The sequence below is a fragment of the Dipodomys spectabilis genome, unplaced genomic scaffold (assembly GCF_019054845.1).
Source record: "Dipodomys spectabilis isolate Male_0828 unplaced genomic scaffold, ASM1905484v1 ptg000236l, whole genome shotgun sequence".
In the NCBI taxonomy this organism is placed as follows: Eukaryota; Metazoa; Chordata; class Mammalia; order Rodentia; family Heteromyidae; genus Dipodomys; species Dipodomys spectabilis.
In genome coordinates this window covers 141,276-213,364 of record NW_024870913.1, presented here as the reverse complement: position 1 = coordinate 213,364, position 72,089 = coordinate 141,276, and the positions used below count along the sequence as shown (strand labels likewise).

Here is a 72,089-nt window from a genome sequence, read left to right as displayed (position 1 = left end):
TAAAGATATTTCACCCTTAAAATTTATACCTGGTTGGGTGCCAGGAACTTACTCCTATAATACTAGGTATTTATCAGCTGAGATAAGAATATCATGTTTACAAAACAGTGCTAACAGGAAGAGCTGTTAGACTCATCTCCAATTAACCATCAATAAAGCTGGAAGTGGTGTTGTGGATTAGGCATTAACATGTTAGCAGTAAGCAACAAAGCTCAGATACACAACCCAGACTCTCATTTCAAGATTTAGTTAGGGCACACACACACACACACACACACACACACACACACACACACACACACAATTGTATACCCAAAGTGCTTACTAACAACCAAATAGTGTACATTTAAAATATTTCCCACTTAAAGAGTTGGATTGAGGGCTGGGAAGGTGGCTCAGTAGTAGAGTTCTTGACTTGAATGCATGAGGCTCTGTGTTTGATTTCTCAGCACCACATAAACAGAAAAAGCTGGAAGCGACACTATGGCTCAAGTGGTAAAGTGCAGCCTTGAGCTGAAGAGATGAGGGACAGTACATAGCCCAGAGTTCAGGCCTCATGCCTGGCTCTCTCTCTCTCTCTCTCTTTATATACATATATGTAATATATATGTAATATATATGTTTATAGTATTGACTGACTGTTGGATATGAAAGGAACAGAATATATTACCAAGACTTGGGTGAGGCTGCTCTTCCTTCTAATCATATCTAACCAGGTGGATGACAGATTATAGGTTTGCTTAATGTGCAACTGGGTAGAATATTCTCTAAAACTCTTATCTCAATTAACATTAAATCTTAAGTGGAGATTTGGCTCAAGTGATAAAATACTCAAGGTCAGTCCCCAGACTATGGGTGTAAGTCCCAGCATCACCTCCAAAAACAGTTAACAGAGTGTTTCTAAAATCTTATTGGGAATGTTATTATAAAATTTAAATTGCAGTTTTAAGCAGGTTTCTAACTGTGACAAAGTATCATAGCAATCAAAGTATATGTTTTAACTGTTTATTTTGCTCCCACTGATGAAAGGTCCATTGAATGATTATTTGCCTACTGTTTAGGCATTTTTTGATGAGACAAATCACTGAAGGAGCCTGAGCAAAAACAAGATTCTCAACCATGGCCACTGTATAAATAAGAAGAAGATACGATGAACATGTTTAAATAACCCTAAAAAAGCGAGACCTGTGTATTATCCTACAGCATACTTTTAAAGCTTCAAAGAAGATTGTTTCTCCTTACTCATCAGTCACAAATAATGACATGAATTCAAGAAAACTGTATAGGGCTGGCCATTAGACCTTACTTTCTCACCATAAATCGTCAACTTTTAAAGGTCTCATCTTTCACAAGAGTTCAATAGGATAGATAGAGATCAAGGTGATAGAACATAACCTGTTTGTTGTATGATGTGGAATCGATACCAACATTGAATTAACTGACCAGATTTATGTACACAAAATATTTTACTTAATAATCCTATTCATTAAAATAATGGATTTTTTGGAGTGTCAGATAAATGTCTGAACAGCCACTGATGCAGTTCTGATTTCCTTCAGCCTCCTCACTATGACTTCATTGAAAGTTGTGTTCTAGGATTCAGGAAATCCCCTCAGGAGGAAAAGGCTGCCTGTTGCTATAACAGTATCCCTTGCACAGAGAATGAGATAGCTAATAGGACAGGTAAGCTCATGACTTAGGGAGAAATTCATATTCTTTATTAGTATCCCCAAATTCATGCAATGCAAAGTTGGGTATTAGGATTGCAGCATCAAAGTCTTCCTTCTTTCACTTAGTAATTTAATTGTGACCATAGAGGATATTGCTTCTTGAAAAAATATCACAGGCTGTGATTACATATAGAATTATGTTTTACACTCTTTTATGCATGTTTATTCAAGTAATCACTAGTGTAAGTTTAACGTCCATCATATTTACTACAAAGTCTTTTAAAGATTATGTCTATGTTTTCTTCAAAATTTAACTTCAGAATATAAAGAAAATTAATATCTTGCACATTTTTTATTTCCTATTGCCTAGGAATATTCTTGATACACAGAAAGTGATGTGGCTAAGTTTTGTATACACAGAGGCATGAGGGTTGTGCACAGCATGACTTTAGAGCTTCAAAGAGTGATTTGATTTTATCTTTCCTCATGCATTACAGGCAAGTGGGACATACAAATGTCACAACTGCATGGAATGGATACAGGGATCCTGTTTATATTGTTCAGAGACATACAGGGAAGTGCAAGCCCTATAATTCACACTTTTGGATGAAGGATTTGAGTAGGGCATACAAGGTTAGGAACAGCTATGGCAACATGAATAGGTATGGAAAAATTTTGGAATATTAGAAATGGTAAGACATAATATGTGTGATTCATACTATGGGTATATAAAAAGAGAAAGTTGATGTGAATGTAGATTGGGGTAGAGTGATTGTCTAGCATGCATGATGTCCCGGTTCAATTCCTCAGTACCACCTAAACAGAAAAAGCCATAAGTGGAGCTTTGGCTCAAGTGATAGAGTGCTAGCCTTGAGTGAAGGAAGCTCAGTGACACTGCCCAGGCCCTCAAAGCAAGCCCCAGGATTGGAAAAAAAGAAGAGACTGTGGGGATGTATGTGGGAATATGATGAAGACATAAAATAATACTGAACGTATCTGGTAATACTTGCTCTTATGCTAATAAGTATTGACATGTTAGTATTTTCTTTATGTAAGGATTTTCTAACTTGCTCTTAACTACTGACTTCCTCATCAGGTATGGATTAGTGTGTAAAGTGCCCAGATCATCAGAATACCAACACAGAGAGAAACCAGTGCCTTCAAAGAGCGGCAAGTTTCCTGGCTTATGGAGAGCCCTAGGGGATGACTTTAGCCTACCTGACTCTATGGTCATGTATACTCACAGTAGTTGTTCTTGGTGTCTTGGTGAAACATCAGACCACCCCCATTGTCAAAGCCCTCAGCTACATGATGCTCATTTCCCTCATCTTCTGTTTTCATTGTTCCTTGCCAAAACACAATCACTGTATTGTATTCTACAGCAAACCACATTTGGAGTTTTATTTGCAGTAACTATTTCTATCTTGGCCCAAACTGCAACTGTGGTTCTGGCTTCAAGGTCATTTTTCCAGGGACTAGGATGAGGTGGCTGCTGCTTTAAGGGACTCCTAACTTCATTATTTCCATCTGTACTCTGATCCAGGTGACTCTTTGTGGACTGTTATTGCAACTTCTCCTCCATTTATTGAAACAGATGTACACTCTCCATGTGGCCACATGATCATCCTGTGTAACAAGGGCTCCTTCACTGCTTTCTACTGTGTCTTAGGTTACCTGATTTTACTGGCCCTGGCCAGCTTCACTGTGGCTTTCCTGGCCAGGAACTTACTGACTCTTTCAATAAAGTCCAGTTCCTGACATTCAGCATGCTGCAGTGTCTAGTTCACTTTCCTACCTATCTACTACAGTGCCAAGAGGAAAGCCATGGTGGCTATCCTTCCAGTGAAGGGCTGCATCTTTGTCCACAAGTGCTACATCATCTTGTTAAAGCCAGGTAGAAATTTTCTGCATGGCTACATACAGGGGGAAATAAGCCCTCAAGATGAAACTTACGTGTATGATCAAATATATAGGTCAAAAGTAAATTCTACAATTCTTTTTCCATCAGGTATTAGTTTATATTGTTGGAATCATTTCAATGAATAAGTGACTTTTACTCATTTCTCCTGTAATAGTAGTCACAATTTTAACCAGTACCATTTGAATTTTATTCTCTGTATATTTGGTTCTTCATATTCACTCTGCACTTATCCAATCGTCTCCACAAGTTTATTTTCACTGTTACTATTCTAATTGTGCTTTCTTAATCATTCACTTAAAATTTCTTTTCCATTGCCAGTTGTATGTCTTTTTTTGGGGGGGGGATCCGGTCCTGGGCGCTGTCCCTCAGCTCTTCAGCTCAAGCCTAGCGCTCTACCACTTGAGCCACAGTGCCACTTCTGGCTTTTTTCTTTTTGCTTATGTGGTGTTGAGGAATCAAACTCAGGGCCTCAAGCATATAAGGCAAGTGCTCTACCCGTTGTATGTCTTGATCTTTAATCCTGGTTACTGTTGCAGAATTTATTTATTTGCTTAAGGCTAGTACTTTACACTTGAGCCGCATCTCCACATTTGATCAGCAGATATTAGCATCCTGTGTAGTTTATGTATATTTTTGATATATTGAGTTTATGGATATTTTTCTAATTTTAAAGTACATTATCTTCCTACCTATACATCACTATTCTTCTTAATCACAACTCATTAATATTTTCCTATTCCAAAAATTCCATGTTTTTACCCTTTTTTTTTTAATCAGTCATGGGAGTTGAACTCAAGGTCTGGGCTCTTCAGTTCAAGGTGAGTGTTCTATTACTTGAACCACAGTACCACTTTGGGTTTTCTGGTGGTTTGTTGGAGATAAGAGTCTCACGGATTTGTCCAGGCTGGCTTTGAACTGTGATCCTCAGATCTCAGCCTCCTGAGTAGCTAAGATTACAGTCATGACCCACCACAGCCCAGCAAGTTCCATGTTTTTATATACTCAGTAGTATTTGTTTTGCTTCATAGTTGTGTATTTTCATTCACACATTTGCCTTTTCCATATCCTTAATTGGTTTTGATGGGTCAATCTCTCTCATCCTCTCTGATTTCATTCCTCATTCTTCCTTTTCCTACTCCTCCTCCCTCTCTGCTTTCTCAATATTGTTTTAGAATTTCAAAAATTGGTTTTATAAACTACAAAAATACAACCCAATTGTAGGTCATAATTTTTGTCTTTATGAAGTAATAGCTGAGGAATGTAGAGATTCATAATAGGTGTCTTACTCATGGCTGGATGTATTTTTCAAGTTATTTTTTATTTAATCACTTTACTATTGTGGAGGATGTCGGGGTTGGCTAAGTCTTGAACATAAATGACATTGTGGAAAACAGAAGCTGTTGAGAACTCTGGAAAACAGAAGCTGCTGAGAACTCTGGACCAGAGAATTCTAAATTCCAAGTTTGATTTTATTTAGGACAATGAAATATTTTGATGGACAAACTGTTACTTAACAGGGAAGCAATAAATGGGGACCAATAACAGAGATACATAGAGTGAGTGTAAAACACCCGTTTCTCACCTATGTCAGTGTCAAATCTTTGATTCCTAGTCAATCTTAAATAGTTCTTAAATTACTGAATTTATGTGTTTCAGTTTGTACTTATGAGAAAGTGTAAGGGCAAAAAATGCAGCAGACATTCATGAAATTGATCTTGGGAACTATATTGGAGAGAATGAGGGAAGAGTTGACTCTAAGTGAGAGGAATTGTACTTATTTCCAGATGTATGTAAAGGTAACCCCACCTCTTCAGTAACAATACCGTAAATTGGGTGGGGGAGAATAAAAGTGAATAGCAATTCAAAGCCTAAAAATTTTCATACCATGAATACACCTGTACCAAGTAGGATATCACACAAAAACCTTATCTCTGAACTTTTTCTAGAGTAAGAAACCTTACAGACCTGATTTTCTGGGTTTTCTTTCCTTTATTTTTATTGTAATTTTATGGTTTGGGTTTGATTTCTTTGGGGAGAATGGGTTAGAGAAAGGGTCACAATGTAGAACATGCTCATCTCCAGCGTTAGAAATGGCAGGATTAGATGAATTTGTCCACATCCAGCTTGCATATGTTAAAATTTATAAATATTGCCTTTCAAAGACATTGCCTCTAAAAGCTACTTATTCTAGTGATGACACCTATGTTCATAAACAATTTTGGAAGTGCTTTAAAATCAAACAAATGAACAACTGAGAAAAACATTTTTTGGATTCCCTTTACTCATTTTTAGCTATCTAGTTAGTTAATTTGATCACATTTTTATTCACCATTATTCATCGTTAATAGCAATTTCATTTGTTAAAATCCATATTTAACTCAATGTTTAGTATCATGAGAACAGTTCCAGAGAATATGTCATTAATATTAAAGGCAATTAGAAGAATTTGGTGAATAGCACTGAGGAAATGCAGTATAAAATAACTAGTTAAATGTAATATTGCTGGCAAATTTCGTGGTATAAATTACACAAAAGGTTTTTGTACATGCTTATATTACAGCTGCAAAGCTTTTTTGCTTGACTAGCCATCAAAATCCACAATAATAAATTGGAATAAGGAAATCTGTGCAAATGAAATTAAAAAAACCAGTAATAGCCAGAACACATCATATCAAATAGAATTTAATGGAAGAATTAAAAAATTATAAGCTTTAATGCCATGATAAAGGGATCAAATGAACAAGATGAAATAGTAATCCTAATTTTTTTCACACTACACCAGCACTGAACAATATTAGCAGCTTTTGAGATAGTCATCAATACAATAATAGTTGAAGAATTCATAGAACTATCTTCCAGAGAAAACCAACAGGCAAGAATCAGAATTAAATTCCATCTTGATGAGGTAAGCCCTACATACACCGAGAGTATTTCAACCAAATTCATTTCAATAAAACATAGATTACCAACATTCTCCAGGATAGATGATTGGCTAGGAAGAAATAACAGCCAGTTTTTAAAATTTTTGAAAGTATATTCAGCATACATAGAGGTCACACTCTTGTAATGTCAGAAATTAAGAAGGAATCTGTATTTAACATGAAAATCAAATCAATTATTTTCTAATTATTAAGTATTTAAATAATTAAATTCTTAGTAATCAATTTAATTAAATACAATGAAGTGAATTATCTTTCAACTTAAATTACAGGAAGTAAACTGATTCTGGAATAAATAAAAATAACAAGGGAATATGACAACCTATCAACACGGAAAACATAGGAATGAAAGGAACCTAAAATACTTTCTTAAATCATGAGGCCTCATACTGAAATAGGAGAATATACTGAATCTCATGTAACTAGAAATACAGCCCCAAAATTAATAGAAGGAATAAAATCAAACAGATAAAAACAAAAATAATTAAAACATAGCAGTAATAAGCAAAGAATCAAAAGGAGTTTACACAAAAGTGTGATAAGAATGAAGTAAAAATCATGACCAATCAAAACAAATAACAGAATTACACATATCAAAGCATAGCTCCCATGAATCTGGATGAGCTGAATCAGTTTGATAAAAATAGCCATATTGGTTTAAACCTTTTATGAGTTCAGTACAGCCTCCTACCACTTTCTTCACAGAAATAGAACTGGCAGGGAAAATATATTTTATCAAAAAGAAACTATCTAGAGATATCTTGAGAAACAAGAAAAAAAACACTGAAGTATCTACTATACCTGCCTTTCTCTTATGCTTTGGATCCAAGTAGTAGAAAATAAAAAGTACTGTAATAAAACAGGCACATAGATCAATGAGACAAAGAAATAATTTTAAACAACTACAGAATCTAATTATTAGAGAAGTTGACAAAAACTGCATGGCCTAAACATGGAACCCTAAATCATGACACTGTGAATTTGGTTATTAATGTGTGTAACCCAGAATTAGACCCCGTCCTTCTGTATTTTTTAACTCAAAGTTAATCAGTTCTTAATAAGAGACTGAAACTTTGTAAGTGGAAAGGAAAATGAAGAGAAATTTACATGCCCCTGAAAATTTAATAGAAATCAAACCAGTTATAAAATATTAACAAGAATTAGCTGTGAATTTTTCTCACTAAAATTCCCGAAAATTCCACCCAAGACTGAAAATGTAAAGTAGCTATGGTTACATCAAGTTGAAAAGTTGTAGCACAATGAATGAAACAGTGGGACAGACAAATGCATAGTTGCAATTCTTGCTCGCTATTCTAATCAGAGTGGATTAATAGGAAAGTGTAAAACAACTCTAACTTTCAAATACTGTAGGAAAAAATCAATTAAGGAACAGACACATGAGCATATATTTTAAAAAGTATATATTAGTAATGGAAAAACAATGCAGCAAAAAGTTTCAACCATTGAGCAATCAGGACCATACAAATCAAAGCTACAATTAGTGGCCAATCAACCTAGGTGAAAGTTGCAGACAAATGGGTATGGACAATGAGTGAACGGAAAATAACAAGCTGAAATTTAAAGGAGAGGGTTGTTTAAGTTGAATTTGAAGGTGGCAAAGTAATATATATTTTAAAATGATGACATAACCATATAAAAATTCAGATGAGGTCTGAGCTGGAGATGCATGTTAGAAACATTGTATCTAACAGTTGTTCCCCTGTGGTAGAAGTTAAGAAGTAGCTACCTTATATTAATCTGTTCCTTAGTGAAATATCTTCAAGATACAATTAAAATAGCCTACAGATTAATACCTTAAAGAGGCCTATTTAGATAGAATGAGTTTACATTTTTATTGCTTATTTCTGTCTTGGTAAAGTTCTTGTCAATTATTGCCCGGGGAGCTGGAGGCTTCTAATTTCAACGATGACATTTTAAATACATACAAAGGTGGATAAACTGATACGCTTATTTTGCACATTGGTACCTGGATCTATGTATAAAACAAACACGCTACTTCTTCATGCAGATGATCTGGACCACAGAGGTTGCTTCAGAAAATCATTGCTGAGTTTCTTCAGTAGAAAAACAAACAGTACATTTCTTATCAAGCATAGTTGCCACTTCCTTTTGTTTTCCCTTCCCATCTCTTCCTATCTGTACCTCCACCCATCTCCCCTCTTCTCCTCCCCCTCCCCGTCCCCTTTTCACCCCCCCTCGCCAAAGTTGTAAAGTTTGTTTTTCGACCTAACGTCTTGTACATCTCATTGTTGCAATGGGTCCACCTGTATTCCTATTTAAAATTTGTTTTTCCCTTCCCCTCCACAAATTATACCAACATCAAATACAGTGAAAACAGGGGTTATACTGGGACATACAAAGCAACAAAGAAAGCATCTTATAAATATGTTAGAAACAATCACAAGAAAGAAAAAAAAGTTGAGTCCTAATCTTGGGGTTCATTTCGCCTAATAACTTATCTGACCGTTTCTGCTTGTCGCAGACATATACTAATAATTGCAAATAAGGGAAACCATGAGACCTATGTTTCTCTGGTCCTGGCTTACTTCACTTAATATAGTATTTTCCAAGTCTTTCCATTTCCTACCAAATGGGGCAATGTCATTGTTTCTGATGGAGGCATAGAATTCCAAAAGAGGATATGAGTTCACAGAAGGAGCTTGAAGTCCCAAAGTCCATGAATTTTGAAAAATGTAATGAGATCATAATAGGTTTGTGAAAACACAATGGAACAGTGATATCTCAATGTCCTAATGAGCTGATGGTGTCATAATGACAATGTGATACGACCTTGGTGATGATGTCAGAAAGGGTTTGTGATATTACAATGGCATGTCTGATCTCAACTGTCATTAGTTCACAATGAGGTTATGGGTACACAAAGGACCTGTGATCTCACAAAGGCCATGTGTTTTTTTCAATCATTGTAAGAGGTCATAATACATTTGGGATATAACAATGGCAATATGATGTCACAATGCATGTTTGATATAACATTGGTGATGATGTCATGATGAGCTGGTGTTGTCACAATGAGTTGTAATGTTATAATGCCATATACGATTTCAATTGCTACTTGTTCCCAATGAGGAAACTGTAGTAACCAGCGGGGCCCCAATAATCTGTCTGGGTTGGGGGAGAGGCAGGTGAGGCAGCCAAAGAAGGCTGGGCATGCTTCTGGAGGGTTGAACTGTCAAGCACCACATGGAGAGCTGTAAAGAATGGATTGAGCATTGTGCAGTTTGAGAAATGATGGCTGAAAATTGTTAGGCAAGAAACCTGTGGGAGTACTGGAAGGGTAAAGCAATTATGTAGTCTAGGTGTTCATGGCACTGGAAGGGGAAAGACCTGAAAGGAAGAAAGTGGTGAGACAGCAGGAGGGGAAAGACCTGGGAGGAGAAGAAGTTGAGGGAGAGGAGGAGGGAAATGAAAGCAACTGGCTAAGGGGGCAGAGCAGAACAATCCTGTGCAGAGTGGAGAGGCCTGAAGAGATAAAGGAAGTAGTGGAAAGGAAAAAGGGAAAGACTTTGAGGAAAGAAAAGGTCTATAGAGAAAGAGGTAGGAAATTTAAGTTTGGAGTTTGGAGCTATGGAAATCATAATTTTGGGTTTGATGGTAGGCAATCCAATTAACAAAAGGCAGGGCTGCCAATTGGAAGTCTGAGTTTTAGTGGCTTAGCCACAGGCCCCTTAGTAGTGTAAATAAATTTATTATCTTAATAATTCCTCAGTGGATTGTCTCATGCTTTACAGAATATAATTTCTGGAGGCAACAGAGAGGTAATCCATCTGGATGGCATTGGGCTTTGGATCATGGCAAAACCCCCTCATAGGTGAGTTCTCATTCATTAGGGGTGAGAGCCTCCCTCGCATTTTTGTTTCCTGAGGACCAACATGGATATGAGCCATTTTGGAACCTAATAGGGGTGAGTCTGGACAAGCTTGCCAGCCTGCTATTGGGATCTCCTCTGGAGGTCATCTATGGCCTCCTTAGAGGCCATTTGGACCTCTTCTGAAGGTTACCTTGGGTAATCTTGAGAGGCCATCTGGTGCATCCTTGAGAAACCTTCTGGGACCTCCTCTAGAGGTCATCTGGACTTCTTTTAGGGGCCATCTGGGACCTTCTCCAGAGGTTGTGTGAGGCCTCCTGGAGAGACCATCTCAGACCTCTTCTAAATGTCATCTGGATCCTCTTTGAGAGGCCATCTCAAAATTCCTTTGGAGGTTATTTGGGCTTCCTCAAGAGGCCATCTGGACCACCTCCTTAGGGCATCTGGGGCCTCCTTGAGAGGACATTTGGGAACTCATCCTGAGGTCACCTGTGGCCTTCTCCTGAGGTCATCTGTGACTTCCTCAAGAAGGCATCTGAGATCTCCTCTGGATGTCATATGACGCTTCCTCAAGAGGTCAACTGGGACCTCCTTGAGAGATCATCTGGGAACACCTCTAGAGGCCATCTGAGGCCTCTTCAAGAGGCCATCTGAGGCCTTCTGGAGAGGTCATCTGGGGCTTCCTTTAGAGGACAAGTGGGACTGACTCTGGTGGCCATCTGGGACTTCCTCAAGAGGCTATCTGGGTCCTTTTCTACCAACCTGGGAATTCCCTCAGAGGTCCTTTGGGGTTCCAAAACAGGTCATCTAGGACCACCTCCAGGGCTCATGTGAAGCCTCCTTGACAGTCTATCTCAGACCTCCTTGATAGGTCATCTGGGACCTCTTTGAAAGGCCATCTGGGTATTCATCCAGAGGTCATCTCTGACCTCTTGGTTATCTTTGAGACATATGGGGCATGTTGGCTAAGTGTCTGTGCCTATTAGTGTGTGTGTAGTTGCTGATAGTTCTGTGTCCTGTATACATCTGTTTATTCTTTTCTTCCAGGATGGGACAACAATGTCCTAAAGTTCTTGTAAGAGAAAAATCTTCCCTCAGGTGTTACAGGATTCCCCAGAGGAAGACCCATTGGTGTACTCTCCCTCCTATTCTGTGCCATCAACACCTCCAATGTTAAGTCCCGCCATACTAGAAGTAGTTTCTTGTGCCAGCCTGAGGTGGTACAAGGTGATACAGTCCCCTTATTACCTTTAAGACAGGCACATTGGGGAGATGGTGGGCAAGCCCATTTCTGTTCCTTTTACAACTAATGACCTATATAAATGTAAACAGAAAACTCCATCCTTTTCTGAACAACCCCGAGGGCTCATCTGCTTATTAGAGATATTTTTCACACACCAGCCCATCTGGGATCATTGTCAGCACCTTTGACAGGTGCTTTCGACTGGGATGAAAGGGAGAGAAACTGGAAAGGGCCTTGAAGGTAGTTCTTGGACTATATGGTTCCCCCAGTGATGATTTAGTCCATTTGGAGTGAGTCTTTCACTCCCCTCACCCAAGCTGTGACTACAACAGCAATCTAGGTATAGAGGCACTTTATAATTATTGTCAGACTCTGTTAGCAGAGATACAGGAAGTGGCTAGGAAGCAAACTCATTGAACTAAGGAGAGGAAGTCTGTACAGCTACTCAGTGAGACCCCTAATGCTTTTCTGAAATAACTCCTAGAGTCATATAGGACCTATACACCTATAGATTCTGAGGCCCTGGTGAATCAAAGGGCCCTAAATATGACCGTTACCAAGTTGACTCCAGACATTAGAAGACAGTTTCAAAAGTTAGGTGTTGAATGAAAGCTGTTATCTAAGTTGGTAGTGGTTGCCAACTTGATGTTTGATAACAGAGATACCCTGGAAGGAGAACAGACTATGAAGTGGGTTCAAATTTTGGTAGCAACAACACGACAGGAATCAAGAAACTCTTGGGGAAGATAGTATAATTCATTTGCAAATGGCAATAGGCAACCTCGATAACTAGTTCAATGTGCTTATTGCAGGTAATATAGATATTTGAAAAAGGAATATCCAAGATGGGGAAATATAGAAAATGACAGGCTAAGTAAGCATGTTATTCAGCAGGAAACTGTGCTCATATCTTCTGAGAAAAATGCAAATGAGCATGGGGCTTTGAAATCCAACTGTGGTCAACTTAAAAATCAGCCCTTTGAACTTAACAAGAAATGTGGTGAAGAAAGAATTCACAAACCTCTGTTTGGAAACAAGGCTTAAAAAGATTCTAAATTTCCAATACTTGCCAGCTAAAACCCATGAAGAGGCTAAAAGTGGAGAAAAGTAAGAAAGAATTATAGAATGTGAAGAAAAGATTTGAAGATATGAATCAAGAACTTGCGAGAGTAAATAATGAGTATAAGGCAAAACTGGGGACCAAAGGTCAGAGGCTGAATAGGGCACAGGACACCAATACTGCCATCCTTGCTGACTACAACTGAAGCCAGGAGGAGATCCTGATGCTGCATGTGCAAATCAAGGCCCAAAAAGAAGGGCTGAACATGATACAAGAAAGTATTGGGCTTAAGTACATGCCAATTATAAGCTTTGAAGGATGTGAGTGGAAATGCAAAGCAACAGAGAAACAATGGAATGAGCAGTTAGTGGACCAAACACGGAAGTGTCATGTCATAGAAGAGGAGGCCAACAAAATTGAACAGGAAAATATCAGGATCAAGAAAGACTTTGTTATTCTTCAGAAAGAGTTAAGGCTCCACATGCTCTGATGAGGAATGCACAAAAAGGGAAAGAACATTAGGTAGAAAATCAGAAGAGCTAACCAGTTGAAAGACAGTCACAAAAATGCACTAAAATGAAAAGAAAGAGATGCTACTAAAGTAAAAGGCCAATGAGACTGCCTAGATCCTCACCATAAATATAATGCAGAAGCAGCATGTCTCAATGGAACAGGTGGAGGTATGAAATATCATCACAATAGCAACATTGAGAACTTCAAGGAGGAGCTGAAGAGGAAACAAAGGCGCTTTGAGAAGGAGCAGAAGCTGCACAGTCAAAGGCTGCTGCTGGCAGAACACTTGCAGGTTAAGGAGGACTTTCAGAAGGAAATTGATATCATGAAAGTGAGCTTCCATGAGAGAATAGGAGAAGGATAAAATGGAAGAAGTATCCAAGCTCCAGACTGAGGTTCAGAGGACCAAACAGAAGATAAACTAGAGGCTTCTGAGGTTCAGGGAAACAACTGAGATGATGAGGTATCTTGAGAGACACTCTAAAACCAGTGGGATTTCTAGAGCTACTAGTTGTTAAGATTAAAGGAAGAAGCATATGTGGAGACTGAACTTATGAAATATGGATACAAGCTTAAGTCTTCTCTCTGTTTATACCTGGTTATCTGGCACCTTGGTAAACTGCCCTGGGCCACTGCTAAAAGTGCCTTAAAATCCAGTGGGGGGTCAGCTTCACAAACCTATGTAATGTATGTTGAAAGTTGCCAACAGGTAAAGAAGCAAAGCCTGGAAATTATATGTTAACAGTATCAGTTAGTTCTTTGTCAGCCCGGGCTGAAGCATTCCCATCAAGAACCAAAACCACTCAGGTAATAGCTATAAAATTACTCCATGAAATAATTCCTGAATTTGGCTTATTCTAAGCAGTGGAGTCCAATACTGGCCTGGCATTCATGGCCCAAGTTACTCAATTAGCCAAGGCCCTAGCAATAAATGGGAAGTTACATTGCATTTATAGACCTCAGAGTTCAGAGCAGATAGAAAGAATGAATAGGACTTGAAAAGTAAGTTAAACCACATTAATTACAGAGCCTGTGCATGACTGGGTAAGCCTCCTCCCCTTTGCTCTCCTGTTACAGGCCAGCTGCAGCTTGAACAGGGGCTTTCAAGGGGCCAGGGAACTGATGAAGGAGATGGAGTGAAAACTGAAGGCACAACTCTGTTTATTTCACCAAAATCCTCAGCTATATACACTTTCTATATTTGTCAAATACTTGCATCACATTGTTTCAGGACCAACTGAGCCAACAAGTGTAGATATGTATCCTTCATCATTTTATTTCGAACAATATTTGTATACCCTACTCCCCCAAATAAGCCAGGGCCAAAGCCAAGAAATCCACTTCCTCAAATAAAGGGCAGGTACTTGTAGCTCAGAGGGTTGGAGTCAATGGCCAGGAGCCTTGCTCACACCTTGCTAGTTCCTGACACTTCAGTGTCTACAACATCTCTCCCTTTTTATTTTTTAAATTTAGCAAGTATATATCAGCCTGGACCTGGGCAAAGTATCACATCATACATCTCAGCAAGAATGGTAGCAGAAGGACAATAAAAAGAACAAGCAGCAAATTTCCCAAGAAATACCAAAAGTAGGGCTGTAACACATTTCCTGGGTTGAATCCATGTAGGGAATGAAGAACTGATGTAGCCACGTCTTCAGGGTCTGTTACCTGTAGGGTGGAGTGGCCAATGTCAAATACCTACCTCTGAAGCTGTATAATATCAAAATTCAAATTATCATGGGACCAAATGCCTTGAATATGTCATTGGATATTGGCCCAATTCACATTTCCATCATATTTAAGGGGGTTTACAAAAATGTACGGATAAATAGCATGATATATCATTTTTAACAGAGTCCTCAGCAGTTTTACTTGGTTATTAACATACATCATGGCTTTCCCAAAGTGTTTAGATGTTCCATAATCTTTTTTTCCACTCGCAGTAAAGATATTTTGAGGCAAAGTATTAACATGATATGCTGTATGCATGGTTTGCGTAAGGGCCTTCGCAGAAGCAGTAGCACTAGCAATAAGAGATATGGTAGCAATAATGCTGGCAACCAATATTCTCAAAAATCTGTGGGAGCAGATAAGAGCTTTTTGAACCTTAATAGCAAACGGAAGCCCCAAATCATTATACCATGATTCCATCAACTAAGCAGGCAACATAAGATAAGGAGGTTTCATTGTAACAAACACTGTACATGTCCAAAATGTCTAGGATTACTTATGTAGTTAGTGAGAACACAATTATTTCTTCAAGAGGCATGAAATTCTTCCCCATCCTCAACAACCACACTTTGCCCAACCAGCATGTATGGATCATACATACTTGCACAGTAAATGATACAAATCCATGAAGCAGGATAGGTCTCTGAAACAGCCTTATAGGAAGGTGAAAGGAATTATTCCAAGAGGGCCTTAAGGCAGCAGCCAATGTCCAGATGTCAGGATGAGTTTATCCATTTGGGCTGACCAAGATGGTAGCTGGCAAGACACCATTGATCAAGTCACTCCTCTGAGACCAGTCCTTCAATGCATACTGGGGAACTGCCACCAGTGGAACAGTACACAAGATGTTGAATCCATAGGCTCTTGATGGTGGTTGAACATCAAGGGGTGCAGGAACCTCCTGGCATAATGTAATCCATGTGGGGCACACACCATCTCCTGCCCAAGAAAGTCTAGAAGAGTCAGGCACCGGCTCCATCTTTTTCTATCCATACACCTTTTTCTCCCAGAGAAATATAGAGACATAATCTATCCCTTAATACCTTACTACACATGTACGTTCTACCACACTAACACATTCATGTATGCTGTCCATAAATATGCAATATGTTGTCTAGCAGACAGCCAGTCCATTCTATCAGCCTAGAATATGCCTACAGAAATCCAGCACTTTTCCCCCCAGAGAGCTCTGTGGATAACTCCTCCCATGACACTGATGGGCAATAGGAATTGCAGGTAAGTAGGGCCAGTGTATTTCAGTTGAAACTGGGGACAGGTTATTAGTGCTAGCATAACCACAAATAGGGTTTTTGGTATGAGAGCCTTTCCTGCTCCTTCAACTATCTCTTGACTTCTGGAGGTCAGAGCCTGAATTTGTACCAGCTGTGGGTATGAGGCACCTTCTCCTTCAAGCTTTCTTATAAGTGACCAGCATAATGTCAGCATGGTGGATGAGCATGACTGGAATCCACCTCAGTGCTTCCACATTCTGTGGAGTAACACAAGCATACCATTGACCCCATTGTAAGAGGGTTCAGGACCATTCCAGACTCCTGACAAAGGATGTTTCCATCACATCATCACGATGTGCATGGAAGCTCTCTCCCAACTGTGCTGTGCAAGAGTGAAGCCATCCTATGAACTATTTAAACAATTTCAAACCAAAATGGATAAAGGTATAATGGTATGCAGTGAAATTTCCAATAGCTAATTATTCCTTTTTATTTTTTGAATTTGAGTTTTTAAAGTAGCATCAGGTTGCTCCACAATACTCCATCCTTATGGATTATTGGGGATATCCATGGTAAGAGTAATGTGTAGTTGTGAGCACAAGGTTTTAAAGGCTTGAGAAGAATAAGCAGGACCATTATCAGTCTTAATTTGTTGGGGCAAATCCATAAAGGCAATAACTGTAAATAGATGTGTAGCAACATTTTTATATGCCTCTCCTGTGTGACAGGAGGTAAAAAGCAATCCAGAAGTATCCACAGAAATATGAACATAAGACAAGCATACAAAAGAGGGAACATAAGTCACATCCATTTGCCATAGCTGCCCAGGTAGATGACACTGTGGGTTAACCTCAACAGGGGAGCATCATGAGCAAGTGACAATGGGCACATTGGCAAACTATTGCAAGGGTTTGCTCACAAGTTAATCTAAACTGCCTGCCACGGGCAGCTGCATTTTGATGACATTTTTGATGGGCATCAAGTGCAGCCTCAACAGGAGATTGAATAAGCATAACAAGCTGAGTTAATTCATCAGCAAGGGCGTTGCCATATATTAAAGGTCCAGAATAAAGAGAATGAGCACATATATGGCAAATAAATACAGGAACTGTGTGTTGTGATAACTGCTGCTGGAGGGTAGTAAAAAAGATGTGGCAGATTTTCATCTGAAGTAAGAATAATGGTATCCTGACTGCATTGTAAAACAAAAACATCATACTGGCTAGCTGAGCACAAGTTTATAGCAACAAGACATTATTAGAGCAAAAGTGGTGGAAAGTGCTATTATATTGTACTTGTCTGGTGGAAGTATGATGTAAGGATTGCAACAAAATCTTCAGATCTCTGTCTCCTGAGTAGCTAGGATTACAGGCATGAGCCACCAGTGCCTGGATTCTCCTCACATTCTTTAGCAGTCATTATAGCCTTTTGGACTGTAGACATAGGTGGTAGAGTCTGAATTAAGAGCAGGATTTGAAGCAATTCTATAATGGTGATAAGGTCACAATAGTTTTGTGATGCCACAATGGCATTTGTAATTTCAATTGTTATTAATTCACAAAGAGTTTATGAGTTCCGAGACTGTCATGTCACAAAGGCCTTATGCTGTCAGAAATGTCATGAAGTCCTAACAGGTTTGTGATGTCACAATATGAAAGTAATGTTCTATTGGCGATGTGATGTCACATTGTTCATGATTTTACAATTGATTTCAGATATCACGTCATATCTAAAAAATAAAGTTGAAAACAGACTATAAGCTCACAAAGAACCTAAGATATAATCATGCAATTATTTCACAAAAAAATATGAGTACAGGACAGGTTTTTAATGCCACGATGGATTAGTATGTCACAATGGAAATGTAATGTTTCAAATTATAGAATTGCTTCAAATTGTGACATAAATACATTGTCATGCTATGATATTGTGACATCACATTCATTGCAATTATTATATGACTATCCTATTGTGTTTTTACAAAGTTAGTATGACATAACATTGTAGTATTAACAACTTACTGACATCAAAAAACTACTATAAAATCATATTTTGACATCACATTTCTATTATGGTAACTGTCCATTGAGATTTCACAAACCTATAATGGATGACCCCATATTTTAGAAAGGCTCTTTTTCTGAACTCATAGTTTTGTGAGTCATAATGGTTATAGTGTCACAATGGGTTTCTGATATGAAAGCACATGCCACAATTGAAATAGAATGAAATCCCAGAATAGACATTTACAATGTGTACAATGTCCCAATGGACATGTGATAGCACATTACTATGATGTCTTTGTAGTTTTGTCATTTTACAGTGGGCTGAATGCATCATGAGGACAATGTGGTGTCACAATGGTGATGATGACACAAAGGTTTGTAATGTTACAATGGCATATCTGAACTCAATTATCAATCGCTCTCCATGTGGATATGGGTACACAAAGGGACTGTGATGTCACAAAGGCCATGTATTTCAAAAGGTGCTATTAGAACACAATTGGTTTGTTTTGTCAAATGTGACAGTGATGTCACAATGGCAATGTGATGGCACAATGGATTTGTGATATCACAGTGGTGATGAGGTTTGTGATACCACAATGAATTTGTAATATCACAGGGACATAGCCAATGTCAATTACAACTAGTTCACAATGAGGACATGAATTCACAAAGAGAGCCTGTTTTCTAAAATATTATGGGGTCATCCATAAGTACACAAAATCACAATGGACAGTGTTATCATGAGAAAAATGTGATGTCTAAATATGATTTCACAGTAGTGTTGTGATGTCAATGAATTGGCAATACTACAATGTTGCATCAAAATAGGTTTGTGATGTGATGATGCCAATGTGATGTCACAATGTCGGTGACATAATAAGGAGTTTGTGATGTCACAATCACATATCAGACCTTAATTGCTATTAGTTCACAATGAGGAGCTTGAGGTCCCAATCTCTTGAATTTTCCAGTGTTATCAGATAATAATAGGTTTGTGCAAGTACAACAGGACTGTGATAACATAATTACAATGTGATATCACAGTATCATGTCACAATGTTTTGATGTCACAAGTGGTTGGTGATGCCATAATGGTGATGATATCACTGTAAGTTTGTAATGCAAAATGGGTTTGTGATACCACAATGTAATGCCCAATCTCAATTTTAATAATTCACAATGAGTAAATAGTTCACAAAGTGAATGTGATGTCAAAAAGGTCATGTGCTATCACAAATATAAAGTCCTAATAGGTTTGTTAAGTCACAATATGACAGTAATGTCATACTGGCAATGTGATGTCACAATGGTCTTCATGTCACAATGTATTTCTAATATCACATACATATCTGAAAAGTTGAGGTAAAAAATAGATTATGAGTTCACAAAGGATATAAGATATCAACATGACAACATATCACAAGTTATGATGAGGAGTGGTTTGTGTTTTCAAAGTTGTTTAGTGATATCAAAAAGCCTTGTGTTACTCAAAGGGGTTATGAGTTCACATTAGTTTTCTAATGTCACAATGTGAAGTACTGTCACAATGGAAATGTGATGTCACAATGGTTTGTGATGTCACAACAAATTTGTAAGATTACAATGATATGTACAATTTCAATTGTTACTGGTTGACAATGAGGATATGAGTTCACAAAGAAAGCATGTTTTCTAAAATGTAATGGGTCCTCTAAAATAAGTACACAAAATCACAATGGGCAGTGTTAGCATAATAGATAAGTTATGTCAAAAAAGTATGGCATAGTAATTTTGTGATGTCAATGATTTGGTAATAATACAATGTCATTTCTTAATAAGTTGGTGCTGTCACATTGGGTTAGTGATATTACAATGGAAATAGAATGTCACAAAGGTTTGTGATGATACAATACTCACAGGGTCACAATGGGTTTCTGATATTAAAGAACATGCCACATTAGAAATAGAACATCATCATAGAACAGACATTCACAATGTATCTGGGACATCACAATGGCCATGTAATGTCACAATGTATTGTACTTTATTATCCCAGTGAGGTGATGGCATCATAATGGCAATGTGATGTCACAGTGGTGATACTATCACAATGGGATTGTTATAGCAACATATCAGATCTTAATCCATATTAATTCACAAAAGGATATGATTTTAAAAACATTGAGGTCCCAAATGGGATGAATATTCTAAAATATTATGAGGTCATAATAAGTTTCAGAAAACACAATGGAACAGTCATATTATAATGGCAATATGATGTCAAAACATAAACTTATAACAAGGTTTTGAGGTCACCATTTGTTGGTGATGTCATAATGGTGACAAGGTCAAAAATACATTAGTGATGTCACAACTGTATGCCTGATCTCAATTGTTCTTAATTCACAATAAGTATATGAGTTCATCAGGTCCTGTGATGTTACAAGGCTATGTGTTGTTAAAAAGGCCATGAAGTCCTAGCAGGCTTCTGATGTCACAATGTGACAATAATGTCATAACAGGAGTGTGGTGTCACATCACAAAGCATTTCTGACATCACATGTCATATCTGAAATACTATGAGGTCAAAAACAGATTATGGGCTCATAAGGGGTCTAAGATGTCACCATGGTAACTTGTCACAGGAATTATTAGGAAAAGAGAGGTTTCTGATAATAACACAGTAGGTTAGTGATAACACAATAACAATGTGATGTCATAGTTTTTGATGCCACAAACAATATGGGGTCACAATGGGTTTCTGATATCAAAGCACAGTCCACATTTGAAAAGTAATGAAATCACAGAATTGGGATTCACAATGTGTCCATGAAGTCACAATGACGATGTGATGTGAAAATGCTATGATGTCATTGTTGTATTTGATATCAAAATGAGTTGATGGCATCATGCTCACAATGTGAGCTCACAAAGATAATGATGTTATAAAAGGTTTGTGCCATGGCTGATCTCAATTCTCATTAGCTCACAATAAGGATATGGGTACACAAATTGTTTCTCAAAAATTCTATGAGGTCACCAGAGCTTGTGATGACACAACATAATCATGATGTCACAATGGCAACGATATGTCACAATGGGTTTGAGATGTCACTGTAGTGATGAGGTCACATGGTTTTTATATCACAAGTTTGTGATATCACAATGGCATATCCAATTTCAATTTCTACTAGTTGATAATTGCTAATTCACAGTTTTTGAAAACGTAATGGGACAGTAATATCACAATGGCAATAAGATGTAACAATGTCACGTAACGATAATGGTTTGATGTCAAAATTATGTCACAATGCCATGCAGAATCTCAATTGTCATTAATTCCCAATAAATATTTGAGTTCACAAAGGGACTATCTCCAAATGCATGTGTTGTCACAAATGTGATGAAGTCCTAACAGGTTTGTGATGTCACAATGTGACACAATGGTTATGACGTCTGGCAGTGAAATGTCACACTGGTCATGATGTTACAGTGGATTTCTGATGTCACATATCATACCTGAAATATGATTTCGAAAACTATGACCTAAAAAGGGCCAAAATATCACAATGGCAGCATCACACAAAAGTTATGAGGAAAGGACAAGTTAGTGACATCACGGTGGGTTATTGATATGACAATGAAAGGTTGTGTCCAAAGATTTCATGATGTCACAATGGTTATGAAGTCATAATGGGTTTCTGATATCAACCAACATGCCATATTTGAAATTGAATGAAATCACAGAATAGTAATTCACAATCTATGACATCAACATGACAATGTGAGTCATAATGCTATGAAGTCTTTGTAGTTTTGTAATGTTACAATGAGCAGATAATGTCATAATGACAATAAGATGTCATGTTGGCACAATGTTACAATGACATATATCACAATGTTACAATGACATATCTGATCTCAATTTTTTAGTTCACAATGATGATATAGGTGCACTTAGGGACTTTGATGTCAAAAAGAACGTGTTTTTTCAAAGGGGCTAAAAGGTTATGATGAGTTTGTGATGATACAGTGGTTATGAGGTCACATGGGTTTGTCATGTCACAACTATTTTGTAATATTACAATGAAATGTCCACTTTTAATTGCTACTAATTCAAAATGAGGATATGAGTTTATAGAAGGAGCTTGAAGAAACAAAGACCATGGATTTTCTAAACTGTTATGAGGTCATAACAGGTTTGTGAAAGTACACTATGAGAGTGATATTACAATGGCAATGTGATCATGATATCACAGAGGAAATGTGGTGTCACACTATGTTTGTGGTGGCACAATGTGATGAGGTCACCATTGTTGATGGATGACAATGGGTTTGTGATGTAACATGTTTGTAATATCAAAATGACATGTCTAATTCCATTTGCTCCCAATTCAAAGTGAGGATAGCAGTTCATAGAAGGAACTTGAAGTCCCAAAGCCCATCAATTTTATGAAAATTTTTTTTTTGTCGGTCATGGGGCTTGAACTCTGGGGCTGGGCACTGTCCCTCAGCTCTTCAGCTCAAGGTGAGCACTCTACCACTTGAGCTACAGCGCCACTTCCAATTTTATGAAATTTTATGAGGTCATAATGGATTTGTGAAAACACTATGGGATGGTAATATCACAATGGCAATGAGTTCTCAAAATATCATGAAATAATAATGTTTTGGTGTCACAATTAGTTGGTGATGCCATAATAAAATGAGGACACAATAGTTTTGTGACATCACAATGAGTTTGGGATATTTCAATGGTATGCCAGATCTCAATTATCATAAATTCCAAATAAGTATATTCCAAATATATGTGTTGTCACAAATGTGATGAATTCCTAATTCATCTGTGATGTCACAATGACAAAATGGTCATGATGTCACAATGAATTTTTGATTCCACATGTCAGACCTGAAATCAAATCCAGATTAGGAGCTCACAAAGGAAATAAGATATCACAAGACCACCAAGTCACAAAAGGAATGAGGAAAGGAGAGGTTTGTGCTGTCAGCAAGGGTAATTGTTATCACAGTGGGAATGTGCTATCACAATGGTTTTGAGGTCACAATGGGTTTCTGATATTAATCCATATATTACATATGAAATAGAATGAAATCCCAGAATTGGCATTCACAATGTGTCTATGATGCCACAATGACAATGTGATGTCACAATGCTATGAGGTCATTGTAGTTTTGTGATGTCATAATCACCTGATGTTGTCATAAAGACAATGTGAAGTCACACTGGTGATGATGGCACAATTGGTTTGTGATAGTTCAATGGCATGTCTGATCACAATTGTCTTAAGTTTGTGATGAGGGTATAGGTACACAAAGTTTTTTGATGTCACAAAAGACATGATTTTTTAAAGGTGTGAAGAGGTCATAAGAGTTTGGTTTGTCACAATGTGACTATGGTCTCACAATGGCAAGGTGATGTCACATTTTTTGATGCCACAGTTATCATGAGGTCATAATGACTTTTCAATGTCTCAACGAGTTTGTGATATCACAATAACATTTTCAGTTGCAATTGCTACTCATTCACAATGAGAACACAAGTTCAAAGAAGGAGTTTGAAGTCCTACAATCCATGAATTCCCTAAAATGTTAAGATGTCATTCAAGGTTTTTGAAAACACAATTAAACAGTGATATTAAACAGGCAATTGATGTCACGATATCATGTTATAATAATGTTTTGATGTCACAATTATTTTGTGATGCCATAGTGGAGATGATGTCAATATAGTGTTATGACATAACAGTGGATTGGTAATGTCACAATGGCATGCCAGAGCTCAATTCTCATTAACTCACAGTATTTGTGTTCACAAAAGGACTGTGATATTCCAAAGGCATGTGTTTTCACAAATCTGATGAAGTCTAACAAGTCTGTGATATCATAGTGTTAAACAATGGTCATGACTGTGATATCACAGTGGTTATGATTTCACAATTTCTGATATCACATGTCACATATGAGATTGAAAACAGATTATGAGCTCACAAAGGGCCTAAGGTAGCACAATGGAAGAATATCAGAAGAGTTGTGAGGACAGGACAAGTTTGTGATGTCACATTGTGTTAGGGATATTACAATGCAATGTGATGTCAGAAAGAGATTGTGATGCCACATTGTTTATAAGGTCACAATGGGTTTCACATGCAACATTTGAAAGAGCATGAAATCACAGAATAGTAATTCACAATGTGTTAATGACACAATGACAATGTGATGTCATAATGCTACAATGTCACACTGGTGAAGATGTCATAAAGAATTTGTGTTGTTATGATATGTCCTCAATTGTTATTTTTCAGCATGAGGATATAGGTATACAGAGTGAATGTGATGTCATAAAGGCCAAGTTTTTTCCAAGATTATAAAGGGAATAAAAATATCAGATGTAACAATATGAGTGTGATGTCACATGGGTGACCTTATAACTATTGTGACATCACAATCCCTTTAGGGCATCACATTGCCCTTGTGATATTACTAACCCACTGTTACATCACAGATCTATCTTGTCCTCATAACTTTTATGACATGCTGCCATTGTGAAAACAGGCCTTTTGTGAGCTGATAATGTGTTTTCATCTTCATATTTCAGGTGTGACATGTGATACCAGAAATCCACTGTGACAGCAGGACAACTGTGACATCACACTGCCAGATGTCATAACCATTGTGTCTCATTGAGACATCAAAAACCTGTTATAACTTCATCACATGTGTGACATCATAGTCCTTTTTTCAACTCATATACTCTGAACAAATGACAATTGAGATCAGGCATGACATTTTGACATCACAAACTCTTTGTGACATCACCACCAGTGTGTCATTACATTGTTGTTATCACACTATCAGCTCTTTGTTACATCACAAATTTACAATAAAACATAGTATTATGACATAGTATTGTCATTGTGACATTATAGAAACACTGAATTTCTATTCCATGATTTTATTCTATTTCAAATGTGGCATGTGAGTTGGTATTAGAAACCCATTGGAATCTCATTACCATTGTGATATCACAAAACATTATCATCATCATGACATTATCATCAGTATGACATGTTTTCGTTATGACATGGTCAGCTCATTGTGAAATCATGAAACAACAATGATAGCATTGTGACATTACATTGTCATTGTAACATTATAGAAACCATGTGAATGCTTAGTCTGTGATTTCATTCTATTGAAATGTGGCACGGGGATTATGGTCAGAAACCTTTTGTGACATCATAACCATTGTGATATCACAATCCTTTTGTGATATCACATTGCCATTGTGATATTACTGACAACATAAAAAACCTGTCCTTTTCTTAAATTTTTGACATGCTGCCATTGTGTTATCTTAGGCCCTTTGTGACTTTATAATCTTCTTTGGACTTGATAATATTTCAGGTATCACATGTGATATAAAATATCCACTGGAACATCATAACCATTGTGACTTTATACTGCTAGACTGCATGATTTTTGTGTCATATTGAGATATCACAATTCATTTAACACTTCATATCATTTGTGAAAACACAAGCCTTTTGAGACACCCCAGTCCTTGTGAAACCATATACTCATTGTGAGTTAATGACAATTGAGATCTGGCATGACATAGTTGTATCACCAACCCTTGGTCACATCACAAGACTATTGTGACCTCATCACCAGTAGGACATCATTAACTAATTGTAACAGCAAAACATTATTATGACATGATATTGTGATATCACACTTTCATTCTTACAACATTGTACCATTGTGTTTTCACAAATCTATTACCACCTCATAACATTTTAGAATAATCGTGGCAATTGGGACTTCAAGCTCCTGTGAATTCATATACTTATGAACTATAAAGCATGAGACAATCCATTGAAGCATATTTCGGATAACATATTTTATTTACACTAGAAAGGAGCTAGGACTAAATTTTCCTGGGCTTGATATCCAGAGTCAAGATCAGCCTCGACCATCAAACCTCAGAGCTCAAAAGGGCAGCCCCATCTTTTGTTAATCGGTCTGTAAATCACCAACCCAAAAAATTATGATCTCCAAAGCTCCAGACTGCAAAGGTTAAGGCTTTTACCTTTTCCCTTCCTCCCTCCCTCTCTACAGACCTGTTCTTCATTCCAGATCTTTCCCTTATTCCCTTCCAAAACCTTCCTTCTTTTCTTGTGCTTTCTCCACTCCCTGCTCTGCCCCAGTGGTCAGTTGCCATCTTTCCTCTCCTGTTCCTTCTTAAATTCCTGTACTCCTATGGCTTTCAACCCCTGCTGTCTCACCACTTCCTTCCTTCTAGGTATTTCTCCTCTTTCTCTTCCCTTCTAGTGCTCTGAGAAGGCTGTTCCCTGCAACACTCCAATGTGTCTCCTGCAGTCACTTCCCAAACTGCACAATACCCAATCATTTCTTTACAGCTCACCATGTGGCCTTGACACCTCACACTCTCCAGCAGCATGCCAAACCACCTGCAGCTGCATTCCCCTTTTCCATTTCCCAGTCCAATGGGCCACAAACATTATCAGTACCCAGAAATTACAGGGGCCCCATTGGATATTAATCTTCATTGTGAAGTACTAGAAATTCAAATTGGATATGTCATTGCGATATTTAAAACACAATGTGACATCAATAATTCATTGTGACCTCTTTACCATTGTGACATCAAAAACCCATAGTGAGATCACATTGTTGTGAGACCACAATCACATTGAAATATCCCAAACCTATTATGACCTCTTAGAAGCTTTGAAAAACCACACGGCCTTTGTGACATTGTCCCTTTGTGCACACATACCCTCATTGTGAACTAATGACAATTGAAGTCAGATGTAACATCACCAGTGTGAAATCATCACCAGTGTGAAATCATCACCAGTGTGAGAGCATGTTGTTGTTATGACAAGATCAGCTCATTGTGACATCCACAAACTACATTGACATCATAGAATTATCACCTCATATTGTCATTGTGACACATTCTGAATGCACTGTGAACTCATCATCAATATGGTCTCACCAAATAATTGTGACATCAAAATGTTATTATGACATGATGTTTTAACATAACATTTCCATTTTGACATCAATTTTCCATTGTGTTTACACAATCCTACTATGCCTTCCTAATATTTTAGAAAATTCATGGCCTTCAGGATTTCAAGCTCCTTCTGTGAATTTATATCATTGTGAAATAGTAGCAGTTGAATTTTGAAAAATTATATTATGAACTCTTGTAACATCCAAAACCTATTATGACCTCATCACATCTGTGATATCAGAAACACATTGTTAAATCACATTGCCATTGTGACATAACAAGCACAAACATTTTAATGTGAAAGGACTTTATTTTTCAACAGTTATAAAATACTTAATAATTTAAATAAAGTATTCAATGTATGTAATTAAAGATTAATGTAATAAAGTTGACTGTTTTTTAAGGTTTTAGTGCAAGAAATAAAAAAAAATAGAGAATGAAAACAGCAATAAGAAATGTGTTGAAAGTAGCTTGTATGAAAACAAAAAGTTGATAAGACTGAATTAAAAGTCATGAAGAAAATCACAGTAAAATACAGTTGCAAAATAGACAAGTATCTCCATAGATTCTGGAAGAGCTGAATCAATAGAGTGAAAGTTACCTTTATTATCATTTCCATCACAGAAACAGAATAGTCAAGCTAAATTTTATGAAAAAGGAAGTTATCATCTAGAACTATCTTAGGACACTAGGACAATACTGTCATATCATTAAAACCATCTTTATTGTATGCTAAGGAGACAAATAGCTGAAAAAAAATACTGTGTTGAAAACAGACAATATATCACCAAAATATAAGGCCAAGTAATAGTAATAGTTATAAACAAATACAGTTACTTGATACTTTGCGAATTTGACCAAAAAATGTCTAGCTTGGAGATAGGACCCTAAGAAAATCATGACACTTTAAACAGGTTATCTATTTGTGCAACACTGAAATTTGACCCTATCCTTCAATCTGTATTTTTTTAACTCAAAAGTTGATCACTTATTAATAAGATTGGAACTTCTAATAGAGAAATTGAGGGATAACATAGCTTCAATAGAACTCAAAATGGTCACAAAATAATATCAAGAATTAGTTCTAAATTTCAATAAGTGGCAGAAACAGTTTTACATTCACAAGGCGCATATTCTACCCAACAGTACAAAACAATGTAGCTGTGGTTGCATGAAATTGAAAAGTTTCAGCACAATGAATGAAACAGTGGGATATCCAAATGAATGGCTGAAATTACTGGTACCTATTCATCTCACAGATGATTAATAGAATAATGTATAACAACTCTAAATTTTAAATGCCAGTAGGAAAATACAATTAAGAAACAGACAGATAAACAAATTAAAATTTAAAAATTATAAATGTAAAACCAATACTGAAAAAAAGAAACAATTTGAGCAATCAGAACAGTAAAAATCAAAGCTAAAATGAGATATCTATCAAGATAGGAATAATTGCAATCTCAATGAAGCTGAAAAATAGATGAGGGAATGGAAATTATTATTATTATTATTTTTGGGTCCGGTCGTGGGGCCTGAACTCTGGGCCGGTCTCTGTCCCTCAGCTCTTCAGCTCAAGGCTAGGGCTCTACCACTTGAGCCACAGCACCACTTCCAGCTTTTTTCTTTTTGCTTATGTGTTGCTGAGGAATCAAACCCAGGGACTCAGGCATGCAAGGCAAGCACTCTACCACTGAGCCACCTTCCCAGCCCAGGAATGGAAATTATTAAATTGAACATTTAAGTCCAGAGAAGTTTAAGTTGAGTTGGAAGATGGCAGTGTAGGCAGAAGGAATATGCATTTTTAAATCATGGTACCAAGCCTATAACAACTCAGGGATAAGGATTGAGCTTGAGATATGTTAGAAATATAGCAATTAAAGGCTGCTCCCCTGCGGTAGAAGTTAAGAAGGAGCTATTTCCTAAGTATTGATTTGTTAATTAATTAAATATCTGTAAGATACAATAAAAAACACTCTGTAAGGGAAGAACCTGCATATTAGTTGTCCTAAAGCATTCTATTGAGATGGAATGAGTTGATATTTTCATTGCTTATTTCGGTCTCACTATAGTTTTCATAATGCCATGGGAAGTAGAGGCTTCTCATTTTGGTGATGACTTTTCAAATACAGTTATCAGGATAATTTAAATTCCTATTTGTCCTTCATGCACATTTGTACCTGGATCTACCTCTGTATGGAACAAACCAGGTATTTCTTCACACACATGATCTGGAACACAGAGGTAGCTTCTGAAAATCATTCCTGAATTTCTATAGTAGAAAAGCCAAAAGATAGTTTTTTTTTTTTTATTTCAAATGCACTATATGTATGGAAATATCACAATGGAACCCCACCATAATATAGTTTGTACACATTCATAAACACAATAAAAATGTTTTCAAAAATCGCCCAAAATTGCATTGTTGGTAATGGTGTACAGAAATTGAAGAATGGAGATAACTCAAAACTAAGATTACCTATGGTGTTTGCTCATTCCTGACATTCTAGCTGATCAGGGAGCTGAGACCCATGGATCCTGAGTAAAAGCCAAACTGGGGCAGAAAAGTACATGACACACTTATCTCCCCTTAAGCAACAAAAAGACAGAAGTGGAGGTGTGGCTCAAGTGGTGAGCCCAGAGTTCCAGAGTAGCCCAATCAAGTGTGTGAAGCAAGCCAGCAACAGTGGCTCATACCTCTAATCCTAGCTTCTCCAACGAGAAGGTATAAAAAGTGTTACAAATAGATGGTGTGACTATAATTAATCTTGTGATATGTAGGGTGGAGCTACAATATAAATCAGAGATGGGGCACAAGTAACATATTGTGTCGAAATTGAAAAGCATTGTGGTAACATCAATGTGTGTAGAGTTGAATCAAACCTCTCACATCTGATATCTAATTGCAGTGGTCCACTTATCTACAACAAAAACTTCATGAGTCAATATTGCTATGTGTAGTCAATATCATCCATAATATTTTACTCACCCAGACTGAAATTCTTCATATCTATAGATAGCTATGAAACCCTTCAGCTGAAACTGTTTTACTGCGTATATCTATATTAACAAAGTAACAAAAATAGTCAAACATGAGAAATTATGAGAAGGAAAATCATATAAACATGGGTAAAATAGTGGAGAATAAACAAAGAAACTAAACTGACCACTGGTGCCATATGCCTGCACTCTTAGATACTTTGGAGCCTGAGATCTTAGGTCATGATTTGAAGGTATCTTGAGCATGGAAGTCTGTAAGTCTCATTAAAAGTTCCAGATGTGAAGCTGTGGCTCATGAGCTAGAACAATAGTTTGAACAAAGAAGCTCAGTGACAGTGCCCAGGCAATTAGTGCCTAGGACAAGTACAAAAGAAAAAAGATACTGCAACATGCTAGTGGAATATAAGGTCATATATCTTCTATAGAAAGGAAGAGAGTAATTCCTATCCCTGCCTGCTCGGCAGGGTAGACTTTAATTCTCATACCATGACTTGAAAAGGAGTGCACATGATGGAGGCAATTACATTTCCTCTTGAAGTAGGTATCAAATTGACAGCTAGAGTTCCTTTGAGTGTTGTAGAATAATTTTTCTTTCCTTTTTTTTCATAGCCATTTATTAGGAATAACTTCTAATAGAGATCAATAGGCAATAATATGCATATGCACAACTAAAGCAGATCTCATCTTGGATAGATAAAAATCTCTTACAAAGGATCTTTGATAATGTTTTCTATCACATTGATTGTGGAGCATATATGACATGAAATAATGAAACAGTGCTTAGTTTGAAACAGTCACTATTTTCCTAAAGTAAAAGAGAATGAGTGAGCAAGGGAGTGAGCGAGAGACAGCGAGAGAGAGAGAGAGAGAGAGAGAGAGAGAGAGAGAGTCTTCAAGTGCTTGAGCCTAGACTCAGTCCTTGAGCCTTGTTTTCTCTATTCTACCACTTTGTCACTTGAGACACAGAACCACTTCCAGCTTTGGATGATTAAATGGAGATAAATCTGTCATATATTTGCATGCCCAGGCTGGCTTCAAAGATTGATCTTCCGATATCAGCCTCCATATAGTTAGTATTACCCTATGAGCCATAAGAATTGTTTTCAGTGACCTCAAGATTAAAGTGATACCAAAAAGAGTTCTGAGACCATTTGTCTGTTGAAAAGAAAATGTGTCTGTAGTATTTTTAGCACAGAACTCGTGAAACTGAATCCATTTGTTTGTAATAGTATCCCTTCATCATCTGCAGTGAGATCTAGCATGGAGTAAATACAGGAGTAAAGTGAAATGCTATTCTCCTAGGAAAGAGAACTTACATGGAAAGAAACCAGATACATTTCACACTAGCAGGTAGAAATTTACTCAACAGTAGAGAAGATAAAATAATGAAACTAGGCTGTTTCTAGTGCAGTAAGGATGGGTTTTCTGGGTAGAGAGGAGACTATACTTATCTGTACACCCAGAGTTTTCTCAGCCATTGCCTATCTTGACAATAAAACAGTAAATGAAAATTAATTGATGAGTTATTTATTGCTTATTCTCTTCATGCCTGGAAACATCACTGCTACTGAGATCTGTTCGAAAGTGTAGAGGGGGAAATACAAAACAATCATCACATCTCCATCCGTGTGTGCTCACTGTTTCATTGTAGCAAAGCAGCTAGTGCTAGGCAAGAACCTGACAAGGAGCAGAAGCTTGAGGAGAAGGAATGTGAGAGTCAAAGGGCACATCCGTGAAGAATCTGCCAAGCTGAAATCCTGGTTGGATGTGAGGACCAGAGTTTTGTGTATATGTGTACATTCATGTATCTTTGTATATTTGTATATGTGTCTTTTTATTGTCAGAGATGAATACTGTAGCCCACAGTTCCTGAAAATTTCTTGTAAGTCCTCAGGCATAAAGGGTAAAATTCCTCCATGTGTCTCTGCATTTAAGACTTTGTATTGAGGAGGAAAACATAAGTTATGACATGTTTGCAAATTTCCCTTGTTCAACCCAACTGCTGTGATTTCCTCCAAGACCACAAATAGTGAGTCTCTAGGGATAAAGTTAACTTTGATATATTTGGTCCAATATCTGTAGCAAGAAACTATTTGCATGAAAGCCATTTGGGAAGATGCAAATGGGTTGGATCAGAGGATGCCTAATCAGGTGCATGGTGAAATGGCCAGAAAAATGATTGTATTGCACTGGGATATCAACAAAAGCTATTAGGACACCACACACAGTGGGTCAATTCACAAGCTGAAGATCCAGAACAGCCACAGAATATTGCTGGTTGATTCCTTGAGAATTCAATGTATATACACATGTACCTACTTACTATTCCCTGGGAAGCAGTGTTGCTGCTGAAGCCAGCAGCATTATATTGAAGTGTCTGCAGGATATTTGTGTCTCATATATTTTGACAAATTCACATATCAGTTCATCAAAAATACCCTCAATTAAATAGCTTCAATAAGTCAAGTTCAAATTTTACATTTACACTCTGATATTTCACTTCACACAGCTAATTTTTACCAACTATGCTAACATAGCTCAAGAAATTATTTTTAATGATGCACTTGCCTGAGAAAATGTGGTAATAGAGGAAATTCTTGTCTATGTCAAGTATAATTTAATATGAAACTGTTTTCTACTTTTCAAAATGTTAGAACCAAATTCCATGCAGAGCCTCAATAGTCCAGCAATTTCAAGACAGTGAATGCACTCTGCTCAAGGCTGCAATGTTTCATCGGCATACACATCACAGTATAAACGAAGCTACATATGTACTTTAAACAAGTAGGATGAAAAACATTTCTTATGAGGTTTCACTTGGATTTTATACTGGTATACTTAAAAAAAATTGGTACCATATGTTAGCTCTCTTGAGGCTTTAATTTTTTACATGTACATGAAGTGAACCTGTTTCATAAGAAAGTGGCATTGGTTCATATCCTAAATCTATTAGTTTCGGGAGGAAATCACATCCATTTCCACAGTGGTTGCATGAAATGATATTGCCATGAATAAGTGTTCCCCTTCACTTCACTCTTGCCATAATTTATTATTTGTGTTCTTGATGATAGATATTATCACTGGAATGCGATAAAATTCAATGTCCTGTGGCTTTGCATTTCCTTTATGCAAAGCATTTTCAGCAACCTTTAATGTATTTTTATTAGTCAATTATACGTCTGGATTTGAGAAGTATCTTTAACTTTATTTGCCCATGTCTTATTTGACATGTTGATTTCTTAAGAATAGTTTTGGGAACTTCCTGTGTATTCTGGTTATTAATCACTTGCCAGATGTTTAGCAGTCTAATTCTGTAGGTAATTTATTCACTCTAATGACTGTTTCCTTCGTTGTGCCAAAGGTTTTACTTCGGTGTAATCATGGTTGTTAGTTCTTTTTCTTACTACTGAACTATTTGAAGTTTTAATCAGGAGGTTACTGCCTAAACAAAATGATTCACTATTTTTTTTAGCTGTAGTGTAGTATCTTATTTGTTTTAGCTCTTAAATTTCTGAGGTCTAAAAAACGAATATTCAGAATTCAGGTCATACTGGAATACACAGCCACAGAAGATGTTTGTAATTGTGGTCAAAGAGAATCTGTGCACGAAAAACATTTAATCAACACATACGTTGCTTTTGTGTATACACATGTTGATCATTTGTAACCAGAGTGTTCATGGCTCATAGACTAAAATCTACCTATAGCCAGCATTTATTTACAAGATATGAACCAGAAGATTATAATATGAAGCATTTATGTGTTTGCTGTTTTTAAGAATTAATATTGTATTAAATAGTTTAAAAATTGCCTACATAAACTGATAGGGATCTCAGTGCATTTCTGATCACAATGAGTAAAACAAGAAAGATTTTTACCTGTTATTTGAATAATAGATGCAGCACCACTATCTCATTAGAATCATTGAATGTGTATCTTGTCATTCCTGATCCCATTTGAGTGTGTCAGAAAAAAACACTGGCATTGTGACCTGGACACTGGTGAGCATTTTACAAGGTGTTCTATAACTAGACTTCAGTCATTGAAATTCATGAATTAATTCAAAATATTCAACTGACTTATCCTGTCCATCTGCTGGGAGTTTGTCAACACCAAAAAGGCATTGAACCATCCATTCAAATTTTAATAACAATTCTAATAGCATGAGCCTACTTATCTGTAGGTGAAGCCTAGTAAGTAGAGCTTGATAAGTGGGGGTACTCAAAGAATCACCCTGATTGTCTATTGCCAGCACTATGTGTTAGGCAACAGGGAGATGCTAGCTTAGGCTATCCCTGTGGAGTTTGATGTCCATGGCTGTGGGATTTTCTCTGTGCCTTTATTTCTTTATGAAGACAGTGTTCTCTGATCCAGCTTCAATTATTTGATACGTGAGCAAATGAAGAATTATTTATGAAGGGAAACTAGAACATGTCTGAAAGGAATATCACCAATCTACATGCAGATAGAGCAAGGATGGCTTAGAGCAGAGCGAGATACTCTAGTCACACACCATTAGCTGTAAGGGAGCTGGTTGGCCTCATATATTATATAGATATGAATCACCTATGGGGTATAGCATTACTCCATGAACTGAGCATTGTTTACTGAGATGATCAGGAAAACACAAGCTCTGCTAGGCTTCAGGGAACTGGTCATGATCACTAGAAATCCTATACAAGTTCATTAAATGTGAAGCTCTCATGGAATCCAGGCATGTTGAAATTAATCATTACTCCAGTTTGAACTTCATGGCTCAGGGGTTTGTTTTGGTCTGCAGAGATGGTATTTTCTTTTCATCATGGTAATATTTGGAATGTGTCCTAGAGGGCTGAGATACAGGGATTTCTCTAAGGAGAAAGAAGATACAGGAGGGTAGGTATTGGTTTGGGCAGCTAACACATGAGTTCTGTAAAATACTATCATTATGACAAAGAAAGTAGCGCAAGGAATATTCTGAAAATGGTAGGCTAGTCTTTCTATTTCTAACAAATGGGGCAATGCCATTCTTTCTGATGGAGGCTTGGAATTCCATTATCTATCTATCGATCTATCTGACATTTTCTTGATCCATTCATCTCTGAGGGGCATCTGGGTTGGTTCCATATCTTAGCTATGGTAAATAATGTTGCAATAAACATAGTTGTGCTGGTAGTTTTATTATGGTCTTGTCTGTGATCATTCGGTTAAATACCAAAAAGTGGTATTGTTGAGTCATAGGGGACCTCTATGTGGAGTCTTTTGAAGAACCTCCATACTACTTTCAAAGTGATTGAACAAGTTTACACTCCCAATAACAATGCAGTAAGGTTCTCTTCTGTCCACATCCCCTCCAGCATCTGTTGTTATTAGATTTCTTGATTATACCATTATAACTTGAAAAAAATATATTGAGTGAATTAAGCCAGGCCCAAAGAAACATAAGTCCCATAGGTTTCCTTATTTGCAATAATTAATATATGTTTGGGACAAGCAGAAAGATCAGATAAGATGATATTAAGAGAATTGAACCCCAAGATAGGGACACAAGATTTTGTTGTTGTTGTTGTTGTTTTTAATGTGCTATGTGATTTTATTTTGTTTCTTTGTATGTTCTTCTTGCTATCATGTAACCCCTGTTCTCACTGTATTTGTATGCTGCCCTGCTTCTTGTATTTTTAATTTGGGAAGTGGAAGGGAAATAATAAAATACTGAAACAAGGATACAGGATCACCCATTATAACAATGAATTGAACTTCACAACTTGAAAATGAAATTTACAACATTGTGAAGATGGAGAGAAGTTAGGGAGTTGGGAAAGGAAGGGATAGTATAGAAAAGCAAATAAGGAGATAACAATGTTTGACAAGAAATGTACCAATTACATTACTCATGTAATGTAACCCCTATGTATGGAATCTTTACAATAAAAACAACTATAAGGAAAAATTTTAGATTCAAATATTTACTATCTGAAAGACACCTGATTCATTAGAACATTAAAGAGCTTTGTCAATAAACCACTTGCATTTATCAGACTGCTTTGGTAAAGCATAACACACACACACACACACACACACACACACACACACACACACACACACACACACACACAAAGTCATCTGTTGGTATCCATAAGCCCCTACAAATAAAAAAATGTATGCATCTCAAATCTCATATAAAATAGCTTGCAATTTGCATGTAACTTACATACATGCACTCATACATTTAAAGTCATTTCTACATAGTTTGTAATACCTAATAAAAATATGTTAAATGCAAATAAATATTGTTTATATTGTTTAGAGCATGATAACAAAAATGGGTTTGTTCAATACTGACATTGGAATTCCATATAAATACATATTACATATGTATTTATTGAGATTTACTATAAGGATTTGTCTCACACAATTATAAAGACTGATAAGTTTTAAATTATGAAGTCAGCAAGTTAGAGACACAATTTCATTCTATTCAAAAGTTGAGATAATCGAGTTTGTGGTAAAGGGGTAATTAAATCTCAGAGCCTGGAAAAACAAAACCACCCATGTGCTAGTTTGGAAAAGACAGGCAGGTGAATATGGTCTGATGAAGAAGAGGAATTCTGTGGAGAGTTTAGTACTTTTTAAAAAAATTAAAATAATATCAAGAGAAGGAGAAGAAGCAGCTCCCTTGAACTGATTAATGAGTATGACTTTGTAGGTACACTCCGACATGAGCCACACTATCAGCCAAGGACAAATGACTTCTGGCATACGACAGAGGCAAGGAATATTTCCTAGAGGCAGTACAGTATTCAAGCCCAGAGAGCAATCTGAGCCCATGACAGAAAATGTGGAAGATCTAGGAATTAGGACATACACAAAAGAAAGAACTTAAAAATGATCTAATGAGCTTCACCATATTGAAGGAATTTTACAGTCTTGTCAGAAAGTTTGCAAATACATGGTGTGAAATATTTAGAAACCAGCTGAAGAGTATTTTTTTTTGACGGTCATGGAGCTTGAACTCTAGGCCTGGGAGCTATCACTCAGTTCTTCAGCTGAAAGCTAGCACGCTACCACTTGAGCCACAGTGCTACTTCTAGATTTCTGAGTTGTTTATTGGAGTTAAGAGTCTCCAGTACTTTTGTCCAGGGCTGGCTTTGAACTGTGATCCTCAGGTCTTAGCTCCTGAGTAGATAGGTTACAGACGTGAGACAATGGCACCCCACTAGGAATTTCTTAACATATGGTTGAGTACTGTCCCAATATATAAATTTGACAACAAATATTACTGTGACCAATGATTAGGCTCTGCTCTCTACATTATTTACATGGTTGCTTTCATAAATATTGGACTGATTTAATAAAAAAGTGATAGAACTTCTGCTGTGAGCAAACGGAATTTATATGCTAAACATGAAGGAGATAAATGGAGCTACATGCTCCTCTTCCATAAAGATCAATAGCCTAGATCTGAGAATGAAAGATTAAATTTCAGTAGTATAATGCGGATAAGCTGTAAATGTTCTGCAATATCTCTTTTTTATTTTAGATAGATGATTCTATCCATATCCCCCACAGCATTTGTTGTTATTAGAGTTCTTGATTATAGCTATTCTAATGGGGGTGAGGTGGTATCTCAATGTTGTTTTGATTTGCATTTCTTTTATGGCTAGGGATGTTGAGCATTTCTTCATGTGTTTGTTGGCCATCCTTCTTTCCTCTTCAGAGAAGTTTCTCTTTAAGTCTTTAGCCCACTTATTTATTGGGTATTTGTCTCTTTGAGGATTTACTGTTAGGGGATATAATTTTTTGAGTTCCAGGTATATGTTAGATATGAGACACTTGTCTGTTGTATGGCTAGTGAAGATCTTCTCCAATCTGTGGGCTTTCTATTGATCTTGCTAGCTATGATCTTTGTCATGCAGAAGCTCTGCAACTCCATGCAATTGCATTTGTCCAAACATTCTTTGGTTTGCTGTGTTTCTGTGTCTCTATTAAGAAAATTTCAGCCTGTACCAAGGAGACCTAGGGCTTCTCCTATTTCATCCGGTAATGTTTACAGAGGGTCTGATTTGTCTCAGAGGCCTTTGATACAACTGGAGTTGATAGATAAGGATCTAGCTTTCTACAAGTGATTAACCAATTTTGCCAACACCATTTACTGAAGAGGCTGTCTTTCTTCCATTCTATTTTTTTTAGCTCCCTTATCGAAGATTAGATGGCTATAGGTCTGCAAGTTCATTTCTGGGATTTCAATTCTATTCCATTGGTCCTGAGGTCTGTTCTTGCTCCAGTACCATGCAGTTTTGATTACTATGGCTTTGTAGTATAGTTTGAAATTTGGTATTGATATTCCTCCAGCACTATTCTTTTTGTTAAGGATCATTTTTACTATATGTGGTCTTTTATTGTTCCATATGAATTTCTGGATTTTCTCTTCTATTTCCTTGAAGAATAAGGTTGGAATATTGATAGGTATCGCACTGAATTTGTAGATAGCTTTGGGAAGTATTGCCATTTTCACGATGTTGATCCTTCCAATCCAGGAGCATGGGAGGTTTTTCCACTTTCTAAGTTCTGTTTTTATTTCCTTTCTCCCCAAGTTTTTTATAATTTTCATCACAGAGGTCCTTCACTTCTTTGGGTAATTCCTAGGTATTTTATTTTTTGTAGCGGTATCAATAATGGAGTTGCTTTCCTTTTTTTTTTTTTTAAATTTAATTTAATTTTATTTGTGAACATACTGTACAGAGGAGTTACAGTTACATGGGCAGGATAATGCGTACATTTCTTACCAAGCATTGCAGCCTCCTCCTTTGTTTATCCTTCACATCCCTTCCCAGCCTCCCCCCTCCCCCCTAATCCCAATCCTTCTCCTCCCCCCCTCCCCCCCCAACGTTGTAAAGCTCGTTTTGGACATGACAACTTGTACTTCTCATTGTTGCATCAGGTCCACCTGTATCCTTAAACAACTGGTTTTTCCCCATCTCCACAAGTTATACTGACATCAAATATAGTGAAAGCAGGGGTTATACTGTGGAGGAGGGACATACAAAGCAACAAAGAGATAATCTTATAAATGTGTTAGAAACACATGCATGAAAGAAAAAAAACATTAAAATACACATCTAAGGGTTCATTTTCCTGACATCACATTATCTGACCTTTTCCGCTTGACTCATACATATGCTAGATATTACAAATAAGGGAAACCAGGGGACCTACGTTTCTTTGGGCCTGGCTTACTTCACTTGATATAATTTTTTCCAAGTTTTTCCATTTCCTAACAAATGGGGCAATGTCATTCTTTCTGATGGAGGCATAGAATTCCATTGTGTATATATACCACATTTTCTTGATCCATTCATCTACTGAGGGGCATCTGGGTTGGTTCCATATCTTAGCTATGGTAAATAATGCTGCAATAAACATAGTTGTGCTGCTAGCTTTAGTGTGGTCTTGTTTGTAAACATTAGGGTAAATGCCCAAAAGTGGGATTGCTGGGTCATAGGGGAGCTCTATGTGAAGTCTTTTGAGGAACCTCCATACTGCTTTCCAAAGTGGTTGAACAAGTTTACATTCCCACCAACAATGAAGTAAGGTTCCTTTCTGTCCACATCCCCTCCAGCATCTGTTGTTGTTAGAGTTCTTGATTTTTGCCGTTCTAACTGGAGTGAGGTGATATCTCAATGTTGTTTTGATTTGCATTTCTTTTATGGCTAGGGATGTTGAACATTTCTTCATGTGTCTATTGGCCATCCTTCTTTCTTCTTCAGAGAAGCTTCTCTTTAAGTCTTTCGCCCACTTACTTATTGGGCAGTTGTTTCTTTGAGGATTTGTTGTTGGGTGGTTTAATTTTTTGAGTTCCAAGTATATTTTAGATATGAGACCCTTGCAGGTGTATGGCTAGTAAAGATCTTCTCCCAGTCCCTGGGCTTTCTATTGATCTTGCTAGCTATGTCATTTGCCCTGCAGAAGCTCTGCAACCTTATACAATCCCATTTGTCCAACCTTTCTTTGATTTGTTGTGTTTCCGGGTCTCTATTCAGAAAATTTCGGCCTGAGCCAAGGAGACCCAGGGTTTCTCCTATTCCATCCTGTAATGTTTTCAGAGTGTCTGCTTTGAGTTCAAGGTCTTTGATCCATTTGGAGTTGATTCTGATGCAGGGTGATATATAAGGATCTAGCTTTATTTTTCTACATGTAGTTAACCAGTTTTGCCAGCACCATTTACTGAAGAGGCTGTCTCTCTTCCATTCTATTGTTTTAGCTCCCTTATCGAAGATTAGATGGCTATAGATCTGTAGGTTCATTTCTGGGTTTTCAATTCTATTCCATTGGTCCTGAGGTCTGTTCTTATGCCAATACCAAGCTGTTTTGATTACTATGGCTTTATAGTAGAGTTTGAAATTTGGTACTGATATTCCTCCAGCAGTGTTCTTTCCGTTGAGGATCGTTTTTGCTACTCGGGGTCTTTTATTGTTCCATATGAATTTTTGGATTGCCTCTTCTATTTCCTTGAAGAATGAGGGTGGAATTTTGATAGGTATTGCGTTGAATTTGTAGATAGCCTTGGGAAGTATTGCCATTTTCATGATGTTAATCTTTCCAATCCAGGAGCATGGGAGGTTTTGCCATTTTTTAAGTTCTGTGTTGATTTCCTTTTTTCAAGGTTTTAAAGTTTTCATCATAGAGGTCCTTCACTTCTTTAGTTAAGTTAATTCCGAGGTATTTTATTTTTTGTGGGGCTATTACAAATGGAGTTGCTTTCCTAATTTCAGCCACACTTTTCTCATTGTTGGCATACAGAAAAGCCATTGATTTTTGGGGGTTAATTTTATAACCTGCTACTTTGCCAAAGTTTTGAATCAGCTTGAGTAATTTGGGAGTGGAGTCTGTGGGATTCTTTAAATACAAGATCATGTCATCTGCAAAGAGGGAGAGTTTTATTTCTTCTTTCCCTATTTGGATCCCCTTTATGTCTGCATCTTGTCTTACTGCTGTAGCTAGGCATTCTAATACTAGATTGAAGAGAAGTGGAGAGAGTGGGCATCCTTGTCTTGTTCCTGAGTTAAGAGGAAATGGCTTTAGTTTTTCACCATTGAGTATAATGCTGGCTGAAGGTTTGTCATATACAGCCTTTATTGTATTGAGGAATGTTCCATGGATTCCTAATTTTTCCAAAACCTTCATCATAAAGGGGTGTTGGATCTTGTCGCATGCTTTTTCTGCGTCTATTGAGATAACCATGTGGTTCTTATTCTTGCTCCTGTTGATGTGATGAATAATATTAATTGATTTGCGTATATTGAACCTTGGAGTTGCTTTCCTTTTTACAGCCACACTTTTCTCATTGTTGGCATACAGAAAAGCCATTGATTTTTCAGGTCAATTTTATACCCTGCTACATTGCCAAAGTTTTGAATAATTTGGGAGTGGAGTTCATGGGATTCTTTAAATACAAGATCATGTCATCTGCAAAGAGGGAGAGTTTTACTTCATCTTTTCCTATTTGGATCCCTTTTATGTTTGCATCTGTCTTATTGATGTACGTAGGCATTCTAGTACTGAATTGAAGAGAAGTTGAGAATGGACATCCTTGTCTCATTCCTGAGTTAAGAGGAAATGGCTTTAGTTTCTCACCATTAAGTATAATGCTGGCTGTAGGTTTGTCATATACAGCCTTTATTGTATTGAGGAATGTTCACTGGATTCCTAGTTTTTCCAAACATTCATCATAAAGGGGTGTTGTATCTGGTCAAATGCTTTTTCTGCATCTATTGAGATAACCATGTGGTTCTTATCCTTGCTCTTGTTGATGTGATGAATTATATTAACTGACTTTCGTATATTGAACAGTTTTGCATCCCTGAAATTAATGCTGTTTGATTATAATGTATGATTTTTTGGATGAATATTTGAGTTCAATTGACCAAAATATTGTTCAGAAATTTTGTGTCAATGTTCATCAAAGAAAGGGTCTCTTGTTCTCTTTCTTTGATGAGTCCCTGCCTGGTTTGGGGATGAGGGTTATGATGCTTCATAGAATAAATTCAGTAGTGAACATTCTATTTCAATTTCATTGAAGAGTTGTAGGAGTATTGGTGTGAGCTCTGCTTTGAAAACCTCGTAGAATTCTGCTGTAAATCCACCTGTCCTGGATTTTTCTTAGATGGGAGGTATCATTCCTCTTTCTATTTCAATGCTTGATATGGGCCTATTAAGTTGGTTTAACTCATCTTGGTTTAGTTTTGGCATGTCGATATTTGCTAGGAAATCATCATTTCATCCAGATTCTCAAACTTATTAGAATAAAGGTTTGAGAAGTATTCCCTTGTAGTGTTCTGAATCTTGATTGGTACTTTGGTGATGTTTCAATTCTCATCTCTGAGTTTGTTTATTTGGGTGTGTTTTCTTCTTTTTCTGATAAGATTTGCTAAGAGTCTGTCAATTTTGTTAATTTTTTCCAAGAGCCAACTCGTTGTTTTGTTGCTTCTTTCTATGGTTGCTTTGGATTCTAACTTGCTTAATTCTGATTAAATTTTAGTTATTTCTTTCCATCTACTGGACTGCAGTTTTGTTTGCTGCTCTTTTACAAAGAAGTTCAGATGTCTCATTAAATTGTTGGTTTCAGATTTCTACAATTTGTTGATGTAGGAACTTAGAACTATAAACTTTCCTCTGAGTACTGCCTTTGCTGTGTCCCAGAGGAGCTGGTAACTTGTTTGTTTATTTTTGGTGAATATCATTAACATGTGAATTTCCTGTCTTATGTCTTCCATGACCCACTGGTGATTCAACAGTGTGTTGTTCAGCCATCATGTTTTACAGGACTTTCTTTGGTGGCTTTTGGTGTTGAGTTCTAATTTTATTCCCTTGTGATCTTAGAGAATGTAAGGTATAACTTCAAAATTTGTGAACTTGGACAAGTTCTTTGTTACTTAAAATTTGGTCTATTTTGAAAAATGTATTCTGATGCTGCTGGGTGAAATATTTGGTAGATGTATGTAAAGTCTAGTTGATCTATGCATTTGTTTTGATCTGAGTTTTCTCTGTTGAGTTTTTGCTGAGCTATTCTATCTAGTAGGGATAGTGGTGTGTTAAAACTCACAACAATTAATGTATTTGGATTTATGTGAGATTTGAGAGAAAGCAGGGTTTTTTGGATAAGTTTTGTTTCTCTGTTGTTTGGTGAATAGATATTTAGAATTGTAATATTCTCCTAAATAAGAGATCCCTTAATTGTAGTGACCTTTTTTTATCTCTTCCCATTAATTTTAATTTGAAGTCTATTTTATCTGATATTAAGATTGCAACTTCCACCTGTTTATGGGGGCCATTTGCTTGGTAGATTTTGTTCTAGCCTTTTACTTTCAAGATATATTTGTTTTTATGGGCAAGGTGTAACTACTGCAGGCAGTAGATAGAAGGATCTTGTTTTTTAGTACAAGTAGACACTCTATTTTGCTTAATTGGAGAGTAAAGTTCATTAATATTGGGAGCTACAACTGAGAGCTGTTTGGTAGTTCCTGCCATGTTATCCACCTTCTTAGGGGCTGCAACAACTGGGTTCTCCCTATGCTCTAGGATTCTCAGTTTTGGTGAGGTTTCTTGGCCTTTATTGTGGTCTTGTTGGTTTTCTTTGTATAGGACATCTTTAAGTCTCTTTTGTAGGACTGATTTGGTGGAGATATATTGTTTCAGTTTTTCTTTGCTATGGAAAGTGTTTTTTTCAATTTATTTTTTATTGTGAAAATACTGTACAGAGGGGTTACAATTACATGGCAAGATAATGAGTACATTTCTTATCAAGCATTGTAGCCTCCTCCTTTGTTTCCCCTCCCATTCCTCCCCATCCTTCCCCCACCACCCCAATCCTCCCCACCCCCCCCACCAAAGTTGTAAAGTTCATTTTTTGACATAACGACTCGTACTTCTCATTGTTGCAATGGGTCCAACTGTATGAGTATTTAAACAACTTGTTTTTCCCCTTCACTTCCACAATTATACCGACTTCAAATACAGTGAAAGCAGGAGTTATACTGTGGGGGAGGGACATACAAAGCAACAAAGAAATAATCTTATAAATGCCTTAGAAACAATCGCATGAAAGAAAAAAAAACATTTGAATACATATTTTAGGGTTCATTTCCCTAACATCACCTTATCTGACCTTTTCTTCTTGACTCAGACATATACTAGATATTGCAGATAAGGGAAACCATGTGACCTATGTTTCTTTGGGCTTGGCTTACTTCACTTAATATAATTTTTTCCAAGCCTTTCGCTATGGAAAGTTTTTATTTGACCTTTGGTTATAAAGGAGAATTTAGCTGGGTACAGTATTCTTGGTTGATAGTTGTTTGTCTTTAGGGCATGGCATACATCGTTCCAGGCTCTTCTTGCTTTAATTGTGTCTGCTGAAAAATCTGAGGTGATTCTTTTTTTTATTATTGTGAAAATACTGTACAGAGGGGTTAAAATTACATGGACAAAATAATGAGTACATTTCTTATAAAGCATTGTAGCCTCCTCCTTTGTTTCCCCTTCCCATCCCTTCCCATTCTCCCCCTGCCTCCCCTACCCAATCCTCCCCGCTTACCCCCTCCCCTGCACCAAAGTTGTAAAGTTCATTTTTGACATAATGAATTGTACATCTCATTGTTACAATGGGTCCATCTGTATCCCTATTTAAACGATTTGTTTTTCCCCTTCCCCTCCACAAATTGTGTCTGCTGAGAAATCTGAGGTGATTCTAATTGCTTTCCTTTTATAGGTGATCTTTTCTCCTTGACAGTTTAAGGATTTATTCCTTGGTCTGAATTGATCCTGTGCAGATTATAATATGATGGTGGGATGTCCTGTTCTGGCCTGGTCTATTTGGGGTTCTAAAAGCTTCTTGTATCTGAATAGGCCTATCTTTTTGAATGTTTGGGAAGTTCTTTGCCAGGATACTGTTAAATAAATTTCCTAGACCATCAACTTCTCTCTCTAGGTGCTCCTTTACACCCATTTTCCCAGGCTAGAAAATCACACCAAGTGTGCCATCACAGTAGAGAGAGTTTGGTCAGAGTAGGAAAATCCAGGCAAGGAGACAGATCTGAGCACTTGCCATAGCTGTGGCTGCAACAGCAGCAGTGGAAGGGATAGTTGCCATACCCTCCATACCTGCAGAGAGAGTCCGGGACAAAGGTGCCCGATGTGGCAGGTGAGCAGAATCTATTCAACACCAGCAAGAACTGACAAGGAGCATATATCATCATCCTGCAGATCACAGACCAGAGAGGCCCAGGAATAAAGACCCTGGAGTGAGTAGAACCCTTACATCCTCACTCCTTCTCATGGAGCAGAGGATGGAAGGCTGTCTCTCCCCCAGCACTGGAGATCTCCATCTTTGATACTGACAAAGGCCTGGCTGAGCAGCTAGCTCCAACTCAGGCCTTGAAAGAAAACAAAAGAGTCATTTATCAGGTTACAGGAACCTGACCTGACCTGCTAGGCTCAGATCCACCCAGGGGAAAGTCACCCAGCCCAGGCAAAGAAAGCTCCACCCCTGTAGGAGTGACTTTCTTCCTACAGTAGCCTACACAAACAATTGAAACTCAGTAAACATAAAGCCTGAGAATGGCTACAGTCTGGGCTCTGTGAGTGTCCTCAGGATAAAGCTACTGTATGCTGAAAGGCCTTAACACTACCCATAACCTAGCCTCATCACAGCATCTCCAAACTAGAGTAAGCAGCCATGTCCCTCTTTTGTGATACTCAAAGCAGATCTCCCTCCCACTGAACTAGCTGGGAGGAGGATCACAGAATCCTGGGTAATGCACTTCTCCCTCCCACTGATCTAGCCTGGGAGGAGGATCTGGGTAAAGCAGAGCATTTTTCTGCCTGCTCAAACAAACTTATTTAAGAAACCAACCAAGCCACAGGAAAACCAAACACTACAAACAGACCAGAGACTCCACCAAGTCTGGTTATGGACACAAGGGAGATACAGGATCTTCCCATTCCTCCCTCTACCCCCCACCAAAAAAAAAATCAAAAAACTCTTTTTTGTACTTATTTTTAAAGAAGATTTTTTTTGGGGGATGGGGTCCGGTCGTAGAGCCTGAACTTTGGGCCTGGGCCCTCTCAGCTCTTCAGGTCAAGCTAATGCTCTACCACTTGAGCCACAGCGCCACTTCTGGCTCTTTTTCTTTTTGCTTATGTGGTGCTGAGGAATCGAACCAGGGCCCCAGGCATGCAAGGCAAGCGCTCTACCACTGATCCACCTCCCCAGCCCTCAAAAAAAGATTTTTTAAAAGTTGTTTTCTATTAATCTTTTTTCCTATTATAATTATTATTTTAGGTGTATATGTGTGTGTGTATGTCTTTTTATTTCTTTTAACCTTTGGGTGTTTATTTTCTTTCCTTTTCTTCATTCTTTTCATTTTTTCTTTCTTTTTTTTTGTTGGTCATGAGGCTTGAACTCTGGGCTTGGGTGCTGTCCATGAGCACTTTAGCTCAAGGCTAGAGCTCTACCATTTGAGCCACAGTGCCACTTCTGGTTTTCTGAGTGGTTTATTGGAGATAAAAGTCACATGGACTTCGTGATGGGCTGGTTTTGAGCCATGATACTCAGATCTCAGCCTCCTGAATAGCTAGGATTACAGGCAAGAACCACCATTACCTGCCTGTATACTATTTTCAAGGGCCTAAACAAGAATAAGTTTAAAGTTTATATAGCCATAGATAAGCAAACAATTATCAATCTATATTTTACCAAAATGGAACTCCATACATCCAATGCATCATGATACACAATTAAAGTTTATTTTTTATGATATAAACCCATTCCTAAAATTAAAAAGCAATGTAGAGAAAAAAGAGGAAATGAGAATGAAAGGAAGAGAAATAGAGAAAGGAAACAGAGGCTAGGAAGAAACTGATCAATCAAAGCAAACTGAGGATTGTGGGCACTGAGCAATTCATGACCAGTAAACTGACACCACTAAGTGTCTTTCTGATTTGTTCACAGTTTACTGCTCACTTTGTTTGTTTTGCCTCTTCTTGGGTTTCATGAAGCAGCAAGCTTCTAATAGCTTACGTTGCTGGCAAATTCTCTTACCACTGCCCTGCGGCTGCACCAAAGATTATCGCACTTCCGATCAAGCAGAGCATTCTTGGCCCAGGCTTTGTTAGAGGACAGCTGTCAATACCTATTGTATTCACTCATCTTTGTCAGTTCCTTCCCGGTTACAATGAATATTTTTCCAGTCTTCTTGTTCTCTTTGCTTCATGCTGCCATGTACACAAAAAAGGTTCTTTATACAAAATGTTCAAATAGTTTACCTTTGTTGAGATATGCCTTGAATATATTTACAAATCAACAGAAAAATTTGAAATTCATTGCTTGTAATGAAATTTTCTTGATGGTTGCTACAGTTTTTATGCTTTTAGTGGCCAATGGAGTTTGCCGCAGCCATTTATATACTACAGATTTCTTACTCTTCCATATTCCTCTAGAAGAAATCCATATTGTTGGAACTTATTTAATAATCTGGGGATTGTTGTAGCAGATGTAATAATGAAACCTGCCTGTCCACTATTCATGAGAAGACTCTGTCGCATGAGAAGAGCATTACCCTACTAAGCAGATTGGCACCAAGAGTTGCATAGTTGTAATATCTAGTTAAGCCATGTAGCTCTGTACATAATATAAGTATTATAAGCAGCTGGGATTTCTTCTAGGGGTCACAAATTGCAGATGGTTATACTGACCTCAGTGCAATTTACATAAATACATCTCTATGGAAAAATAATTATTTTCCTGGCATGTTCAATCAGTCCTTTACAATAGGTTCTAGGAAAATTTTCTGTGCTCTCTTACCAATGGCAAAGTGTACAATGACACATGTACCAAATCTTTTCAGATGCTGATGTGCCCATATCATAAAATGTATTAAATCAATGTCTTAAAGTTATGAAATTTCTTTCAACCTGGATTTATGGCATGAGTTCATGATGGAAATACATGTGAATTTAATACTTTTGCCTTTTTGGTTGATGAATTTTTTTCTTGGCCAAGGGATATGAACTCAGGACCCAGGTGCTGTCCATGACTTTTTATTTACTTTTTTGCTGAAGGCTAATGATCTATCGCTTTGAGTCACAGCATCAATTCAGTGTTCTAGTGGTTATTGGAGATAAGAGCCTTATGGACTTTCCTGCCTGGGCTGGCTTTGAATTGTCATTCTTGATTGCCACCTCTTGAGTAACTAAGAGCCACTAGTGCCCAGGTTGGTTGATGATTTGAGCAGAAATATTCCCACTGCAATTTTATTAGAAATTGTTATTAGTTTTTGTGCTGTTTTGTTAGGAGAGATTTATTTTGGAATAAAACACAAAAAGAATTCTGTTTGTATCTTATGTTCTGATCTCTAAAATTTTATTTCCAAAAATGCTTCTGTGACTTTGAATATTTTTAAAAGGTTCAAATAGATAAATATTTGAGGTCATATTACTATTTTACTTCAAAGTAGTGATAGCTTTTTCCACACAAATGCATTGAATACCTTGAAAAAATGAAAATGCTTTTTACAAATATGAAGAAATAATTAACATAATTAGTTTTAGAACTACTAATTCAGATTCTTTTTTTTTACTCCACATTTATTTTTTTTTATTGCGAATTAATGTGCAGAGGGGTTACAATTACATGGGCAAGGTAATGAGTACATTTCTTATCAAGCATTATAGTCTCCTCCTTTGTTTCCCCTTCCCATCCCTTCCCATCCTCCCCCGCCCCCCACCCAATCCTCTCCACTACCCCCCCCCCCCCACCAAAGTTATAAAGTTCGATGGGTCCACCTGTATCCCTATTTAAACGATTTGTTATTCCCCTTCCTCTCCACAAATTAAACCGACATCAAATACAGTGAAAGCAGGGGTTATACTGTGAGGGAGGGACATACAAATCAACAAAGAAATAATCTTATAAATGTGTTAGAAACAATTGCATGAAAGAACAAAAAAATTTGAATACATATCTTAGGGTTCATTTCCCTAACATCACCTTTTCTGACCTTTTCTGCTTGACTCAGACATATACTAGATATTGCAAATAAGGGAAACCATGGGACCTATGTTTCTTTGGGCCTGGCTTACTTCACTTAATATAATTGTTTTCAAGCCTTTCCATTTCCTAACAAATGGGGCAATGTCATTCTTTCTGATGGAGGCATAGAATTCCATTGTGTATATATACCACATTTTCTTGATCCATTCATCTACTGAGGGGCATCTGGGACTTGACCCCAATTTTCTTGCTTTGTTAGGCTTGAATTTTTCTAGATGATTGCAGCAGTTCAGATACCTTTTGAAAGGAATGTAATTGAAGATTGAGCATCTGACTATATGCTTGATCTGAAATAATAATGACTATCCTGTAGATTACATATTTATCCATCAAATTTTATTTGAAAGGTTAAATGGAAAGTATTATAGGTAAGATGTTTGGGAAGGATCTGGGGAGTTATGGCCATTTCAGGCCATAAATTTGAGGGAATTGGGTGGTTTTTGTTTTTGTTTTTTGTTTTGTTTTTATTGGTCAGTTATAGACCCTGAACTCTGGGACTGAGCACTGTCTCTCAACTCTTCAGCTCAAGGATACTTCTCTACCTCTTGAGCGATAGTATCACTTCCAGCTTTTTCTGCTCATGTGGTGCTGAGGAATTGAACTAAGGGCCTCATGCATGCAAGGCAAGCAATCTAACACTGAGCCACCTTCCCAGCTCAGGAATTGACTGTTTTAAGCAACTGTGATTGGATTGTATATTATGATAAATTTTACATATTGTGCTCCTATTAACTCTATAAAAATCATTCTGATCCTTATTAGTAGTGCATGATTGGGAATGTTTAAAACACTGCACAAGTTTAGTACACTGTAATGGATTTTGTAACATTTTCTTCTGGCTGCATGTAATTTGGATTTATCAAATACATTCACTAGTAACTTATAAAAATATCAATTTTCTTTGTTCCAGTTCAGTATAGAAAGTGATATTCCTAGGGTAAATTACCAGAAAATTTCTACTTGATACCTTAATCATAACTCTATTTTTGTGTTTGTAATATTTGTCCATTAAGTTGGAGAAGCAATCTCCTAATATGCAGTTGATTTTTTTGTTTGTTGCTAGCTTCCTTACCAATCTGTGTAAACTCATGGTTTTGAAAACAACTTTTTAGAACAATAAAGTTGTCTATAATATTGAAAAAATCCTACCATCATTCTTGAGAGATATAGAAAAAATCTGAAAATTTTTATGGAAAAATCAAAGACAGAGCAAAAATAGTCCTTAGCATCAAGAACAGTGTTAGTGGAATATCAATACTTGTCTTCAAACTATGTGACAAAACCATAATAAGGAAAACTATTTGGTAGTGGCCCATAAATAGGCCTGAACACCAATGGAATAGAAGACCCAGAAATAAACCTGCATATCTATAGCCACCTAATAATCTCATAAGGAAACCAAAAATACAGCATAGAAGAAGGAAGCCTCTTCAATGTATGGTGCTGGCAGAAGTGGGTATACATGAGCATAAAACTAAAGTTAGATTCTTATATATCACCCTGCACCAGAATAAGTTCCATACGGATCAGTAACCTTATTGTAAGACCATATTCACTGAAGGTATTGCAGAAAGAGATATTGAAGCAAAGGATACATGATGGATATCACAGGTTAATACTTCTTAGTGAAGTTCCAGAATCACAAAAAAATCAAAGAAATCCTAGATAAATGGAATTCCTCCCAAATGAAGTGTTTCTGCATGGCAAAGGACATACCTAGCAAGATAAATTGCCCAGAAAATTGGAGAAACTCTTTACTAACTTGCATCAGAAAAGCATTTTACTTAAAATCTACTCAGAAATAAAAAATAATCTCCTGATTATACAAAACCTCAAAGAAACAAGAACTTTATTCATAAATGGGCTAAAGACATAAAGAGAGATTTCTCCAAAGAATAAATAAGAATTGTCATTCAATATGTAAAGAGCTATTCGACATCTCTGGGCATAAAAGGAATGAAAATAAAAAAAAACCCCACTGAGATTCCACCACAACCCAGTTAGAATGTCCATTATCAAGAAAACTAACAATAGCAGATGCTGTCAGGCATGTGTCCAAAAGGGAATGTTACTACACTGTTGGTGGGAATGTAACTCTTGTATGAATCACTCTTGTATGAATTGTTTCTCAAAAGAGTAAACATAGAGCTTCTCTCTGGCCCAGCAATTGCACTCCTGAACATTCATCCAATAGAACAAAATTTGGCCACAGGAAAGATATCAGCCCAATCATGTTTATTAAAGATTGTTTATGATAGCTAAGATATGGATTCAAACCAGATGCCTCTTAGTGGTGGAATGGATCAAGAGTGTGGTGAATATAAGCAAAATGCCATTATATTCTTTCATGTGATAGAATAATATTACTAACTAGATAAGGAAATGGAAATATTTGAAAAGATATTAAATGAAGTAAGACAGACACTAAAAATATAATTTATATGTTTTCCCATTGTTATAAATAGAACAAGTCATATATATATGTGTGTGTGTTTTGTGTGTGTGTGTGTGTGTGTGTGTGTGTGTGTGTGTGTGTGTATAATCAATATATCTGCAAGTAAATACACTGTGAGTGTTTACATGGGCATGACAAAATTTTCAGTATTATCAAAACTCTCATAGTAAGACCAAATGTGGATATTCTCAGGAAAGATCACATATGTTCAATAGCTATATTTATATAAGATCTTAAAAATGTTTATTAAAATGAACCGCACAGAAATGAAAATGAGATTTTTGTTTTTTTTATGTTTGTTTCTTTGTTTTCTCCTTTGTCACTTTTTTCTTTCTTTCTTATATATAAGATTATCTATGTCAGTGAGGGTAAGGGGGAGCACAGACATGATGGACAAAGGGTGAAATATTGTAGCAGGGATACTCAACAGAAACTAGGCTAAAACTGAAGTACACAACTTCTTTGGGAGGGGATATTGGGGAATTGAGAAAAAATAAGGAAAGAGGTGGCACCATTCGAAAAGAAATGTACACATTACCTGACATGGGTAACTTTCGTGCCTCTGTACTTCAGCTTTACAATAACAAAACAGTCCATGCAAATGAAATAAAAAAACGCAGTAGTATCTATAACACATCAACTAGACCTTAATGAAAGAATAAAAAAGTGACAAGATTTTTATATGATAAAGGGACCAAATCAACAAGATGAAATGAGTTTGTTTTTTTTTTTTGTCAGTTGTGGGGCTTGAACTCTGGAGTGAGCGAGCCCTGTCTCTCAGCTCAAGGTGATCACTCTACCACTTTAGCCACAGTGCCACTTCCGGTTTTCTGGCAGTTTATTGGAGATAAGTGTTTCATAGCCTTTCCTGCCCAGGCTGGCTTTGAACCATGATCCTCAGATCTCAGCCTCCTGATTAGCCACTGGCACTCAGCTTGGAAAAATAGTAGTCCTGCGTGTGTATTTTTAGACTACCAAAGCACTAAACTATAGAAGCAGAGACCTTCCAGATCTCTCCAGAAAATTCAGAGGGATCATGAGAATTAAATTTTACCCTTGATTAGATGATCCCCACATACACTAAATGAATATTTCAACCAACTTCTATTGAATAATGCATGGCTCACCAACATACGGAACATTCTCCAGAAGAGATGATATGCTAGGACAAATCACCTGCCAAGTTTTAATATTTTTGAAAGTATATTTAGCATACGTGTAGATCACTCTGTAGTAATGCTACAATTTAACAAGGAAAATAGGCAAAAACATAAAAATGAAAGGAATTGATGATTTTCCAATTATAAAACAATAATTAAAGTATTCAATGTAGTTAAAGATTAATGTGTGATAAAGTGAAATGTTTTAAGACAAAATACAAGAAATAAAAGAAAGGAATATAACAACTCTGCTTAAATAAAGAGAGAATATTTTGGAAGACCAACTTGCCCTGAAGCTTAAGGAACTAGATTTTAGTACAAGGAATAAATCAAATTTAGTACAAGGAATAAAATGAAACAGAAAAATGGAGAATAAAAATATAATAGCAATAAACAAAGAATTGAAAGCAGCTTGTACAAAAACAAAAGGTTGATTAGGTTGAAGTAAAAATCATGAACAATCACATGAGAAATAAAATCAATTATCCATATCAACACAAATCTTCCAGGATTCTCCATGAGCTGAATCAGTACCATGAAAATAGTAATATTATTGAAAACCATTTACAGGTTCAGTAGAGTCTCCATACCATTTCCTATCATTTCCGTCACAGAAACAGAAGACTAAATTTTATGAAAAAGTAAATTAGACCCATCTTAAGAAACAGGAACAATAATGAAATATGACTATACCCATCATTGTTCTTTTATGCTAAGGAGACAAGTAGAAGAAAAATTATCCTGTTTCAAACGACAATATATCACTGAAATATAAAGCCAAGAAATGGTTGTAAACAACTACAGATACTTGATTCTTTGAGAAATTAATAAAAAATGCCTGGCCTCGTGATGGGACCCTGAGAAAGGCATGGAAGCATGAAACTGCTTATCCATTTGTCCAACACTGAAATTTGACACTATCCTTCAACTTGTATTTTTTTCCAACTCAAAAGTTGATCAGTTATTAAGAGACTGGAACTTTACAAGTAATAGAGAAATTGAGGGACAACATAACTTTAATACAATTCAGCTAATAGCAAGAATTAGTTCTAAATTTGACTGTTTCACAAGAAGTTTTTCATTCACAAGTCCCTATATTTCCCCAACATTATAAAACAAAGTAGCTCCAGTTGCATCAAAATGAAAAGATTCAGCACAATGAATGAAATAGTGGGATATCCAAATGAACGTTTGAAACCACTTGACAGAGGATTAATAGCATAGTGTAAAACAACCATAAATTTTAAATACCAGGAAGAAAAATCCACTTAAGTAATGGACATATGAGGAGGCATATTAAAATGTGAAAATTAGAAATGGAAAACCAATACTGAAAAAATGTTAAACCATTTGAGCAATCAGACATAAATCAAAGCTAAAATGAATTACCCATCAAGCCAGACAAAAATTGCAATTTCAATCTACCTGAGAAATAGATGTGGGATATGAGGGAATGGATAATATTAAAATGAACATTTAGGGCCAGAGAAGTTGAAGTTGAATTGGAAGATGACACTTGGGCAGAAGGAATATGCATTTATTTTTGTTGGTTGTGGGGCCTGAATTCTGGGACTAGGTGCTGTCCCTCAGCAATTCAGCTCAAGGATAGTAGTCTACCACTTGAGCCACTACTTCGGGTTTTTTCAGCTTATGTGGTGCTGAGGATTCTAACTCAGGTCCTCATGCATGCAAGACAAGCATTTACCACTAAGCCACCTTTCCAGCCCCAGGAATATGCATTTTTAAATCATGGTATCAAGCATATAATAACTCAGGGATGAGGTTTGAGCTTGAGATATATGTTAGAAATACAGTGTTTAAATGCTGTTCCCCTGTGGTAGAAGTTAAGGAGCTATTTCACATATATTAATTGGTCAATTAATTAACTCTAAGACACAGTAAAAAGAAACACTTGGTAAGGAACAACCTGCTTATTAGTACCTTAAAGCATTCTATCGAGATGAATGAATTGATATTTTCATTGCTTATTTCTATCTCAGTATAGTTCTCACAATGCCATGGGAACTAGAGACTTCTCATTTTGGTGATGACTTTTCAAATATAATCATGTGAATAATTTAAATTCCCATTTGTCCTTCAAGCACATTTGTACCTGAATATACCTCTGTATAAAACAAACCAGCTAAAGGGCTTGGAGGTGGCTCAGTGGTAGAGTGCTTGCCTTGCATGCATGAGGCCCTGGGTTCGATTCCTTAGCACCACATAAGCAAAAAGAAAAAAGCCAGAGTGGTGCTATGGCTCAAGTGGTAGGCACTATCCTTGAGCTGAAGAGCTGAGGGACAGTGTCCAGGCCCAGAGTTCAGGCCCCATGACTGAACCCTCTCCCCCCAAAAAAACCCAAAACCCCCAGCTAATTCTCCATACAGTTGATCTAGAACATAGAGGGAGCTTTTGAAAATCACTGCTGAATTTCTTTAGTAGGAAAACTGAAAGCAGGAAGTAATTTTTATTTCAAATGTGCTATGAGTATGGAAATATCACTATGGAACCCAATCATAATATAGTTTGTACACATACAAAAACACACAATATTCATCACTTCAGGGACAATGAAAGAGGAGATGGGATTTACTCATCCAGTGCTGCTGGCTGCAGAGCTCGTGGTTTGATGAGCTGAGTGAGCTGCAAGAAGGTGTCTGGAAACTACCCACTGCTGCATTAGTGCCTCTCCCTCATGATTTAAATAGTGTGGTGCTTTAAATAGTGATAGTACTTCCAGGAAGTACTATCAGCAGCACCTTTGTTGGCAGAGGTGCTGCTGCTCTGGTTCCTCCTCCATTTCCCTCTGACCCACCCTCCAATTTTTCCTTGGACATGAAGTGTTGGTTTCTCAAACAACCTGGTCATGAACCCCTTGGACCCTGTGTGCCTCTGCAGTTTCCTCACCAGTTGGAGATAAGTTGAATGTCATCATATGAGTTGAGTGTCACCAGATGTATACCTTTACTATTCTGTGAATCATTTTGCCCATAGACATTCTTAAAATATTTTTTTACTTTTATAATTTCTAAGATTTTTAAAATTTTTAATTTTCCCCATTTATATGTAATATTATTTTATTTATTTATTTTTTTCTCAGGTTCTGGGTCTTGAACTTGGGGCCTAGCTGCCCTTGATGAAGTTTCCTTCCTCAAGGACAGTGATCTCCCACTTGAGACAGAGCTCCACTTATAGCAATATATTTTGAGAGAGGATGCATTTGGGGAAGAGTAGTTCAGTAAAAATGAAAGTCTCCTGCGTTTTCCTGTCCCAACATGTTGGAACCATGGTCTTCAGATCCTAATCTCCTAAGTAGCTAGAATGGAGTCTTGAGCCAGAGGTGTTCCACTTTTTCCTATGTTTTGAAATCATTTAATTACTTTCTCCTATCCAGAGGCCAACTACATAGGTTGTTCTTCACTTGAGCTTGAGAGAGATGACAGAGAGGGAAAAGGAGAGAGAGAGAGAGAAAGTGTGAAATCTCCAAAGAATATTATATTTATTTCTTTATATGTTGCTATAAAATTTATTTTATACATTTTGACTACATTTGACTGCCTTCTCCTATGCACAGCACATCTACACAATTGGTATTAGGGTATATATGTTTGTAGATTGTGAAGATCATGCAGCTATTCCCTGTAATATGAAGAAAAATCCTCCTCCTTCCTGAGAATATTGTACGTATTAATCTAGAAATCCTTATAAACACAATGCAAGTTGGAAATGTTTTCTTAGTCTACCTTCGAGTTGTATAGGGCCAGGAGTTCAGGAGGGAGGAGTAGCCATGAAGTGTTAGGAACCTGAGGGAAAGTGAAAGTATACATATGAGCTGGTGGATCCAGTGGAAGCACAAGAAAGCCCGCAGACATAGTCCCTCAGACTTCCACCAGCCCCTCCTAGTCATCACCAGGGGAGCCTGCCTTGTAATGCTATATGGTCTTGGCCATGAGACGGGCAGTTTTCTTAGCAGCAGCCTTTCTGTTGTGAACCATGGGCATGAGGGCAGCCGTTGTGCTGCTGTTCTCTGGCCTGGTGGACGAAACTTTCTGCCTGTGCTGCCACCAGCAGCAGCAGCAGTAGCAACAGCACCACCACTAATCATTCCTCCTCTTATACCTCCTGCTTCTTGCTGAGCAGTGCTGCCTGCCACACCCACTAGACAGGCAGGCATGTGGACACTCACGGTGAGGGCCCGGTCTCCTTGGGAAGCAGCTGCTTCTGCAGCAGGACTGGGGAGGCTTTTCTAGAGGTAGATGTGTAAGCATCATTGCCCTTCGGCCTTGGCTCTTCTTGGCTTGGTAGCCCGTATCCTGGAACTAATTGCTTGCAGACGCTGCTCTGGGTCTTAATGAAGCTGCAGGAAAAGCTCCCTCCGCACTTACCTTTTGCATGTCCTGTGCCACTGTGTGCCATGGTCCTCTGGTGATCGTTCCCTTGGCGGTGGTGCAGAGCATGTTGGAAAAATCAGAAGTGGATGCAAGGACAATATAGGGTGACATGGGACCGGCTGGAACACTGTGTTGTGGGAGATGGCAGAATTGCTGCAGACGAGAGAATGAGGGAGCCCTGCTTCGGTCTGGGGTACACTGACATCTTCAGGGCCACTCGGAGGAAAGAGCAAGCCACCCTGTTCCTTTCTCCGTCTTCCTGGGCCACAGAGGTTCCAGGCACAGTTGGCGAGAAGGAGGTCACCTGTCGCTATTCTGCAGCCCACCTAAATGGGTCTGCCACCTGGTAAATTTTCAGGCTTCTATGCCGGGCAGCATCATTGTCACCCCAGCTTCTTGCGAGGACTCAGTGGAATTGCTAGATTGTTGGCTTGGGCTGGAGCTAGCTTCCTGGCCTGGTCTGCTTCAAGTTCACTCATTATCTAGAGTGAGCTGTGCAGTGAATCCAAGAGTCTACTGGGGTTGCAAGAGCCATTCATTTTCAGGCCTCCTTAGGCCACTGAGGGGCACGAGTTGTGACCCTAGCCCCCTTCTTCCTGGGGAGCAACAGGTTCTGGTTGAGGGCAGCCTCCAAAGACAAGGGAGGCTTGTGAAATTCATGCAGTGGCAGGGACTCACTCTGGTGATTGCACCTGGAGAGCTTTGTGCTCAGGTCTCTGGATTGCCGGATCTCTGATTGACCTTAGATGGAAACGCATGTAAATCTCTCTTATTCTCCATGTAAGATCAGTGCCCCAACCCTGCCCCTTGGGTCCCCTGGGGAGAGCCTCTTGTGGGTGCGCGTGGGTCCCGGGCTGGCGGGTTGGAGGGCACATGTTACCAGGCATCCCCTTGATATCACTAGGCTCCAGGTTCTGTGAGACTCCAGAGATGTCCACATAACAATGACGAGTCCTGCTGTTTGCCCTACAGAAAACAGGACATTCGGGGGTGCTTCTTCGGCCCACTGCTGGGAGAAGGGTTGCAGACCATTTGTCCACACTTAAGCTCACACAGCCGCCTGCATGGGGTGCTCTAGCTTGGAGCTGAGGCCTCAGCTTTTGATCACTGTGGCTTTTCCCCGGATCCCCAAACCACACTTACCTCTTTAAATATCTCTTTCCACTCCCACCTTCACTATAACCGCCTAAGAGTATCATTCCTGGGCTCTTGAGCACTTTCCTCCTCAAGAACCTGGCATAGAAAGACTTGCAGGAGTGCTGGGTTGCCCCCCACGACATCCAAAATCTTCCATTGTTTGGGTAGCTCTTTGGTCAAACTGCCCACCAGCTGGTGCTTCCAAAGTCCTCTCACTGTATTTCTGACACCTGTAGCAGCAAATATTTCTGCCAGGATAGGCAAGACTGAGAGCAGCCTCATGGATTGGGGTAGCTTGTGCTTGTGGGTGATGAAAATCAGGTGCTTCTGGGGATGCCCTGCAGCTTCCTAAACAATTTTGGTTTCCTCCATCCTGAAGCCACCTCCAACCACATCTACAGAGACTCATGGGCCACTGACCTGGGTTCCAGGATCCAGCAGGTCACTCATCCTGCTCTGAGAGAACAGATCCACAATTAAGGCCTTCAATATCTCCTCAAGCTCTCTCACCCTCACTCACCCTGCCCAAGATCATCCTTTTTGGGTTGAGTTCCATCCTGCTCAGGTTCCTGAGTCTCTGATTTGCAGCTCAGCACCACCAATGTTTTCCAGTGCTCCTTTTTCCTAAATCCCTTCACTGCCTTGTCATACTTGAGGCAGCAAGAATTTCTGCCACTGTGAGCAGCCTCAAGATTTTATAGAGTTCACCTGCATCTTTGCTGGAGGCCAGGTGCTCCTGGAGCTGCTGCATGGCTCTGTGTGTCCACTTGGCCACCTATGTCTGGATGCCACCCAAGACCTCATCTACAGAGACTTGTGTGCCTATCACCTGGGTTCCAGGATCAAGGGAGTCATGCTCCCTCTTTTGAGAGAACAGATCCACAGCTGATGCCTTGAATATCTTTCTGTGCTCCTGTTCTTGTTCCTGTTCCTGCTTCTACTCCTGCTTCACCTGCCAAGGGCTTTTGTGCACCTTCCAGCTCAGGGAACTGGCTCAGAACTTCTGTTTTGAGGCTAAGCACAGCCAAAGTCTCACAGCATTTGGCCACCTCCTTGGCCAAACCTTCCACCTGCTAGTGCTTTGTAAACCCTTACCTGTCTTTCTGACATCTATGGCAAGGATTTCTGCTGTGCTGAGACTAAGATCAGCCTCAAGGATTTGCAGACCTCATATGAATCAGTGCTGGAGGACTGGTGCTCCTAAAGATGTCTAAGAGTTCTGCATGCATACATGGCTGCCTCCATCCTAATTCCAAACCTGTCCATCCCTCAGAGATGCCTGGGCTACTGACCTGGGTTCCAGATGCTGTGAGTCACTCACCATGCTCTGGGCACTCATAGGCATCCAGAAAGACCTAGCCTGCCAGCTATTTGCCATACCAAGTCCTTGGTCTGCAACATCTGCCTCTAAGCCCCTCCCTTGCTCAGACCTGCCACACCCTCATGCCTAGCTGGGAGTCTCTTAAGCTGTACCTCCCCTGACCTCCTTCAATCTCCCCCTCCAATTGCCAAGGCACAATGCCAGCTTCACTCTTCTTGTCTAGACATCCTGAGTCAAGACATTTCCTGGGGGACCAGGGAATGGTGCAACTTGTGTCCTCCACTAACATCCCCTTTGTCTCAATCCCAGGAACCAAATGCTATCTAGCCCTTCATTTTCTGCCTCTAACAATAATAGGCATACTTTTGTATTAGCTCCACAAACTGCAAAGCTGTGACCTCAATTGATTTGATCTCAATGTCCTTAATCACTTGATGTGTGTAGGCAGTTCTTGGGTTGCACAAATGCTGAGGGAATCACTGATCACTCCTAGACCAATCCAACTGAAGGTTATGGCCATATTCCTTGTCTTTAATAATAAATAAATTAATAAATAAAAATATACATGTGTACTTTAAACCTATGTAGATGTATATATGTGCACATATAAACATATACATAAATACATATATATAAGCATACACACACACACACACACACACACACATATATATATATATATATATATATATACACAAATATATTACATGTATGTGTATTTGTTTAGGCAAATTTCTTTTCTCAGCCTTCCCTTCATCATTCTAGTTTCTTTATGGTGCTGTGGGCCTGCTGGCTGGCTCGGGAACCATTTTGTTTGCTTATTCTGTTTCAGAGACAGAGTCCCTCTGGGCAGATAAAGTTGGTCCTGAGCTTGGAACCCAGTGTATTTACCTCCTATAGGTGTGGACCATCAACACTGATCTCCTAAACCCCACAGATAGGATGCATTCTGACCAAGTTTGTTTCTTCTAGTGTAGTAGGAACAGACTAAGTAGATGAGAGGGGATTCTGCAATGTTCTTCATCACCTGAGGTGTGGTGGAACTTCCTGAGTTTGCATAATTAAGAATTCCCTGATTACTTTTGCTGAAGACAGTGGCCATATGTTGAAATATGTGTGTGTGTGTGTCTGTGTGTATCTATCTGTATATCCAAATTTAAAATTTATTATCATACTTAACATTTACCAGGGCTCAAACTCTGGCCTGAGCACTATCCCTGATGTCTTCAGCTCAAGGCTAGTGCTCTATTTGAGTCACAGCACCAATTCCTATTTTCTGGTGACTCATGGGAGATAGTATTCTCAAGACTTTCCTTCTCAGGCTGGCTTTGAACCTCTATCCTGAGATATCAGTCTCCTGAATAGCTTGGATTATAGGAATGAGCCATCAGCACTTGGCTAGATCTCCTTTTTAACTCTGTTGCTCTGAAATTACATAACTTCATACTCAATCTTCCACATTTTATTCTTAGAAAATATCTTTATAAATAAATTTTCCCCATAGTTTATTTTTTTCAGAATTTTTACTATCAAGAGAATCCATACTGTAGGTTAACCTTTCCTCTATTTCTCTCTCTCTCTCTCTCTCTGGTCAGTCTGGTGCTTGAACTCTGGGCTTGGGCACAGTCCCTCAGCTCTTCAGCTCAAGAACTCTTAATCCATAAGAGCCATTTCCAGTTTTCTAGTGTTTTATTGGAGATAAGAGTTTCACAGACTTTGCTGCCCTGGCTGGCTTGGAACTGTGATCCTCAGATCTCAGCCTCCTCAGTAGCTAGTATTAAATGCATGAGCTTTTTTCTTTTCTACATTATATTTGGAAAATGGTATCATAATTAAATATGTTCTTGACAATCTATTTAAATAATATATATTACATCTTAATCGTAAATATTAAATTTAATATTAGTATTGAATAATATTTTATATTGAATATTAATATTTCATTAGTATTAATACTAATTGCATTAGTATTAAATAATATTTTAATATTAAATTTTAATCTTAAAAATAAATATCAATTTTAAATCCTAAATAGGACTTATTATGACTTAAAAATAAAATAATAGTGCACTAAATACAAGCCCATACATTAAAAAAATCAAGAATAGGATGCTCTGAAAAAGAAAGAATTATCCTAAGATTTCTTAGAAATGGTTTTCAGACAAGCACAAGAATATTTCCAAGTCTATTGTCTCTTCTGGATTGGTTCAGACTACAAGAAGAGGTCAAATAAGTCTGGCATCACACTGTGTTATGTTAAATATAGGCAAGGGCACTGCACACATCAAGCCAACCATGTTTAACCAGGAATGTGTTAATAAGAATTCCATATGTAGAATGATTCACAAATGCACCAATTTATTACTACCTGGTGAAGCAATAATTATGCTGAAGTAAAAAAATATGTCAGCAACTCAGTCAATGAACAAATTGAGCAGCACATTTGCATTCTGAGCTTTGTCCTTTTTAAGTATTAGTTTTTCTAGACATGCCAATGTATGGTTCATAGTACTGCCATAATACATTGATACATACACCATTGATACATTCTCTTTATGGTTTTCTGAGAACATATAACTCTCTCTTCTACCAACTCTAAGAAAATATGAAAATATCTGCATGATTGCTTGCTATGAATATGTATGAAACTCAAACTCCATGAAAAAGTCTCAAAGTTCTTGAATCACAGAAAATTTTCAGGACAGTGAACTTGTTGATACAGTGTTCAAGAGAAAATTAAAATCACTGTGTAGGTCACGGACTAGACAACATAATGACATGTTGATGTTGGTTCATATATTGTGCCATGGGTCATAATGTGAGTCACATGGGAGTGACAAACTGGAATATTTGGAAGAATGTTGGATTTACAGGAACTCACTATCTTTTTCTGATCATTCTGTGTGTGTGTGTGTGTGTGTGTGTGTGTGTGTGTGTGTGTGTGTGTGTGTGTGATGTATATATGTGCCAGTACTATTTGTTAAACTTAGTTCCTGGTTAGGGTCCCTTAGCTGTTTCATTCCAGGCTAGTGATCTACTAATTGAACCATCATTCTACCTTCAGGTTTCTGGGAGCTAATTAAAGATTTGAGTCATATGCACTTACTTTCATGCCTGTGCTGGCTTTGGACTGTAATCCTCAGATCTGTATCATATGAATAGCTAGAATTACAGACTTGAGAAGCCATAGCCAAACCTCTGTTCAAATTTTCTTTAAAGATTATATAGCTCTGATACAGTAGTTCTTTTAAGAACACCACAACTTCTAATGAAGAAGGAAACCTTACACAACTAAAGAGCTACAAGGTCTATGAATTTATTTGAAAATTTCAATATAACTGCAGCTATGTCTGATAAAAAGGCAGAAAATTAGTAATGAGAGAGTTTAACAACAATGTCTACATGTGTGCTATTTTTATACCAGGAAATTCTTCAGACTATACCTTGAGAATAAACACCCTTTTCCAGATACTATGGAATACACACATAAATACCTATATTTCTGCTGTAATTGTAATTAGTCATTAACTGGTCTGAGATTATATTAATCCAAGTTGATGATTCCCAAAGGAGGAATGGTATCACTGAGGCTACAAGGTTCTGGAAGTAAAAGCCCGTGTACTTACTGGAAGTTCAGTCCTCTTGCAGATTTTAACTGTCATGCAGTAAGTTCCTGTGCAGTTGAGGCATATAAATATACATATATATATATATATATATATATATATGTATATGTGGCATGTGCTTTGATATTAGAAACCTATTGTGACCTCATAACCAATGTGACATCAAACACACTTTTTGACATCACATTGCCATTGTGATATCACTAACCCACTGTAACATCACAACCTGTCCTGTCCTCATAATATTGTGATATTTTGCCAAGGTGATGTCTTAGGCCCTTTGTGAATTCATAATCTGCTTTTGACCTCATATTTCAGATTTGACATGTGATGTCATATCTGGCATCATGACCACTGTAACATCACATTGCCATTATATTACTGTAACATTGTGACATCAGAAACCTGTTAGGACTCCATTTGTGACAACACATGGCTTTTGTAATATCACAGTCCCCTTATGAACTCATATTCTCATTATGAGTTAATGACAAATGAGATATGGCAAGCCACAGTTACTTCAAAAACCATTTTGACATCACAAACCTATTTTAACATCATCACCATTATAGATCCACCAACTGTAACATCAAAAAAATCTATCATGACATGATATTGTGACATCACATGATCATTATGATATCACTGTACCATTGTGTTTTCACAAACCTATTATGACCTCATAACATTTTAGAAAATTCATAGCATTTGGCACGTCAGGCAGCCTTTGCAAACTCCTATCCTCTTTGTGAACTAATAGCATTTGAGAGCTGATATTTCACTGTGACAATGCAAACCCATTATGATGGGTTTGTGACATGACATTGCCAGTTAGACGTAAAATCCTATTATGACATGGTGTAGTACTACCAACTCATTGACATCACAAAACTACTATGACATCATATTTTGACATAACATTTCTATTATGCTAAGCATCCAATTTGATTTTCCACACCTATTATGGATGACCCATAACATTTTAGAAAACAGGCTCTCTTTTTAAATTCATATTCTCAATGTGAATTGAAATTGGACATGTGATTTTGATATTACATACTTGTTGTGACATCACAAAACCACGTGTCCTCATCAACATTGTGAAATCAAACCTATGTGAAATTACAAATTTATTTGTGACCTCAAACTTTTATGTTATTACCAATAGTGACATCAAAACATTGTTAGGACATTATGTTGAGACATCACATCGCCATCATTATTCATTTACCCATTGTGTTTGCACAAATTATGACATAGTATTTTAGAAAATTCATAGCCTTTGGAAACTCAAGCTCCCTTTGTAAACAATCAGGATATGTCCTGATTTTGAACTAATACCAACAGAGATCTGATATGTCATTTTGACATGAAAAATGCATTGTGATTGCAATACCCTTGTGACATCACATTGCCATCCTCACATCACAAACCTATTATAACATAATTTTGTAGTATTTCCAACTAATTGACCTCACAAAGTCAGTATGATATCATATTCTGACATCACCTTTTCCATTATGATAACACTGTCCATTGTGATTTCATGAAATTATTATGGATGACACCATAATATTTTAGAAAACATGCTCTCAGTGAATTCCTATCCTCACTGAACTAGAAACTTTGAAATTGGACATGTCATTATGATATTGCAAACTCATTGTGACTTTACAAGCACATTGTCACATTACATTGCCATTGTAACCTCACTATCACATTGTAACTTCACAAACATGGTGAACTCAAAGCATCTTTGAGAAACTCATACCTATGTGACATCACAGTCCCTTTTTGTACCACATCCTCATTGTGAGATAATGACAATTAAGAATCAGACATGCCATTTTAAGATCACAAATCCTTTGGGACATCATCTCTATTGTGAAATCACATTGTCATTATAAGGCATTCATCTCATGACAAGACAAAACTACAGCAACATCATCGTATTGTGACCTCACATGGTCATTTTGACATCATTGACACATTGTGAATTCCTAGTGTGTGATTTCATTCAATTTGGAGTGTGGGATGTGCTTTGATATCAGAAATCCATTGTGACCTCATAACCATTGTTACTTCACAAACCCTTTGTGACATCACATTGCCATTGTGAAATTACTAACCCACTATGACATCACAAACTTCTACTGTCCACATAAATCTTAAGACTTGTTGCCATGGTGATATCTGAGCCCTTTGTGAGCTCATAATCTGTTTTTGACCTCATAATCTAATATAACCTGTGGTTTTAGTAATCCATTGAACATGGTAACATTGAACTTTGCATTATGACATCACTATCATATTATGACATTCACATGGCCATTTTGACATCACTATCACATTGTGACATGACAAATCTATGGTGATCTCATAGCACCATTGTTAACCACATAGCTTTTGTGACATCATAGTCACTTTCTGTACCTATATATTCATGTGAACTAATTGAGATCAGACATGTCCTAACTCTGTGACATGTTGCTATGATGATATTTTAGGCCCTTGGTGAGCTCATAATCTGATTTCAACCTCATAAATTTCAGATAGGACATATGATATCAGAAATCCATTATGACATCATGACCATTGTGATATCACATTGCCGCTGTGACATTATTGTCACATTGTAACATCATAAACCTCTTAGGACTTCATATCATTTGTGAAAACACATGCCCTGTGTGATATCACAGTCCATTTATGAAATATTCTCAGATGACTTAATGACAATTGAGATCAGGCATGCCATTGTGACAGCACAAACCCATGTGTTATCACAAACCTATTGTGGCTTCATCATGGTTATATGCCATTGTGACATAAAAGCACATTGTGATGGTATCAGTCTTGTGACATTACATTGCCATTGTGACATCATGAGCCTAATACGACATAACATTGTAGTATTGCCAACTCATTGACATCACAAAGCTTCTATGAAATCATATTTTGACATCACATTACTATTATGATAACACTATTGTGGTGTTGCACACCTGTTATGGATTACATAACATTTTAAAAACCAGGATCCATTTGTGAACCTATATCTTCATTGTGAACTAGTAGCAATTGAAATTGGACATGTCATAATTACTTTGTGATGTCACAATGGCATTCCCAATCTGAATTGTCATTAATTCACAATAAATTTATGAGTTCACAAAGAGACTATGCCATCACAAGACCATGTGTTATCACAAATGTTATGAAGTCCTAACAGGGTATGTCTCAATGTGACAGTAATGTTATAATGGGAATGTGATGTCAAAATTGTCATGATGTCACAATGGTCATGATCTCACAATGGATTTATGGCACCACATGTCATATCTGAAGTATTATGAGGTAAAAAAACTATGAGCTCACAAAGGTCCTTAAGACATCACCAATGTAACAAGATTTATGAAGACAGGACAGGCTTGTGATGACACACTGGGTTAGTGATATCACAATGGCAATGTGTGTGATTTCACAGTGGTGATGAGGTCAGAAATGAGTTTGTGATGTAACATCAAAAGTTTGTAATATCACAATGACCTCCAAATTCAATGGCTACTATTTCACAATGAGGATATGAGTTCACAAAGAGACTTTTCAAAAATGTTATGAGTTTTCCATGTTTCATGAAATCACAATGAACACTTATTTTAATAGAAATGTGATGTCATAGTAACTTAGTGATATCAATAAGTTAGCAATTCTACAATGTTATATTATAATAGGTTTGTAAAGTCAAACTGGAAATGTGATATCACAATGTTGATGCCATCACCAAGGAATTGTGATGTCACAATGACATATAAGATCTCAATCTCTATTCATTCAAAATGAGGATATGACAATGAGGATATGATTTTACAAAAGGAGGTCCCAAATTCCATGAGTACCAAATTCCATGAGTTTTCTAAAAAGTTATCAGTTATAATAGGTTTTTGAAAGCACAGTGGAACAGTGATATCATATTAGCAATGTGATGTCACAATATCTTATCATAATTAATGATGTTACAATTAGTTGATGATGACATAATGAAGAGTTCACAGGAGGTTTGTGAAGTCATATTGGGTGAAGTTAAAAAGGGCATGTCAGATCTCAATTGTCATTAATTCACAATTAGTGTATGAGTTCACAAAAGGACTGTGATGTCAAAAAGGCCCTGATTTGTCACAAATGCCATGAAGTACTATCAGGTTTGTTACAATGGGATAGGATTGTCATACTGATATTATGTTGTCACAGTGATCATAATGTCACAATGGATTTCAGATATCATATCATACCTCATAATCTGTTGAGATTATGAGTTTGAAAAGAGCCTAAGATTTCACAATGGCATTATGTCACAAAAATTATGAGGACAGGAGAGGTTTGTGATGATGTCACAGTGCCTTTGTGATGTCACAATGGTAATGAGGTCACATGTGTACATGTGACACATTTGAAATAGAATGAAATAATAGAATAGGCGTTCACCATGAGACTATGACCTCACAATGACAATGTGATGTCATAATGCTATGATGTCATTATATTTTGTGAGGTCACAATGGGCTGATGTGTCATAACAACAATGTAATGTCACACTGTAATGATTTCATGTAGGTTTTGTGATGTTACCATGGCTATGAGATCACAATATGTTTCTGATATCAACATATATGCCATATATGAAATAGAATGAAATTATAGAATGGAGATTCCATATGTGTCTATCACTTCACAGCAACAATATGATGCCATAGTGCTATGATGTCATTGTAGTTTTCTGTTGTCACAATGAACTGATGGTGTCATAATGACACTGGTGATGATGTAACAAAGGGTTTGTTATAATTTTATGTCTGCTCTCAATTTTCCTTAGTTGTAAATGAGAATATGGGTACACAAAAGGATTGTATGCTACTAAGGCCATGCATTTTTTCAACAGTGCTAAGAGGTCATAATAGGTTTGGGATGTCACAATGTGATTTTGATATAACCATGGCAATGTGATATCACAATGTATTTGTGCTGTCCCAGTGGTGATGAGGTTGTAATTACCCATTGTCCCCAGATAATTACCAGGGACCAATAATTAGCATGGCCCTGTTGGCAGGCCAACTGGACAGACTGATGTCATTGCCCCACAGAGCATGCTGTTGGGTGACAGAGACATGACTCCAAAGGGTGTAGGTCATGCTTCTGGAGGGTAAGGAGTCAAGCCCCACATATCAAGATATGATTGTACTCCAAATGGATCAAAGACCTCAACGAAAAAGCAGATTCCCAGAAAATATTACAGGAAGGAATAGGAGAAACTCTAGGGCTCTTTGCACAGGCAGACAATTTCTTAATAAAGACTCAGAAACACAACCGATCAAAGAAAGCTTGGACAAATGGGATTACATGAAACTTCAGAGCTTCTTCATGGAAAAGGTCATAGCTGGTAAGATTAATAGCCCTTGGAGTGGGAGAAGATCTTGACTAGCTATACAAAAGACGAGGGCTGTATATCTATAATATATTTAGAACTCAAAAACTTAAATCCTCAACAACAAATCAAAGAAAAGCTGCCCCAACATCAAGGGGGTCAAAGACTTAGAGATTTCTTTGAAGATGAAATAACAATGGCCAATAGAAACATGAAGAAATGCTCAACTTCTCTAGCCATCAAAACAACATTGAGATTCCACCTCATCCCAGTTAGAATGGCTAAAACCAAGAAATCTAATAACAGATTCTGGAGGGCATATGGCCAAAATGTAACCATACTGCATTGTTGCTGGGAGTGTAAGCTTGTTCAACCACTTTGGAAAATAGTATGGAGGTTTCTCAAGACTCCACATAGAACTCCTATATGACCCAGCAATCCCACTTTTGGGGATTTAGCCAAATGATCACAAACAAGACCATAGTAAAGTTACCAGCACCATTATGTTTATTGCAGCATTATTCACCATAGCTAAGATATGGAACCAACGCAGATTCCCATCAGTAGTTGTGGGGATCATGAATATGTGTGGATCTAGCATATATATATATATATATATATATATATATGTATATGTATATGTATATGTATATACGTACATATGTATATGTATATATTCTATGCCTTCATCAGAAAGAATGGTATTGCCCCATGTTAGAAAGTGGAAAAACTCGGAAAAAATCATATTAAGTGAAGTAAGCCATCATCAAAGAGATTTAGGCCCCATAGTTTCCCTTATTTTTAATAATTAGTATACATATAGGATAATATTTTCAGATGAGTTGAAAAGCTCAAATGCTATGCACATATGATAATATATGTTGATGTTAATCTTGTGTCCACAATATGGACACAAGAGGTTTGTCTTTGTTGTTCTAAATGTAGTAGGTGATTTTTTTGTTTCTTTTGTATGTTTTTTTTCCTCTATGGTGTATCCGGTTTTCATTGTACTTGATTTTTGTACCTTCATCTTGTATATACAATTGTTTAATTTGGGGAGGGGAAGGGAATAACAAAATTGTGAAAAAAGGACACAGGATTACCCATTTCAACAATGAAACTCACAGGACAGTATATTGGAAACAAATTTTACAACTTTGGGCAGAGGGTGGGGAGGAGTCTAAGAAGTGGAGAAAGGAAGGAATAGAGGGAAAACAACAAGGTAACAATGATGGGTAAGTAATGTACTCATTGCCGTACTCATTTTGTAACTCATCTGTACTGCATATTTACAATAAAAATTTAAAATATAATAATAAAGGAGTGATTGGACAGTGAGCAGATTGGGGAAGGGGCATGAATGATGGTTGAAAACTGTTAGGAAGGAGACCCATTGGAGTGGGTGAGGGCTGCAACCTGTACATACTCTGTGTGTTCAAAGCAATGGGAGCAAGTCTGCAAGTTAAAGAGAGAACAGGGGAAAGAAGGCAATAGCCTGCCAGGAATGCATGGAAGCTAATTGAGAGAGGGGAGAAGGGGAACCAGGGCAGCAGGCTACCAGGAAGACATGGAAACTTAGAAGGTGGATAGAGGAAGGAAATAGCAAGAGTAAAGAAGCCAAAAGGAAGACCTGGAAGGAAGGACAGGCCTGTGAAATGGAGAGGCCTTAAAGAAGGAAGTGGTGGAATAAAAGAAAGGAAAAGCCTTGCGCTCTGGAGCCTTAGAGCTCTGGAGGTCTAGGATTGGTTGTTTGCAAACCAACTAATAGAGGGCAGGCCTGACCCATTGTAGGCTTGGGGATTTGGTAGTTGAGGCTACTTGGTTCTAGGTATCCAGCCCAGGACAAGGTAGTCTCAGGCCCCTTTTCTAATGTAAATAAAATTCTTATTTTAACCTTGCATCAATGGATTGTCTTTAGAGGTCATAATTAGGTCACAATGGATTTGTGACATCACAACGAGCTTGTAATAACACAATGCCAAGTCCAATTTCAATTGGTAGTCCATTATGAGGATCTGAGTTCACAGAAGGAGCTTGATATTCCAAAGGCCATCAATATTCTTAAATGTTATGAGGTCATACTAGGTTTGTGAAAACACAATGTGACAGTGATTCACAATGACAATGCAATGTCATAATATCATGTCAAGATAATGGATTGATGTCAAAATTAATAGGTTTGTGATGTCACAATGGGTTGGTAATGTCAAAATGGCATGCCCGATTCAATTGTGTGATGTTACAATGGTATGATGTGATGTTACAATTGTATGATGTATCAAATTTTTATTAATTCACAATGAGTATATGAGTTCATAAAAGGACTGTGTTGCCTCCACAGGTGTTGTCACAAATGTGATGAAGTCCTAACAGGTTTGTGATATCTCAATGTGACAAAATGGTCATGACTTCTAGTAGTGTGATATCACAGTGGAATTCCCATCTTACGTCATGCCTGAAATAGTATTGTAAAAAACAGATTATGAGCTCTGAGGGCCTAAGATATCACAATGGCAACATATCACAAAAGTTAAGAGGACACTACAGGTTTGTGACGGTGGGTTAGTGATATCACAATGGCAATGTGATGTCAAAAGTGATTGGGATGTCTTAATGTTTATGAGATCACAATGGGTTTTTAATATCGACCCACAATGCCACATTGGAAATAGGATGAAATCACAGAACATTCACAATGTGTCTGAGATGTCACAATGACAATGTGATAATTCTTTAATATCATTATAATTCGGGGATATAACAATGAGCTGATAGTGTCATAATGACCATGTGATCTCACACTGGTGATGATGTCACAAAAGGTTTGTTATGTTATAAAGGAATGTCTGATCTCAATTGTCATCATTTCACCATGAGGATATGGGTACACGAGATGTTGATGTCACAAAGGACATTTCTTCAAAGGTTCTAAGAGGTCATAAATGGGTTTGGGATGTCACAATTTGTTCATGTCACAACGGCAAAGTGATGTCACAATAATTTCATCATGTCAGTGTTGAGGTCACGATGGGTTTGTCAAAAAAGGAGCTTTAAGTCACAAAGGCCATGAATTTTCTAAATTGTTTTTGTTATAATTTTGTCCCCAAACAATGGGACAATGATATCACAATGGCAACATGATATTGCAATATATCATAATAATGTTTTCATGTCACAATTAATTGGTGATCCCTTACTGGTTTTGAGGTCACAATAGATTTGTGTGTCACAATGGGGTTGTGTTGTCAAAATGGCATGCCGTATTTCAATCGTCATAAA

The 72,089-nt window shown here is 37.5% G+C and overlaps 1 pseudogene; it reads left to right on the top strand.

Moving 5' to 3' along the window:
• Nucleotides 1–16,077: 16,077 nt before the first annotated feature.
• On the top strand, nucleotides 16,078–47,839 carry LOC122124489 (annotated as a pseudogene).
• The last annotated feature ends 24,250 nt before the right edge of the window (nucleotides 47,840–72,089 follow it).